The sequence below is a fragment of the Phyllobates terribilis genome, unplaced genomic scaffold (genome assembly GCF_046119375.1).
Source record: "Phyllobates terribilis strain yellow unplaced genomic scaffold, ASM4611937v1 Scaffold_17__1_contigs__length_24005725, whole genome shotgun sequence".
In the NCBI taxonomy this organism is placed as follows: Eukaryota; Metazoa; Chordata; class Amphibia; order Anura; family Dendrobatidae; genus Phyllobates; species Phyllobates terribilis.
Genome location: NW_027362777.1, coordinates 2,076,129 through 2,148,217, shown reverse-complemented (window position 1 = coordinate 2,148,217; position 72,089 = coordinate 2,076,129). Strand labels below are relative to the sequence as shown.

The 72,089-nt window shown below is 47.4% G+C and overlaps 1 protein-coding gene across 1 annotated transcript; it reads right to left on the bottom strand.

The window, feature by feature from the left end:
* Positions 1–22,136: 22,136 nt before the first annotated feature.
* On the bottom strand, positions 22,137–70,930 carry LOC141176018 (uncharacterized). The gene is made up of 7 exons (XM_073659989.1): positions 70,872–70,930; positions 67,427–67,561; positions 67,118–67,297; positions 66,911–67,034; positions 66,732–66,829; positions 61,078–61,168; positions 22,137–25,709 (listed from the first exon to the last, which is right to left on the bottom strand). Exons 2-7 carry the CDS (start codon positions 67,502–67,504, stop codon positions 23,929–23,931), a joined length of 2,352 nt encoding a protein of 783 aa, XP_073516090.1. The 5' UTR covers positions 67,505–67,561; positions 70,872–70,930; the 3' UTR covers positions 22,137–23,928.
* Between the last annotated feature and the right edge of the window lie 1,159 nt (positions 70,931–72,089).

The window sequence follows — 72,089 nt, the reverse complement described above, 5'->3', positions numbered from 1 at the left end:
GCGCAGCAGGCAGAGTCTGTATGAGGAGCGCAGAAGGCAGAGTCTGTATCAGGAGCGCAGCAGGCAGAGTCTGTACGAGGAGCGCAGCAGGCAGAGTCTGTATCAGGAGTGCAGCAGGCAGAGTCTGTACCAGGAGTGCAGCAGGCAGAGTCTGTACCAGGAGTGCAGCAGGCAGAGTCTGTATGAGGAGCGCAGCAGGCAGAGTCTGTACGAGGAGCGCAGCAGGCAGAGTCTGTACGAGGAGCGCAGCAGGCAGAGTCTGTATGAGGAGCGCAGAAGGCAGAGTCTGTATCAGGAGCGCAGCAGGCAGAGTCTGTACGAGGAGCGCAGCAGGCAGAGTCTGTATCAGGAGTGCAGCAGGCAGAGTCTGTATCAGGAGTGCAGCAAGGACTGGTACGCAACCTTACACAACTTAGACTGCAGAACAGGAAGGTTCCACTACAGCCAACCCAATAGATGGAGACCCAATCAGGATTCCCCACATTTAAAAAAAATAGTGGAAGACACTAGCAATGTGTAATCAATTTCACTACAGAAGAAAGAGTGTAAATAAGACCCACACCTCTTCCAGTACAGCCAACCCAGGAGATGGAGATCTAACCAGGAGTGTTCACATTGCCCTAAATGAGGGCCTAACACCACCAAGTGGCATCAATGTCATCAGACTACAAGTAGTTTAATGCAGACCCATACCTGTCCCACTACAGCCAACCCAGGAGATGCAGACTCAATCGGAAGTGTTTACATTTTAAAAAAATAGGGCCTAAGACCACCATTTCCGTGGCCAACAGATTGGAGATGGTGGAGTTCAACCTCTTAGCTTTGTCGTGTAGGATGATACAATCTTTTACGTGACCACAACAGCGGGATTGAGGGCTGGCTGCAGTGCTGAGAGAGGGCAGAGTACGGTGAAACGGACAAACCGATAAACCGTGAGTGAGGTGCAGGTGGAGATGTTACGGTGGATTGAGAAACGTGTGGTGTGCTCAGAGTGACACAGCAGGCATGTCTGCTTCACTTACAGCTGACGGGCTGTCACTCAGCCTAACTTCAGCGGGTATACAGCTGGTTCTGTCGGACACCTGCGTGACACAACTTGGAACGGTAACAGAGGAGGAGGAAGAAGCAACAGAGGTGTTTGATGTGGCGGCTGATGGTTGTTTATTGAAAATCAATTTAGAGTTTATCATGTTTGTGAACCCATTTGGGGAGAACAATATCTGCACCAAATGCTCAATTTCACTACAGTATAACTATAGAAATGCATGGAGACCAAAACCTCTTCCACTACAGTCAACCCCATGGATGGAGACCCATTCAGGCTTCCCTACCTTTCCAAAAATTAGCGGCAGACGCCAGGAAAGTGTAATCAATTTCACTACAGTAGAAATAGTGTAAATGAGACCCACATCTCTTCCAGTACAGACAACCCAAGAGATGGAGACTTAACCAGGAGTGTTCACATTGCCCTAAATGAGGGCCTAACAAACACCACCGAAGTGACATCAATTTCACTAGAGTATAAGTATTGCAAAGGCGGCCCAAACAAGTTCCACTACAGCCAACCCAATAGATGGAGACCCAATCATGATTCTCCACATTTCAAAAAATTAGTGGCAGACACTAGCAATGTCTAATCAATTTCACTACGGTAGAAATAGTGTAAATAAGATCCACACCTCTTCCAGTACAGCCAACCCAGGAGATGGAGACCTAACCAGGAGTGTTCACATTGCCCTAAATGAGGGCCTAACACCACCGAAGTGGCATCAATGTCATCAGACAACAAGTAGTTTAACGCAGACCCAAACCTGTCTCACTACAGCAAACAAAATGGATGGAGACTAGTGATGAGCGAGTATGTTCTGTTAACCCTTTCGGCGAGTATGCTCGGGCCGAGCTCCGAGTATTTACAGCTGCTCGGTGATATGTTTGAATCGCTCCCGTGTACATGATTTTCAACTGTTTGACAGCTTTAGTACATGTGAGGAATGTCTATTTCTTACACATTCCTCACATGTATTAAAGCTGTCAAACGGTCTCAAATCATGCACACGGGAGCAATTCAAGCATATCACCGAGCAGCTGTAAATACTCGGAGCTCGGCCTGAGCATACTCGGCGAAAGGGTTAACAGAACATACTCGCTCATCACTAATGGAGACACAATCAAAATTCTCCACATTCCCAAAATTAGGGCCTAAAACCTGCAGCAGCAACAAGAGCAGGCACAGAAGCTATATCACAGACTGCAGTTTCAAGAGATCAATGCAGCACACTTAAAACGACAACATCGCCTACTCTGTACAGTCTGCAATTGGGGTGCAAAAGTCCTTGGAGATCCATGACTTGTTCATCTTGATGAAAGTTAGGCGGTCTACACTTTCAGGGGACAGCCGGGTGCGCTTATCCGTTAATACACTACCAGCACCGCTGAAGACACGTTCAGAGAGAACTGGCAGCCGGGCATAATAAAACCTCCAAAACGTGAGAGGCCATTCATCCATTTTTGAAGACCAAAATGTAAAAGGGTCAAAATTCTCCCTGATTGTATTCATATTAAGCTTTAGATACTCCTCCACCATCCTCTCCAGTCATTCACCACATGTCAGACTTGTACTGGTGCAAAAAATGTGTGAAAGGACTCCCAGAAATAGCTTCTGCCACTTACTATGGTGCTGCTGCTAATGTTTTCGCATTGACAAACTGACGTGCGGGAGGTTGAAAGACTACAGCGGACTACAGCTGTGATGCACACTGTGTGCCTCACTGTTATCTTGAGGAAAACCTCTACTAAGGTTGCTTAAAAGCTTGTTTCGATACTCCAACATAAGCGGGTCCCTTTCCAGGGCAGGAAGCATCTGGAAAAATTGACTTTTATAACGTGGATCTATCAGAGTGGCAACCCCGTAGTCAGCATTATTTTGAATCCTAGCTATACGGGGATCATGTTGCAGATAGTGTATCAAGAAGGCACTCATATGTCGGGCTCTTCCAGGAGGTCCAATGCCAGGCTGTATTGTGGCCTGCTTAACACTGATGCTTGTCTCCTCCGTCCCCTCCTGCCAACAAAGTTCAAACGAGAGGGAATGATTATCCTCTTTATCCTCTGACAGCTGCCCATCACCTCTTCCTCCTCCATTAGTTCCTCGGCTCTTGCACCTTCACTAACAGTTTGCCTGGTATCACCAAACCCTGTCGATCACTGTAATCCACCATCACTTGGCATCCGCCTGTGTGATGACAGTCTGGAAATTTGAGACATTGGTATCCCTTCCGCATCCTACTCTTCTTCTGGGGCCACCATCTACTGCCACAGGTTATTCAAAGTTTGCTCCAGCATGTATATGACCGGAATAGTCATGCTGATGACGGCATCGTCAGCGCTAACCAGTTTAGTAGCCATTTCAAAACCGTGCAGAAGGGTACGGAGGTCCTTAATCTGTTCCCACTCCACAAACGTGATATGCCCAAAGTCCGTACTGCGTTGCCCCACGCTATATGTCATGACATATTGCGTCAGAGCTCGTTGCCGCTGGCACAGCATGTGCAGAGTGGAATTCCGCCGCGTCGGCACATCGCAGATCAACCTGTTAACTGGCACTGACACAGACCTCTGTACTGATGCAAGTCGATGACATGAGGGGTGCGAACGGCGTAAGTGAGCACATAGCTTCCGTACTTTGTGAGGCAGCTCATCCAGGCCAGGATAGTGGCGGAGAAATCGCTGTACCACCAGATTGAGGATGTGAGCCATGCAAGGCACGTGTGCGAGCTTACCTCGGCCTAGGGCCGCTAACAGGTTCGCACCGTTATCGCACACGACCTTCCCTGGCTCTAGGTTCATCGGAGACTGATATTGCTCAAACTGAGCCTGGAGAGCTGCCCACAACTCTTCACCTGTATGACTGCAATCTCCAAGACATATTAATTTGAAGACTGCCTGATTACGATGACCCCTGACTGCGCAGTACGGAGGTGGTGTGTATTCGCTCCGCACCCTTGGAACGCATGTCTCATTAAGGCAGAGGTTGAGTGCGCAGGTGGAGGCCCTAGAGGAGGTGGAGGACGCAGAAGCAGAGGAGGAAGTGGGAAATACAGAGGTTTCTTCTGCAAGCCTTGGGAATTCCAAGATTTGTGGAGCAGCCCCTGACCCCACAGCCACCAGAGTCACCCAGTGCAGGGCCGGCTCCAGGTTTTTCTGGGCCCCGGGCGAAAGAGTCTCAGTGGGCCCTTTTAACACATACACGATTCATGATGCACAGATACGGCGGAGAAATATATATATATATAGTACACAGGGCCCAGCCTGCCACCTCATCCTTCACATATGCAGACATGCGCACGCACACATGGTACGCACACACGGTACGCAGACACATGCACGCACACACGGTACGCAGACACATGCACGCACACACGGTACGCAGACACACGCACGCACACACGGTACGCAGACACACGCACGCACACACGGTACGCAGACACACGCACGCACACACGGTACGCAGACACACGCACGCACACACGGTACGCAGACACACGCACGCACACACGGTACGCAGACACACGCACGTACACACGGTACGCAGACACACGCACGCGCACACGGTACGCAGACACACGCACGCACACACGGTACGCACACGCACGCACACACGGTACGCAGACACACGCACGCACACACGGTACGCAGACACACGCACGCACACACGGTACGCAGACACACGTACGCACACACGGTACGCAGACACACGCACGCACACACGGTACGCAGACACACACACGCACACACGGTACCCAGACACGCGCACGCACAAACGGTACCCAGACACATGCATGCACACACGGTACGCAGACACGCACGTACACACGGTACGCAGACAAACGCACGCACACACGGTACGCAGACATGTACACATACAGACATACACATATTTTTACACAAATTCTTAAAGACATATATAAAACAGACAAATATATATACACAGTCATACACACTGACATTCACATACATGCACTCACACAGACCCATTACAAGTATTTTTAATATGGGGAATGGGGAAGCCTCACTCACCTGTCCCCGGTCCAGTGTCCTCTCCAGCAGCTCCTCAGGTATGGGGCAGTGCAGGGCCTCCGGCGTGTCAGACTTCATGGCCCTGGAACATCAGAGGGGCCCACTTGCGGTCGGGTCTGGGCCGCTCCACCCCATCTGTGCAGGACCTCCGCTCCGACGGTGTTTGATTGCCGGCACTCCCCCCAGACATGGCCGCGCGCTGTGCGGCTGTGTCTGCTAGTAATGAAGCAGCAGGGGCGACACACAAGCACAATTAAAGGTGCAGTGCCATCGATCCTGCCGTGTCATTACTAGCAGACACAGCCGGACAGCGCGCGGCCATGTCTGGGGGGAGTGCCGGCAATCAAGCAGCGCCTGCGTCCTTGAACAGGTGCCGAGGATGCGGCCAGGGCCCCGACAGTGAGTGGGCGGGTGGGTGTGTGGGCCCGGCCCCGACAGTGAGTGGGCGGGTGGGTGTGTGGGCCGGGCCCCGACAGTGAGTGGGCGGCTGGGCCCCTCTGATTTTCCAGGGCCCCGGCACTTGCCCGGGTACGCCGGGTGCTGACGCCGGCCCTGACCCAGTGCCCAGTCAGCGAGATGTAATGCCCTTGGGCCATGCTTATCCGTCCAGGTGTCTGTGGTGAAATACACCCTGGCACACATAGATTTAGACAAAGAACAGGTGATGTTGTCTGCGACATGCTGGTGTAGCCAGTAGTCAGTCCACTTGGTGCAACAGCTCTCCAAGGTGTGATCACTCCATTTTAGATGCAGACTAACGAGCAGATCTAATTTGATGCAGGTGTTAGTTTTGGAAATTAAAATTTACAGGGTGATTCCATAATTTTTTCCTCAGAATTGAGTGATTCCATAATTTTTTCCCTCTGCTTGGTCCCGAAAAAAATTACCCTTACTGAGTACCACATTTTTTTTCTTGATTTCTTTTAGTGTTTCTTAAAGCCATAAAGTTGCCATTTGAAATTACTTTAGTTTTGTGCCATGTCTGTGATCTGCTTTTTTTCAACAACATTAAACAACTGAATGAACATCCTCCGAGCCCAGTGATTCCATAATTTTTGCCAGGGGTTGTAGTAGTCAAATTACTGCAGTTTATCCCTCTACTGAGTTTTTTATTGCAAAGTTTGCAGATAACGTGAGTTGTCTCATCCTTTGCAGCGACAAAAAAGGCCCATGCTAGGCAACCCTTGCTGCCCCTGCAAGCTGCAGATCCGTTACCACTGCTGGCCACAGCCACGGATATGGCTAAGGATGTAGTGCTCCTCGTGCTTGCAACACTCCATGTCTGCGCCATAGGGCAAAATGTAACCTCCTCGTTTTCCTCCTCCACCTCCTCGATGAGCTACTCGGCTGCGTGACTCTGGGTTCGCACCAAGTAGGATCTTCAACCTTGTCATCATCCAATGTGTTATCCTATTCTTCGCCCTCAGAGTGACCCCTCTCTTCTTGTTGCTCTGACAGCACAGTACAGTCCGCATGAGCCTCAGGTATCTGAGTCTAATCGGGATCACCTTTCTCCTCTGAGGTTAACGTCTGGTGACGAGGGTGAGGAACCTGCTCGGACCCTACTTCGTCCTGCCCCGAATCCAAGCTAAAAAAAATTTTGGGCATCGGGGCAGATGCTTTCCTCCCCGTGACTGTTTGGAGTACACTTCTGATGCCCATAGTGTAGAATGGGTAAAGAGTTCTACAGACTCACCCATCTGTGGTTCGCTACAGTCAGCTGGGCAGTTGGCCAGTTGTGACGCGGGGGGAAACATGAGTAATTGGGGTGCCACCTCTGAGGACTGTACTGCGTGTGATGTTGAGGTGGAGGAAGAAGAGGAGAGGCCACTGGAAGCAGAGCTTGCCATCCACTGGAGCACCTGCTCTTTCTAGGCCTTATCAACAAGGCGTATTGCTGTGCGGCTGCCAAAGGAAGGGAGTGCAGTAGGCCATCCACTAACATAAGTGGTCAGTTGTCTTTGGATAGGACCTGTTTGTGTTGGTTCACTAGTGCTTTCACTAACATTACCACATACCCCACGTACACCTTGAACACCAAGCCTATTCCCCCTTCCACCATGCCCTCTCTTTTTCCCACTCATGTTGGTCAGATACAGTGGTAGGAGCACGCAATTAACTAAAGAAAAATACGTTTTTTTCCTGTGCAATAGCTCAGCACACACCTGAATTTCAGTGACACTAAATGACAAGGTAAGATATGGCCTGCCGTATAACATTACTAACAGACAAAAGAAATTTGTTAGTGTGCATGAGGCCGATAAAACCTACGAGATGTTCTCCAAACAATTTCAAACTGAGATGTCCCCTGCTGTATTACTTTAGGAACAGAAGAAATTATTTTTTTTGAATGTGGATGAGGCCAGTATGACATAGAAAATATGCTCCAAAATATTTCAAACTCAGATCTAGCCAGCTGTATCACTTTACTCAGAGCAAAAAATATATTTCGGTTACTCTGCATAAGCTCTGCGTCCAGCTGACTTTGACCACCACTGACGTAGTAGCTGGTTTATAGCACTCTATGACTTTTGGCACAGGAAAAAATATTTTTTGGACTGGGCCAGGTAAGAGAAGTTTTTGGTTTTTTTACTGTGAAACCAGGACAAGTTCATCTCCACTAAAATAGGATCTGCCTTTTAACAGACTGGATCAACTTTGCCACAGTAAAAAACTTTTGGTGGACTCTGCCTGCCAACCAAAAATAAATATAGGTTTGACTGTGCGTACAAGCTGAATTTGACCGCCACTGACGTAGTAGCAGGCTTATAGCACTGTATGACTTTTGGCACAGGAAAAAATATTTTTTGGACTGGGCGTAGCATGAGTAAAAATGTATTTTTTTACTCTGAAACCACCTGAAGTTCAACGCCACTAAAATAGTATCTGACACTAAAAAAACTTTAGTGCGCATAGCTTTCAATATCACAATAGCAACAGAAAAATAGCAGAGCACAATGTCAACCCCACTAAATGAAAAGGTGCACTGCGCTTACTTGATCACATTAGCAAGAGCAAAAAAAGATTCAAGGTATACTGAGACATGGAGCTCTATACCAGCGGTGCACAGCACTATTGTATGGCATTGGCCCTCTGTTTCTGTCAGAATCTCAGTACTTGCACAAGAACACCAAAATGTGCTGCACCAGCGGTTGCAGAGGTACACAGGCCAGGAGTTATCTACACTATCTGACTACCATACAAGCGCCCATCTATCTAGCTAATATCTCTCATTACACAGGAGAACACTGAGCTGCGTCTGTCTCCAGCAGTGACATGGATATAATGGCGCTGAGGGAACATGGCCACTTTTTATATTGAGAGGACATGTGATTTCAGCAGCCAATCGCAGAAGCCCTTATGTCTGGACAGTGTAGATGCTTCCTGCACTATGATTGGCTGGCTGTGCTTTCTTCAGTTAAAGTTACCGCCCACCGGAAAAAAGAAAAAGTGACCTGTTCTAAGCTCTCCACAGCCCCCACACTCACCTGGCACATATCACGGCCCATCGTACACTTGCACTATGCGAACAAAACATTTCAAAATGCTGTGGTTGCCCTGTATTCGCAGTCCCGTGCAAATTCTTAAACTTTTCAGATTTTAAGAAAGTTTGCTCGCCTTTGTGATCACGAATCCGAATGTGCCATATTCGTGCCGAATTTGAAACTTTCGAACATCCGCCGAACAAATTCGCTCAACACTAGTGACGACCACGGTTTTAGGCTGTGGCCTTTTAGTATAGTATTGCTCAGCGACCAAGTGTGAATAAGTTCAACAACACACAGGCTGACTTTAAATCGAGTCTATTTGGTATGCTCCACAAATGTCTGTATTATTATGGCAGTAATATGGGATCAGGTGTGACGACCACGGTTTTAGGCTGGAGCTTTTTAGTATAGTATTGTTCAACCACCAAGTGTGAACAGGTTCAACAACACACAGCTGGCTGACTTTAAATAGAGTATATTTGGCACGTCGACAAAATGTCTATTATTACATCAGTAATATGGGATCAGGTGTGATTATGGAAAATTGTCTCTGCTTTACAATACAGCAATGTGAATAAAATAAAAAAAAATGCCTGTATTCTGCTAACAAGCATATGGAGCAGCAAAATGGTGTACTGTATCGCTTTTTAAGCTACTAATCAGGATTAAGATAAAAAAAAAAAAAATTAGCCCTGGCCCCTGATATCTGGGGCCATGTCTACAGATATCTGTAACAACAGGAGCAGACAGAACGTGCAATGGACCCTATTGTGCTGTATAGTGTCCACAAAACCTGCCTGCCTAACTCCTGCTATCACCACTGAATATATGCAGCTGGATTAGTCCTCAGAAGGACTGTTAGTTCAGATGGATATCTATCTTGGTGTGAAATACCTATACCTAACTATTACACTGCTAATTCTGTCCTTCACACAGCAACACCTCTCCCTACTCTGCCTGTTTCCGGGTTAGACTGTGATGAGCATAGGGGCACCAAGTCTTATATATACCCTATGACGATATGCGGCCTGCCAATCACTCTAATGCCACAACCAAGATGGCTACGGCATTACAGTGAGTGTCAGACAATCCGTGCATGTTCATTGGCTCTCTTAAGAGCACCAGACATGCAGGGCAGGGACCCGAGCTCCCGCCCAAGCATCCCGGAAATACTCGCCAAGCATGTCGAGCAGTGAGATCCTCAGGCGAGTACGGAGCAGTGTCGACACGCTCGCTCATCACTACTTCTGACCTTTGGGCACCACCACATCCACATCCCCGTTCCTTAACGTCACCCTTTCCCATATTGAATGCTTTATGAAAAAAAAATCCCTGTCTTTATTTTTCACAAGTAGCCTCACAGATGTGTTATGTATAAATTCCCAATATGTAGTAATGTGTGGGTAATTTTTTTTAGCTTTATTAGACACGGCAACAGCAGACTCAGGAAAATTACTGGTAAACAGTGACGTTTGCGTATCTCAGCAGGCTTTGCGCCAGTCACACAACTGCTAGATAAATATACGCTATTTCAGCAATAGGCCAGGAATATTATTTAGCTGAAAAAATTGTTTAGTATAAGCTGGTACTGAGGAATATTATTTTTCTCTAAAAAGAGCTGTTTTGTATATTATGGTACTGGATATGAAACCCTGCCTCTCTCCCTACTTCCATAATCTGTTCCTACATTATACACAATGCACAACCTACAAAAAGTGTGGCGTGACAGAGCCCAAAAAAGAGTCAGGTCAACACCATAATGATTCCAGATAAAAAAATCAGTTTTATTGTGGATTAAAAATATAAAAAGGAGGTCCCACGGACACTCCTAAATAGAGCACAACCAATAAAATAGTAGGTCATAGATGAAAACTACACAAAGGACAGAGAGACAACCATGTGAGTCCACAAATATGGGTACATGAAAAGAAGTGACAATATTATCAATCCAAGTATCAATAAATCGAGTTACCAAGTAATTGGACAACGTAACTTACAAGCACAGTATACAATCATGCATATGTGTTATCCTGGCCTCATAACAGTAAAGACATGTGTAACCTTCTATGATGTCCAGAAATATACTGACATTGCCTGAGAAGAGAAATTGACACTGACATAAAGATGAGTCATAACATACCCATAGTGCTGGGGCCCCGACGCGCGTTTCGTGTGAGGCTCTTCGGGGGGCGTTGTGCACAACGTTGTGTCAGGAAAACACATATGCATGGTTGTATACGGTGCTTGTAAGTTACGTTAAACAACCAAAATATCCAGATCAATATATACTAAACGTCTGGACAAAGAAGAGATACCAGCTGCATATAAAAGGTAGGTGGTGACAGATAAGGTAATTAATTTATCTACCCATACCTTATCCACATCTCAACTAACACTCTTAGAGAAGGGCCCTACCTATTCTCCCTCTCATCACCTAGACCAGTTCACGACGGTGAAAGATACACATCTAATTGCAAGGAAACTCATTTACAAAAAATATCATTACAAAACAGCGTTACATGACCTATTTCCTACCAGAGAAGAAAGGGAAGCATTGGAAACCCTGGAATCTCTGGAGGCAGAAAGTAATTCAGAGGTTAGTGACTTTCCCCGTAATCTATGTAACAAATCTAAGAAATTTCCAGCCCTCAGCCTATGTCCTGCCATTGAGGTATGCACTAAGTTGGTCACTTTGGACATTGAGAATTTTTCCCAATGTACGCCTTGGAAATCTAACCTAAGTAAAATGGAAAAAATGGAGGATAAAGGGGGAAACCTCGTTGTCTGGCCCGTCAGTCTTTACAAAAAGCAGGCATATAAACTTCTGAATAACCCCCATTGTTATAAAAAAAACTCTCTCATAATCCCCTATCCTCTTTCCAGGATGAATTGGTGTCCATCCTCGAAGGGGCATTAAAACAGGGTGTGATACCAAAAGAGCTGTTGGATATGGTGCGCAAACTGCAGCCCCGTTTGGCCACCTTTTAGTTAATTCCAAAACATCACAAAAATACGATTGATCCGCCAGGTAGGCCAATTGTTGCTGGTAAAGGCAGTTTGTGTGAAATTATATCTAGTGTAATTGATCACTACTTGAAGCCCTTGGTCTCTGGCCTGCCCTCCTACAAGATACCACGGCCGCCCTACAAAGATTGGATCACCTCTACCTCGGTGACCATATAGTCATGGTCACTGCAGACATACAGACACTTTATACGTCCGTCAAACATGAAGATGGTATTAGGGTGGTTTCGTGGTATCTGAGATCAAGTGGTCTCAAGCTGTCCCTGGCCGAGCTGCTCATGGTCCTCCTGGAATTTGTCCTTCGACATGTGTTTATTTTCAAAAAGAACATCTACTTACAACAACAGGGCTCCGATATGGGGGCCTCCAGGGCTCCGATATGGGGCCTCCTGTGCCCCCTCCTACGCCAACCTTTTTTGGGGGGCTTGGGAGCAGGATATATTCCAGGGGGATACCACTGTTGAGATGGACTCGGTCCAGGGAAGGATGAGATACATAGATGATATATGGTTTGTGTGGGAGGCTACGGCCAGAGATTTGGATAGGCTTATAACCAAGCTGAATGATATCAATTTGAATATTCGGCTAACATATAAATTCGGAAGAAGTCTAGACTTCTTGGATTTAAAAATCAGAGTATCTGAGAATGGTATTATAACTACTGACATATTTAGGAAACCAACTGCGACAAACTCGTTGTTACAGGCAGAATTGGCACACCCACCCTCCACCATAAGAGGAATTCCAATAGGTCAGTTCCTTAGGGCCAAGAGGATATGCTCTAATGAGAAAACATTTGAGGAACAAGCAATAGAACTGGCTAATCGGTTTGAAGAGGGGATATAGCCGCAGGTTAATCAGACGGGGTTACAGGATAGCAGCACGAACCCCAAGAGATCAATTAATTTATGGCAATAAAAAAACCATCAACAAATCGGAGGAGGTACGATTTATTTTGGTATATAACAATCAGTGGCCTGAAGTGAGATAAATTTTACAGAAGCACTGGCAAGTTCTATTAACAGGTCCTAACCTCCGTCAAATCCTCCCCCCAGCACCCTCAATGGTGGCGAAGCAAAGTCCAAACTTAAAAGATCTGTTGGTCCACGGTCACTATGGTCTGGAGAGATGTAGAGAAAAACAGGATAACAGGAAAGAGATTAATGTTTTTTTCTCATGCGGGCTTTGTAAGGCGTGTGGTTATTTGGAGAAGGCAAAGAAGTTTGATAATTTTGGTGGCTCCAAAGCATTTTGTTACGGGTCCGGGTGGTGGAACCTCTGTGCCGAGGTGCAAGGAGGGACCCAGAGGGGCGTGACTACATATCCACCCGAACCGACCCTGGTCGTACGACAGCTAACGACACCGTGACCAGGGAGGATCCGAGCTGAGGGACCAGGTGCTACTCTGGGGACGACCTTGTAAGAGAGCAGGTGGCTCCCACGGGTCAGATGGCTGGGACTGACCGGTATGGCGGATGGACACGGCAAGCAGGCGGAAGTCTCTGGTAGCAGACAGGTGGTCACATTTCGAGAAAGCAGGGCAAGTAGCAGTCTTTAGGTTTACCAGGAAGGTGGTCACAGCAAGTGATGGCAGTGTCTCCAGGCAGGCTGGCAGGAAACAGGCAGGTGCTCCCAGGTGAGCGGGCAGACAGACGAGGCGGGTAACTGGCAGGTAACTGGTGGGCGCTCCCAGGTGAGCCGGCAGACAGACGAGGCAGGTAACTGGCAGGTAACAGGTGGGCGCTCACAGGTGAGCGGGCAGACAAACGAGGCAGGTAACTGGCAGGTAACTGGTGGGCGCTCCCAGGGAGCGGTCTGACAGACAAGGCAGGCGGATGCTCCCAGGTGAGCGAACTGATAGCCAAGGCAGGTAACAGGCAGATAACAGGTGAGCGCTCCAGGTGAGCAGGCTAGCAGGCTTGGCAGGTAACGGGCAGATAACAGGCTGGCAGGCAGGACGGGAAGTCAGGCTAGCAGCGGAACCTGAGGGCTGAAGCACAGATCAAACACAGTGCAAACACAGTGCAAACAACTTTGCTCGGGCACCTCCATTTTGGAGGAGGTGCCTTAAATGTGGGAAGTCCTCTGGCCATTGGCCGGGGACTCTTTATTAAGACCCGCGCTGTCCCTTTAAGAGGGGGGAAGTGCGCGCGCGCGCACGCCCTAAGCACTCTGCTGGAGGAGGAACGCGCGCCGGCCACAGCAGGGAACGGAGCACAGGGAGAAGCCGCGCCAGGAGCCGGGGGGCAGGAGAGACGGTGTCCCTGTCTGACATGGGGCAGGGACGCCGCTGCGCCGACAGAGACAGGAGCGCTGGAAGGACCCACGTGAGGAGCGCGGAGGTGAGAGGGACGGCGTCCCTGCCTAGCAGAGGGCAGGGACGCCGATGCTACAGTACCGCCCCCTCCTCTTTAGGCCAGAAAGAAATTTATCAAGGATGAGCGGGGCATGGATGTTCTCCCGAGGCTCCCACGTTCTCTCCTCAGGACCAAACCCCTTCCAATCCACTAGAAAAAAGGTCTTTCCTCTTACCCTCTTGGTGGCCAGAATGCTCTCTACCTCAAACTCGTCTTCAGCGGAAACCGGAGCAGGAGGCGTACCTGAAGACTTGGAAAAAGAGTTAAGTACCACGGGTTTGAGGAGAGATACATGGAAGGAGTTGAGGATCCGCAAGTTGGCCGGGAGTTTCAATTTATAGGCCACCGGGTTGATTTGCTTGATAACTTCCAGTGGGCTGATGAACCGGGGCCCTAACTTGTAGGAAGGAATCTTGAGCCAGACAAATTTGGACGAGAGCCAGACCTTATCTCCAGGACGGAATTGGGGCGGATCCAGACGTCTCTTGTCAGCCTGTCTCTTCATCCGCTCGGAGGACAGAAGAAGTGCGGATCTGGTACTCTCCCAAATGGTGGAGAATTCGCTAACAAGAGATTCCGCGGCCGGGTTGTTCACCGAGGCGGAGACGGGATCCGGGGATGTTGGCCGCAGACTGTAAAAAACGGGGATTTGGAAGAGGATTCGCTCTCGTGATTATTGTAGGAGAATTCGGCCCACAGTAAAAGATCCACCCAATCGGAATGGTGGGCATTAACAAAGTGCCGGAGGTAACTGGTTAAGATTTGGTTGATCCGTTCTACTTGACCATTGGACTGTGGGTGATAAGCAGAAGAGAAGTCCAAGGTGACCCCCAGCAGTTTACACGTGGCTCTCCAGAAGCGAGAGGTGAACTGAACCCCTTGATCGGACACAATGTGGAGAGGAAGACCATGGAGACGGAAAATATGATGAATAAAGTCCTTAGCCAACTCAGATGAAGACGGAAGACCCGGCAGGGGAATGAAGTGGGCCATTTTAGAGAAGCGATCAGCGACCACCCAAATGACCGTACAACCAGCAGAGACAGGGAGATCCATTATAAAGTCCATGGCGATGTGTTGCCATGGGGCAGCAGGTACGGGAAGAGGCAGAAGGCGGCCGGCTGGCAGATGTCTAGGAACCTTGTTGCGGGCGAAGGACGCACAGGCCGAGACAAAGTCTATTACCTCCTTGCGCAGGGTAGGCCGCCAGTAATGCCGGGCAATAAGCTGGAGGGTCTTCTTTTGGCCAGCATGGCCGGCTAGCTTAGACGAATGTCCCCAGTGCAGAACCTTCTCTCGATCAGGTACTGTCACGAACGTCTTACCAGGTGGAAGACGATTCAGATCCAAGGGAGCCACTTGCATTACCTTGGCGGGGTCGATGATGTGCTTAGTCTCCTCCTCTAGATCAGAGAACAGAAAGGATCGGGACAAGGCATCGGCTTTGATATTTTTGTCTGCTGGGTGGAAATGAAGAATGAAATCAAAGCGGGCGAAGAACAAGGACCACCGGGCCTGGCGCGGGTTAAGTCTTTGGGCACTCTGGAGGTAAGCCAAGTTTTTGTGGTCCGTATAAATTATTACCGGGTGAAGAGCCCCCTCGAGCAGGTAACGCCACTCCTCCAGTGCCAATTTAACGGCTAACAATTCTCGGTCTCCTATAGAATAATTGCGCTCAGACGAGGAGAAGAGTTTGGAGAAGAAGCCGCAGGTTACCATTCTCCCGGATGGCGACTTTTGGGTGAGCACCGCTCCGGCTCCGGAGGAGGAAGCATCTACTTCTAAGAAGAATTGTTTGTTGCAGTCCGGACGGTGCAGCACAGAAATGGAGGAGAAAGCTTGTTTCAAAGAAAGGAAGGCCTCTTCAGCCTCGGGCGGCCATTCTTTGGGACTAGCGCCCTTACGGGTGAGCACGGAGATAGGGGCAGTCCGGGAAGAGAAGTGCGGAATGAAGAGGCGGTAGTAATTGGCAAAGCCCAGGAACCACTGAAGAGCCTTCAACCCCTCCGGTCGGGGCCACTTCAGGATGGCAGAAAGTTTCTCAGGATCCATTCGTAGGCCGGTCTGGGAGATGACGTAGCCCAGAAATGGAAGCGAGGACTGCTCAAAGAGGCACTTCTCAAATTTTGCGTAGAGGTGGTTCTGCCTGAGCCTGAGCAGGACCTGACGAACGTCCCTCCGGTGTGGGAAGATCCGGAGAGAAGATCAAGATGTCGTCCAGGTATACCACCACGCAGGAGTAGAGAAGGTCACTGAATATGACATTGACCAACTCTTGAAAGATGGCAGGAGCATTACAGAGGCCGAAGGGCATTACGAGATATTCATAGTGGCCATCCCGGGTGTTGAATGCCGTCTTCCATTCATCCCCCTGGCGGATACGGACCAAGTTATACGCCCCACGGAGATCCAGCTTGGTGAAGATTCTGGCACCCCTCAGACGGTCAAATAATTCAGGAAAAAGCGGAAGGGGGTATTTATTCTTCACCGTAATCTGGTTAAGGCCTCTATAGTCTATACAGGGACGGAGTGAGCCATCCTTCTTTTTAACGAAGAAGAAGCCTGCTCCCGCCGGGGAGGTAGATTTCCAGATAAATCCCCGGGCCAGATTCTCCTTGATATATGCAGACATGGCCCGGGTCTCGGCAGCGGACAACGGGTAAATACGCCCACGGGGTGGAGTAGCGCCGGGTACCAGGTCGATTGGGCAGTCGTATAGTCTATGGGGGGGGGGTAATGTCTCTGCTTCTTTCTTGTTGAAAACATCAGCATAAGACCAATAAGGAGCCGATAGGCCAGGTAGATTGGCTGGAGTAGGAGAAGGACGAGCAAGACGAACAGGAACTAAACAAGTCTTATGACAGTCCTGCCCCAAGCGAAGGACCTCTCCGGTCTGCCAATTCAGCACGGGTGCATTTCTCTGGAGCCAAGGAAGGCCTAACAAAAGGGCGTGAGAGAGTCCAGGTAGAACATGGAAGAAGATCCTCTCAGAGTGCAGCATTCCCACCTGCAGAGTCATGGGTTCGGTGATGAGTTGGATGGTTAGTGGTAAGAGCCCTCCATCCACAGAGACGACAGATAAGGGTTCAGCCAAAGGTTTAGTCGGAATGCGGTATTTCTCTACCAGGGACTGGGAAATGAGGTTTCCGGTAGCTCCAGAATCGAGTTGAGCTAGTTCAAAGTTGCGGTTCTCCCCGCAGATGATAGAGACCGACAGCATTAGAGATGGAGGGGGTTTACTTTTGTCTAGGACGACCTCTCCGAGCGATCCTAGACACTGGCATTTCCCGGCCTCTCCGGGCAGGAACGGATCCGGTGCTCCTTACTGCCACAGTATAAACAGCTCCCCTCGGCATGGCGTGACTCTTGACCATCTTGGTCTGGTCGAGCTGCATGGGCTCTGGCGAGTGCGCCCGGGGAGTTACAGAGGAAGAGACGGGTCTCTGGAAAGTGGGAGCAAGGCGGGGAAACCTCCTCTCACGGGTGACCTCTTTGGTACGCTCCTGGAACCGGATGTCAATCCGGGTGGCAAGTGTTACTAAGTCATCCAGGGAGGTAGGAATGTCCCGACCGGCGAGTTCATCTTTAATCTGGCCGGATAGGCCTTCCCAGAAGACGGACACTAGGGCCTCGTTATGCCAGGCAAGCTCGGAAGCAAGGGTACGGAACAGTATGGCATACTGGCCCACGGTGAGACTCCCCTGGCGGAGGCGTAGCAGAGAGGAGGCAGATGAGGTCTTTCGTCCTGGTTCGTCGAAGACTTTCCGGAAAGCTGTGAGAAAGGCTGGCAGGTTGGACACCAGGGGGTCTCCTCTCTCCCATAGGGGATTTAGCCAAGCCATTGCCTCCCCAGTGAGATGGGACATGATGAAGGCCACTTTGGCCCGGTCGGAGGTGAATTAGTGTGCCAAAAGTTCGAAGTGCAGGGTGCACTGATTAATGAAGCCTCATGCCAGACCGGGGTCTCCATCAAAACGAGGCGGGGCGGATAGGCGGGGACCGGGAAGGGATGCCATGGTGTTGATGGGCAGCGACGCTGCCGGGGTAGGAGTCGTGTGACTGGAAGCAGGTCCCGATGAAGCAGTCAGTGTGTCCAGGCGGGAGTTAACATTACGCAGGTGGCTCAGGATGGACTCCTGTTGGGACCTCTGACGGGATAGTTCATGGCATAGGTCCGAGAGCGAGGGAGCTTGGGTGCCACCGGGTTCCATGGCCCGAGCAAACTGTTACGGGTCCGGGTGGCGGAACCTTTGTGCCGAGGTGCAAGGAGGGACCCAGAGGGGCGTGACTACGTATCCACCCGAACCGACCCTGGTCGTACGACAGCTAACGACACCGTGACCAGGGAGGATCCGAGCTGAGGGACCAGGTGCTACTGTGGGGACGACCTTGTAAGAGAGCAGGTGGCTCCCATGGGTCAGATGGCTGGGACTGACCGGTATGGCGGATGGACACAGCAAGCAGGCGGAAGTCTCTGGTAGCAGACAGGTGGTCACAGTTTGAGAAAGCAGGGCAAGTAGCAGTCTTTAGGTTTACCAGGAAGGTGGTCACAGCAAGTGACGGCAGGGTCTTCAGGCAGGCTGGCAGGAAACAGGCAGGTGCTCCCAGGTGAGCGGGCAGACAGACGAGGCGGGTAACTGGCAGGTAACTGGTGGGCGCTCCCAGGTGAGCCGGCAGACAGACGAGGCAGGTAACTGGCAGGTAACAGGTGGGCGCTCCCAGGTGAGCGGGCAGACAGACGAGGCAGGTAACTGGCAGGTAACTGGTGGGCGCTCCCAGGTGAGCGGTCTGACAGACAAGGCAGGCGAATGCTCCCAGGTGAGCGAACAGATAGCCAAGGCAGGTAACAGGCAGATAACAGGTGAGCGCTCCAGGTGAGCAGGCTAGCAGGCTCGGCAGGTAACGGGCAGATAACAGGCTGGCAGGCAGGACGGGAAGTCAGGCTAGCAGCGGAATCTGAGGGCTGAAGCACAGATCAAACACAGTGCAAACAACTTTACTCGGGCACCTCCATTTTGGAGGAGGTGCCTTAAATGTGGGAAGTCCTCTGGCCATTGGCCGGGGACTCTTTAGGAAGACGCGCGCTGTCCCTTTAAGGGGGGGGAGTGCGCGTGCGCCCTAAGCACTCTGCTGGAGGAGGAACGCGCGCCGGCCACAGCAGGGAACGGAGCGCAGGGAGAAGCCGCGCCAGGAGCCGGGGGGCGGGAGAGACGGTGTCCCTGTCTGACATGGGGCTGGGACGCCGCTGCGCCGACAGAGACAGGAGCGCTGGAGGAACCCACGTGAGGTGAGAAGGACGGCGTCCCTGCCTAACAGAGGGCAGGGACGCCGATGCTACACATTTGAAATAAGGGCACATTTAAATTGTACCTCGAAGGGCGTAATTTATTATGCCCAATGTCCTTGTTAAAAGATATATGTCGGACTTACTACTAAAGTATTAAAAATTTGAGTAAGAGAGCATGTTAGTGACATTATCAAAGCCAAAAAGACCCTAGCACTCTCAAAACTTTACCACGCCATTTTTTACATCACCATCAATGCAGCCCAAGAGAATTCCGCATCATAGATATTGATCAAGTCACCATGGGAGCAAGAGGAGGAGACCTGGGGAGGATTTTATCACAATTAGAGAGTAAGTGGATCTATCGACGGGGTACCCTAGCACCGGCAGGACTTAATGAAAGCTTTGGGATCAGTTCCTTCCTATAATAGAGGCTAATGAGTAGATGGGGGTTTCTTTTAATATCTTATGGTTTTATTGTATATGTATTGGTGCTTGTTTTTAATTGTTTTTATTCATCCTTAGGAAAGCTTTTGCCAGGGTTGATGGGTCGTGCGGGATGTCCGTTTCCAGTGGCTGGGGGACCAGCTCAACTGTACGAGCAAGGCAGTTGCGCGTCTATCCTCGCGGATGACCCTATACGTGTGGGATAGAAGACAACAGTGACAATATAGTCGTCTATGTGAATTATTGTATCACTATGTTAGATGTGGGTTTTAAATGTATATGTGTTATTTTATACTAATATATACAGTGGGTACGGAAAGTATTCAGACCCCTTTACATTTTTCACTCTGTTTCATTGCAGCCATTTGGTAAATTCTAAAAAGTTAATTTTTTTTCTCATTAAAGTACACTCTGCCCCCCATCTTGACTGAAAAAAAACAGAAATGTAGAAATTTTTGCAAATTTATTAAAAAAGAAAAACTGAAATATCACAGTCTGCAGTTTACCTGTATTCATAGGCCTGTTTTACATCATGACATAGCTATCTATTATCTGTATGACCATCAGAGTCACTGAAGCACTGGCACCTTAAACTTTGGCATTTTAGGCTGTATTTTTTCATTAGGATAGTCTCTTCAGTATTGATTTAAATTAAGTTATGTTACCATCATGTGTATGATTCATGTCACTTAGTAACAAGTACATTGTATGTATACGTATATGGCATTATATTAATTAATTTCTTGTTTACTAGTGACGTTCAATTTTTTGGCCTTTTTTGGGGGGTTAATTTTCCCTCCCAGCTCATGTACAGTGGTGGCCAAAAGTATTGGCACCCCTGCAATTCTGTCGGATAATACTCAGTTTCTTCCTGAAAATGATTGCAATCACAAATTCTTTGGTATTATTATCTTCATTTAATTTGCTTGCAAGGAAAAAACACAAAAGAGAATGAAGCAAAAATCAAATCATTGATCATTTCACACAAAACTCCAAAAAAGGGCCAGACAAAAGTATTGGCACCCTCAGCCTAATACTTGGTTGCACAACCTTTAGCCAAAATAACTGCGAACAACCGCTTCCGGTAACCATCAATGAGTTTCTTACAATGCTCTGCTGGAATTGTAGACCATTCTTCTTTGGCAAACTGCTCCAGGTCCCTAATATTTGAAGGGTGCCTTCTCCAAACTGCCATTTTGAGATCTCTCCACAGGTGTTCTATGGGATTCAGGTCTGGACTCATTGCTGGCCACCTTAGAAGTCTCCAGTGCTTTCTCTCAAACCATTTTATAGTGATTTTGGAAGTGTGTTTTGGGTCATTGTCCTGCTGGAAGACCCATGACCTCTGAGGGAGACCCAGCTTTCTCACACTGGGCCCTACATTATGCTGCAAAATTTGTTGGTAGTCTTCAGACTTCATAATGCCATGCACACGGTCAAGCAGTCCAGTGCCAGAGGCAGCAAAGCAACCCCAAAACATCAGGGAACCTCCGCCATGTTTGACTGTAGGGACCGTGTTCGTTTCTTTGAATGCCTCTTTTTTTTCCTGTACACTCTATTTTGATGCTTTTTCCCAAAAAGCTCTACTTTTGTCTCATCTGACCAGAGAACATTCTTCCAAAACGTTTTAGTCTTTCTCAGGTAAGTTTTGGCAAACTCCAGCCTGGCTTTTTTATGTCTCGGGGTAAGAAGTGGGGTCTTCCTGGGTATCCTACCATACAGTCCCTTTTCATTCAGACGCCGACGGATAGTAAGGGTTGACACTGTTGTACCCTCGGACTGCAGGGCAGCTTGAACTTGTTTGGATGTTAGTCGAGGTTCTTTATCCACCATCCGCACAATCTTGCGTTGAAATCTCTCGTCAATTTTTCTTTTCCGTCCACATCTAGGGAGGTTAGCCACAGTGCCATGGGCTTTACAGTTCTTGATGACACTGCGCACGGAAGACACAGGAACATTCAGGTCTTTGGAGATGGACTTGTAGCCTTGAGATTGCTCATGCTTCCTCACAATTTGGTTTCTCAAGTCCTCAGACAGTTCTTTGGTCTTCTTTCTTTTCTCCATGCTCAATGTGGTACACACAAGGACACAGGACAGAGGCTGAGTCAACTTTAATACATGTTAACTGGCTGCAAGTGTGATTTAGTTATTGCCAACACCTGTTAGGTGCCACAGGTAAGTTACAGGTGCTGTTAATAACACGAATTAGAGAAGCATCACATGATTTTTCAAACGGTGCCAATACTTTTGTCCACCCCCTTTTTTAGGTTTGGTGTGGAATTGTATCCAATTTGGCTTTAGGACAATTCTTTTTGTGTTTTTTCATTGAAGACAAATTAAATGAAGATAATAAGACCAAAGAATTTGTGATTGCAATCATTTTCAGGAAGAAACTGAGTATTATCTGACAGAATTGCAGGGGTGCCAATACTTTTGGCCACCACTGTATGTGTCACTCCTTTATAGAGGTTGTTGCCCTGTCTTGTTAATTGGTTTTATCAATTTGATTAAATAAAATCTATACCTTTTATATGCAGCTGGTATCTCTTTTTCGTCCAGACGTTTAGTATATATTGATCTGGATATTTTGGTTTTTTATTCATGTTGAAGTGTCCAGGAATGGATTAACATAGGACATTTAATGTAATTAATTGTAAGTTGCGTTGTCCATTTACTTAGTAACTGGAATAATTGATACTTGGATTGATAATATTGTCACTTCCTTTCATGTACCTATATTTGTGGAGTCACATGGTTGTCTCTGTCGTTTTTGTAGTTTTCACCCATGACATACCATTTTATTGGTTGTGCTCTATTTAGGAGTGTCCGTGGGACCTTCTTTTTATACTTTTGATACACAATCAAACTGATTTTTTATCTGGACTCATTATGATGGTGACCTGACTCTTTTTGGGGCTCAGTCACTCCACTCTTTTTGTAGGTTGTACTTTATTGAGAGCGCCCACATATGAACTATGGTTTATCTATACCGCCATGTTCTTCTGGTTTATATGCTTCTGACTATACACAATGCAACCTAGCAGAGAGCTGCAGCATGTACTTGCAATGCTAACACCCTGCCTCCCTTTTCCTCTCCCTCGTATTAAATCTCACTCTGCGCTATCTCAACCTAACAGAGAACTAATCTTCATTCTAAATAGCTCTTAAAAGACTCTCCCTATACGCTGCTTTCACTCTCCCTACGCTCACACTACATTGATGTAATATGCGCAAGATGGCGCGGGCAGGGCTTAAATATCCCCCTATGATGCTGTAAGAACAGCCAATCACAGTAATGTCACAACAATGATGGCAACGGCATTACTGTGATTGGCAAGCAAGCCCAGCATGTTCATTGGCTACACATAAAGCGCCAAACATACTGGGCGGGTCACTCAAATATACCGAGGTGAATAGCTAATTACTCGTCGAATAGCCTGAATTGTGTACTATTCGTGCGAGTAATGAATAGTGCCGAATGTATTCGCTCATCACTAGTAAAAAGACATAAATCCAAGTGACACATTCATTCCTGCTCCGAGTGTCAAAGGTTGTCATAACTTTGTGTCTCTGAGATTTGAAGTTACCTTTTAATACAAGTAATTTAATGTCCATGATTCTGTGATCAAGGATACAAAAATGTTTGGCCATAGATAGATCTATTCTTTTTTTCTTTTATTGTGTGGCGATGAGAATTCATCCTTGTTCTAAGTTGTTGCCTTGTCTCCCCTACATACAGACCCCCAGCTGGACATTTGGTACATATAATTAAGTACACTACATTAGATGTGATGCAGCTGAAAGTACCTGGGATCTTGTGGTCCTGATGTGAGTTGGGAATCTTTATCTTGTCCGTGGTCTTTATAAATGGACGGGTTTTACATTTACAGTTGGTGAGGATGAATTTTGTAAGTTTCACCACAAAGGTGAAACTATCCTCCCAGTCAGTTTGCTTAGTTTGCTTTCCCTCCTAGTACATTTTCATTCTAACAATGTTAGGTTTCTGGGAGATTATACTTGTTCCTTTTATTTTTGGTTCTCCTTAGCTTGCCTTCTTTGCCCTATATGAATGTGTTTTAGTTTCTCACTCAGGGTTTTCGTATTTTACTTCATACTTTCCTTTCCCCTGGTTGACAGTGTGTTGTGGCCTCCCCTCTGGTTCCTCAGGAGGTACGAGAAACTCCTCAATTAGAGAATTAGGTCCGTAGTATTTTTAGTTGTGCAGCTAGGGCCTTTCTAGTCTGTACAGAGACTAGTTGGGTGTAGCTGCGGCATTCTCCTCTGTGTGGGTTCTCCGGTGGCTATCAAGATGCGCTTTCTGGTTAAAACATTTCCCACATTTTGAACATGAAAATGGCTTCTCCCCTGTGTGAGTTCTCTGATGTTCGATAAGCGTTGATTGCTCTGTAAAACATTTCCCACATTCTGAACATGAAAAAAGCTTCTCCCCTGTGTGAGTTCTCTGATGTTTGATAAGATTTGATTTCTTTGCAAAATATTTACCACATTCTGAACATGAAAATGGCTTCTCCCCTGTGTGAGTTCTCTGATGTTTGATAAGATTTGATTTCCGTACAAAACATTTCCCACATTTTGAACATGAAAATGGCTTCTCCCCTGTGTGAATTCTCTGATGTTTGATAAGATTTGATTTCTTTGCAAAATATTTACCACATTCTGAACATGAAAATGGCTTCTCCCCTGTGTGAGTTCTCTGATGTTTGATAAGACTTGATTTCCGTACAAAACATTTCCCACATTTTGAACATGAAAATGGCTTCTCCCCTGTGTGAATTCTCTGATGTTTGATAAGATTTGATTTCTTTGCAAAATATTTACCACATTCTGAACATGAAAATGGCTTCTCCCCTGTGTGAGTTCTCTGATGGTCGATAAGCGTTGATTGCAATGTAAAACAGTTCCCACATTCTGAACATGAAAAAGGCTTCTCCCCTGTGTGAATTCTCTGATGTCTAATAAGATTTGATTCCTGTACAAAACATTTCCCACATTCTGAACATGAAAATGGCTTCTCCCCTGTGTGAATTCTCTGATGTTTGATAAGATTTGATTTCTGTACAAAACATTTCTCACATTCTGAACATGAAAATGGCTTCAACCCTGTGTGAGTTCTCTGATGTGTAATAAGCTTTGATTTCTCTGTAAAGCAGTTCCCACATTCGGAACATGAAAATAGCTTCTGCCCTGAGTGAGTTCTCTGATGGCTGATAAGATTTGATTGATTTGCAAAACATTTCCCACATTCTGAACATGAAAATGGCTTCTCCCCTGTGTGAATTCTCTGATGTGCAATAAGATTTGATTTCTCTGTAAAGCAGTTCCCACATTCTGAACATGAAAATGGCTTCTCCCCTGTGTGAGTTCTCTGATGGCTGATAAGATTTGATTTCTTTATAAAACATTTCCCACATTCTGAACATGAAAATGGCTTCTCCCCTGTGTGAGTTCTCTGATGTGCAATAAGATTTGATTTTACTGTAAAGCAGTTTCCACATTCTGAACATGAAAATGGCTTTTCCCCTGTGTGAGTTCTCTGATGTCCAATAAGATCTGATTTCTTTGTAAAACATTTCCCACATTCTGAACAGGAAAATGGCTTCTCTCCTGTGTGAGTTATCTGGTGCCTAACAAAATCTGATTTCTGATTAAAACATCTCCCACACTTGGAACAAGAAAATCTATTCTTCGCTTTGTGAATTTTTTCATGCTTAAGAAAAGACTTTTTGAGGGGAAAACTATTTCTATATTCTGAACGTGAAAATGGCTTCTTTGCTTTAGGAGCAATTTGTTTTTTAATGCTTATTTTGTGACTTTGATTTTTCTGAGTAGTCGGTAATGAATCAGAAGACAGAACCTGTTTCAAAGGATCAGATGACAGATCTTTGCTGTGAAGGGATGATGGTATATCTGGAGTAATGGCATTCACTTCAATTGTATCCTCTGAGATCTCCAAATTATCTGATTTGAAAATTGAAGATGTCAGCTGTCCCTCTGATCTCCTGGTACAATCATCTGCCAATAATAAAACCAATTATTATTTTTTAATAAAAAATCCGTGTAATTATATATTTTTGAACATTTCTACTTAAACTGTCTGTAAAAATGGGAAGTTATGCAAAAAAATTGAATTATTCACCAAGACAATGACAGTTCACAGTCTAATAGAAAACCTCATAGGATGAACCAGAAGAGCGTGGTGTTCAATTGTTTGTTCATTCTGCTTCCCATATATGGAATAAAAAGCCACCAAACAATGTTATGTAAGCGAAAATAATACCAAGAAAAACTTCTCATCTCACAAAAAAACAAGTCCTCACTCAGGTCCATCATCTGAAAAACAGAGGTTTCCAAATTATTAGTGGCTCAAAGGCTCTTGAAAAGCAACATGGCTTCCATAAACCAATCCAGCAATATCCGCTCTCCCAAAGTCAAATCTCCCCCTCGTTCTGAGCTTTGCAGTGTGCCCAAACCACATTTATCATCCATGTATTTGGCATTACTATAGTGAGAAGAACCCACTTAATTTACGGTGTGTCTCCTGGAGCACAATCTGGGCACTATGTGTTGGGTTATAAAACAACAAATGTGCAATTTTCACTCTACAACATCCACAGCGTGCTAATTTCAGGAAAGTGGCTTTGGAGTCAAAATAGTCACTACTCCTATAGATTAATTCACTGAGGGTTATAATTTCCAAAATGGAGCCACTTTATGGTGATTTCTACTGATCTGGTTTTCTGCCATTGTGTCATATAAGGGCTTCTGCAAATGGTGTGTCCTATCTCCTCTGGGATCTCCTACTGTGACATCTGCTTCTGTCACCAGGAGCCACCTTTTTCCCTTCCCCCATGACAGCACCATACGAGAGAGAGTAGGATCTGCCCCTATTACCGGACAGGAAGCCCTGAGCACAAAATAAAAAGGCAACCCCCACTTCCTCCTTCAATGTGGTTTCCTGTCCTCAAGGATGTAGAAGCCTGGAGCTCACGGCTGGAGCAGCCGTAAATCATGGAACACCAGTGAATCATGGAACACCATGCTGAGTTCTATAGCTACCTCTAGTGAGTGGCAATGAGCAGGGGCCCAGTTGGGCGCTAAAATGATAACATCAGTCTGGAAGAATCTAAATTTAATGATTCCGTACCTACCTACGTTTTTTTGGCCTAAGCCTCATGGCTTGTGTATTGAGCCTCATGGTTAGGCCTCATGGCTTGTGTATAAAGCCTCAAGGCTAGGCCTCATGGCTTGTGTATTGAGCCTCACGGCTAGGACTCATGGCTTGTGCATTGAGCCTCACGGTTAGGCCTCATGGCTTGCGTATTGAGCCTCACGGTTAGGCCTCATGGCTTGCGTATTGAGCATCATGGCTAGGCCTCATGGCTTGTGTATTGAGCCTCATGGCTTGCGTATTGAGTCTCACGGCTATGACTCATGGCTTGCGTATTGAACCTCACGGCTAGGCCTCATGGCTTACGAAATGAGCCTCACGGCTAGTCCTCATGGCTTGCGTATTGTGCCTCACAGTTAGGCCTCATGGCTTGCGTATTAAGCCTCATGGCTTGTGTATTGAGCCTCACGGCTTGCGTATTGAACCTCACGGCTAGGCCTCATGGCTTGCATATTGAGCCTCATGGCTAGACCTCATGGTTTGCATAGAGCCTCACAGCTAGGCCTCATGCCAATTCAGGTGTAGGTTTATGACTCACGTTGGCCTGTCTGAAGGTTTTTTTAGACCGCTTCATAGTTGCGGAAGAACCTGCCACGTTAGGTCTAGGATTTTCCTCAGCTGTCTGCCTCACGGGGGGTTGCCCGGTTAGCAAGACAACTTGGGGCTTGTAGATCTGTTTCACTAAGGTCTCAAAACTTCACTGCCCTTTACTAGCAATATTACTGATATTGGTAAATAAGGTCTCTGGACGATGCCCTCGGTCTGGGGTGATTCTATTAAATACAGTCCAAAGGATAGCTGCTGAGTAACAGGTCCAGTCAATCCTTCATACTTGGATAGCATATTGAACTAGTCTGCATTTATCATCTATGTCCCAGTGGTCTTCTTGGTAAAGGTGTGAATGGGGGCGCTAAAAGAATAATACCAATTTAAGTTCAGTTTATCTTCACAATCTGGGATCATTAGTAACGTAACAGATTGAATAAAGACCTAGGTCCATCAAGTTCAACCTTTCTCCCCCAATTGCACTCTGACACTAACTTACTAACTTACTGGGACTAGGCCTCACAAATGTATTATTACCTTTATAATTATAACTTCACTATTACAATTATAATGAATCAGTTTATAATTTTTAATTAGTTTTATTTTTTTGTATTTGTAACAATGGTTTTACTAAAATCCCTATACCTAAAAACTGTTGATCCAGAAGAAGGCAAAACCCAGGTCACATTCAGCAATTTGCATCAAGGGGAAAAAAAAAAAATTCCCTCTTGACCCCAAGAAAAGGTGATCAGTCCTAGAACCCTGGATCAAATGTACTACTATAGGTGTAATATTTTATCTAATTTAACTGTAACCCACAATATTATGTGTATCGAGGAAATCATCCAGCCTTTTCTTTTTTAAAAGCTGTTAGTGTCTGCCCTTACTACCTCTTGTGGTTGGCATTCCACAGTCTGACTGCTCTGACAGTAAAGGACCCTTTCATATTTTAGGTGCTGGAATTGCCTTTCTTCCACCCGTAATGAGTGCCCCTGGTCCTTAGTATGGTCTTTGGAGGGAATAAGTTATGTGCTAGTCCTTTGTACTGACCACACATATATTTATAGATGTAAATGAGATCCCCCTCTGAGGAGTCATTTTTCTAAGCTAAACAAGCTCAACTTTTTCAACCTCTCATCATATGAGAGGCCTCCATCTCTTTAGATGAACTGGCTGATAAACATCTGCAGCTCAGTTCCCCCCACCCCCTCCTGGTTGAAGGTGCAAGAGGAACATGTCTGTGCAAAGCTTAAAAGAAACCACTATAAGTCCACTTAAAACTCCTACCTGGAGTCTTCGAATGACCTTTTCGACCTTAAGTGATTAAACTCTCTATATCCCATATCCCCCTGATAGGAAATGGTAGGAGGAGCTGCGAGTTGTACTCACCGGTGGGGGGCTGAAAATCCAACATTTGCCCCAATCTACCCTTCTGGCTTACAGTGATAAGAAACTTGATTGTGCCAAGAGGGCAGCACTATACCGGTCTGACCTCCTAAGGGAGGTATGAGTTGGTTGATAGACCATCAATTGCCCCAATCTACCCTCCTGGTATGGAATGGTAAGATAAACTTGATTGTGCCAAGTAAGGCAGCACTATACCGGTCAGCCTTCCTAAGGGAAGTGCGAGCTGGACTCGCCAGTATTGGGAGCTGACTAACTACCAATTGCCTCAGTCTACCCTCCTGGTATAGAATGGTAAGATGAACTTGATTGTGCCAAGTAAGGCAGCACCATACAGGTCGGCCTTCCTAAGGGAAGTGCGAGCTTGACTCACTGGTAACTATGGTTGATAATCCAAAAATTGCCTCAATCTACCCTCCTGATTCAGAATGGAAAGATAAACTTGATTGTACTGAGTCGGGCAGCACTAACGGCCTGCCCTACTAAGGGAGGTACGAGTTGGACTCGCTGGTATGGGACTGACGAACCAGTAAATATCCCAGTCCATCTTCCTAATGGAGTTGCCCGACAGACATGATTATGCAGGATCTGGTAAAATTATTTCAAGACCAGTGTATCCTCCCAGTTAGAAGTGCAGATGGACAAATTGGAAATTAAGTCAATGGAACCATATTACACTATGTATTCTTGCGATTAAAGTCATAAACTGGTAGACTCAACTAAGTGGCGAGTTGGTTAAATATCCAGTCGGTGCGCTCTTGGAGTGATAAGATGGCAGCGCTGCAATAAACCTATAAAAGGAGGAATCAGTGGATGAGTTAAAATGTCCCCGTATCCGTGAGACTCCTGTGGTGAAGGAGAAGCATCTTTGCTAGTTAAGACGAATGCCTTCACACTGAGGTAAGACTGTTCTGATTATTACTCAAGCACAGGATGATACGTACTTAAGGTACATGTTTAACGGGACGGGATGCTAATACCTTAGCTTAAGACCATCTGAGATTTGACAAATACCATAAGAGATCTAGATCTCTTTCTGAATGAGTTGCTTTGGAAAAAAAAGTGTATCAGAGGAGATGGTTATCACTCAGTTTACTTAGTTTCTTTGCTTGAAAACTAATCTATTTTTCATTTGAACTATTTTCATCTAACAATCTCCATGGTTGGATTATAAAGTTGCAGAATTAATGCTATTATAGGGGAATAGTGTAAATACGATCATTCCTGAATAGTGTTGAGCATTCCGATACTGAAATATCGACCGATATTCGCAGTATCGGAGTTCCGATACTTTTAGGATATCGGATACCGGAATCGGAAGTTCCCATAATGCCTGCACTATACAGTGTCTCTGAAGGATGACAAGCTGGATGGCAGCGCTCAGCTGCGATCCAGCCTGTCATCAGAATGCCATCCCAGCGTGGGAGAATTCTCCTGATTGTTTAAAAGCTGGTGGGCGGTAAAAAGCCGCCGGCTTTTAAACAATCACACAGCCCCATACTGCTTCCCCACAGCCTCCCACCCCGATCCTCCGCTCCCCCCATCCTGATCGTAAGTTAGGACCGGGCGGGGAGCGCAGCACCAAGGAGCGGGGAGCGGAGGACCCGGGCGGGGAAGCCGGCAGTGAAAAGACTATACCGCCGGCTTTCCCGTTCTGTGCTGCGCTCCCCGCTCCCTGATATATGTGGTATGATGTATGATTGGTGTGTGCGCGGTGTCTGCGCGATGTCTGCGGGTGTCTGCGTGCAGGCAGACATAGGCCGATGTGACACTATTACTCCCATCGGCCTATGTCTGTCCCCCGTCCACTCGTGCAAGCAGGATCAGCTCGATGGGAGCAGTAGTTCCCATCAGCCTGATCCTGCTATTTAAATTGCCCTACTGTGTCCTTTAAACTGCCCCCATATGTTATTTTGGCCCCCATAGGTTTATATTTTTGGCCCTATACATGTTTTATTTTTTTAGGCTCCCATATTTTTTTTTTTGTTTGTTTCTGGTCCCCAATAAATTTTAAATACATTTCATTGGTGGCCAGTGGTTACCTAAAATAAATTAGTTTATACATTACCTGTCCCCGCCGATCGCCACATAAAATAAAGTAAAAATAAAAAAATACACCTATACTCACCTAGACACCTAATTCCCCGAAGCTATCAATCTCCTGCTATAAAATATAAAATAATAAACCACAATTTTATCCTTACCCCTCCGTAGTAGTCCAAATCGAGTGTCCCACGATGATCTCCAGTTTAGAGCAGCCACATAAAATGTGACCGCTCTAAACCGCTACCGCCGCTACAATGACGGGGCCGTAAAGCAGCCCCGTCATTGCATAAGCGGGTTCGCCGGAGTTCAGGCAGCACTGCTTCGGTGAGCTCCTTTACGGCCCCGCTGACCGTGAGAAATTCCCACGGTACAGCAGGGCCGTAAAGGAGGTCACCGAAGCTGCGCTGACTGAATGCACTCCGGTGACCTCAGTCAGGGGCTCACGCTGCCGGGAGCGGACGTGTTCCTGGCAGTGTGAGCTTACAGCAGCAATGACAGCTGTCACATCTCCAGATGTGACAGCTGTGCATGGGAGATCAGCGCAGGTAACTATTTTTTTTTTTAGTAAACTAAGAATTAAATAAAATTGTGTGTTTTATTTCAAATAAATTATTTTTTTCTGGGTGTAGTGTCTGTTTTTTCTTTTTAACACTTTGTAGGTTAGTAATAGGGGTGTCTTATAGACGCCCATCATTACTAACCTGGGCTTCATGGCAGCTGGCACTGACATGAACCCCACCACTATTACCCCCTGCCACCGCACCAGGGCAGCGTGGAAGAGCGAGGCTAAGCGCCAGATTTGGCGCACAAATAGGATGTGCCAAATCTGGGGCGGCTGAGGGTTGCTGTTTCTAGCTTGGGAGGGGGCCAATATTCATGGCACCTTTCCTGGGCTATTAATATCAGCCCCCAGCTGTCTGCCTAGCCTTTGCTAGCTATTAAAATAAGGGGACCCCACGTCATTTTTTTTTGGGTCCCCCATTTTAATAGCTAGTAAAGGCTAGGTATTCAGCTGGGGGCTGATATTAGTAGCCTGGGAAGCTCCGTGGGTATTACCCCCTTCCCAGGCTTCAAACATCTGCCCCAGCCGTCTGCTTAACCTCCGCTAGAGACTAAAATTATGGGGGATCCCACGTCAATCCTTTATTTTAACACTAAATGACACTTGAGGGGTTAATAAAGATGCAGTCCCTAAATTATTATTTATTTTTTAACTAATTTATCCCAAAAATTTTGACATGGGCTTCGCCATATTTTTGTATGCCAGCCAGGTACAGCATCCAGGAACGGGCTGCCCCCAACACCCAGATGCCTATTTGTACCTGGCCGGACACAACAATATAGGGAAGCCCTTTTTTTTTTAATTATTTCATGAATTTCATGAAATAATTAAAAAAAAAATAAGTGGGGCTTCGCCCTATTTTTGTGTCCAGCCAGGTACAACTAAGCAGCTGGGGGCTGGAATCCACAGTGCAGGGTGGCCCAAGCTTTGTGGGACCCCCCTGCTGCGAACTGCAGTCCGCAGCCACCCCAGAAAATGTTGCGTTCATAGAAGCGCCATCTTCTGGCGCTGTATCAAGCTCATCCAGGGCCCTGGTTTGGTGGCTCACTGGGTAATAAAGGGGTTAGGGCCAGATTTGTATTATCCGCTGGCCCTAAGCCCGAAATTCATGGGGTCACGCCAATATTAGGCTATGTGCCCACGATGCAGAAATGAAGCAGAAATTTTCCTGACCATTTCCGCATCTCCTTGCCAGAAAAACGCATGCGGATTCTATGTGCGTTTTTGAAGACAAATAAAGTTAGTGAAGAAAAAAAAGGCCAATTTGATGTCATTTCCTACTCCAACCCCTATTCAATGTATAAAAAAAAAAAAAAAAAGGGTGGGCTCATGCGTATTTTTAAGGAAAAGAGGGAAAGCTGAGGGCTGATTTAATAGTCTGGGAAGTAGCCAAGGATCATGGCCCCTTCCCTTGCTATTAATATCAGTCCGCAGCAGTTAGCTTAGCCTTTACAGCCCATTCTACAGGTGGGACCCCCCCCCCCCCCAAAAAAAAAAATAGGGTCCCCCTATAAATTGGAGCCAGCAAAGGCTAGGCCGACAGCTGCGACCTGATATTAATAGCCTAGAAAGGGGCCATGGCTATAGGCCCCCTCGCAGGCTATAATATCAGCCCTCAGCCGCCCCAGATTTGGCACATTCTATTTGTGCGCCAAATCTGGCGCTTAGCCTCGCTCTTCCACGCTGCCCTGGTGCGGTGGCAGGGGGTAATAGTGGTGGGGTTCATGTCAGCGCCAGCTGCCATGAAGCCCAGGTTAGTAATGATGGGCGTCTATAAGACACCCCCATTACTAACCTACAAAGTGTTAAAAAGAAAAAACAGACACCACACCCAGAAAAAAATAATTTATTTGAAATAAAACATAAAAGTTACCTGTCCACGTTCCTGCGCTGATCTCCCATGCACAGCTGTCACATCTGGAGATGTGACAGCTGTCATTGCTGCTGTAAGCTCACACTGCAGGGAACACGTCCGCTCCCGGCAGCGTGAGCCCCTGACTGAGGTCACCGGAGTGCATTCAGTCAGCGCAGCTCCGGTGACCTCCTTTACGGCCCTGCTGTACCGTGGGAATTTCTCACGGTCAGCGGGGCCGTAAAGGAACTCACCGGAGCAGCGCTGCCTGAACTCCGGCGAACCCGCTTATGCAATGACGGGGCTGCTTTACGGCCCCGTTATTGTAGCGGCGGTAGCGGTTTAGAGCGGTCACATTTTATGTGGCTGCTCTAAACTGGAGATCATCGTGGGACACTCGATTTGGACTACTACGGAGGGGTAAGGATAAAATTATGGTTTATTATTTTATATTTTATAACAGGAGATTGATGGCTTCGGGGAATTAGGTGTCTAGGTGAGTATAGGTGTATTTTTTTATTTTTTACTTTATTTTATGTGGCGATCGGCGGGGACAGGTAATGTATAAACTAATTTATTTTAGGTAACCACTGGCCACCAATGAAATGTATTTAAAATTTATTGGGGACCAAAAACAAAAACTATGGGGGCCTAAAAAAATAAAACATGTATAGGGCCAAAAATATAAACCCATGGGGGCCAAAATAACATATGGGGTAGTTTAAAGGACACAGTAGGGCAATTTAAATAGCAGGATCAGGCTGATGGGAACTACTGCTCCCATCAAGCTGATCCTGCTGGCACGAGTGGACGGGGGACAGACATAGGCCGATGGGAGTAGTAGTGTCACATCGGCCTATGTCTGCCTGCACGCAGACACCCACAAACACCCGCAGACACCGCGCGCACACCAATCATACATCATACCACATACATCAGGGAGCGGGGAGCGCAGCACAGAACGGGAAAGCCGGCGGTATAGTCTTTTCACTGCTGGCTTCCCCGCCCGGGTCCTTCGCTCCCCGCTCCTTGGTGCTTCGCTCCCCGCCCGGTCCTAACTTAGGCGTGGGGAGCAGAGGATCGGGATGGGAGGCTGCGGGGAAGCAATATGGGGCTGTGTGATTGTTTAAAAGTCGGCGGCTTTTTACCACCCGCCGGCTTTTAAACAATCAGGAGAATTCTCTCACGCTGGGATGGCATTCCGATATTTGTGTCCCATTGACATGCATTGGTTTCCGGTATCGGAATCGGCGATATCCGATATTTTTTGGGTATCGGTCCGATCCAATCCGATCCGATATTTCCCGATATCGGAAGGTATCGCTCAACACTATTCCTGAATGAACGGTGGATTGTGACTTTTCTTTTGGAATAGCTCAGATCTGTATCTTACCCTTTCTAGTTGTATTAGCTCTTGGTACTTGGCTAGATTGTGGTAGCCAGAAACTCCCCAGGATGGAAATCTCAAACTATAAAAGTGTCCGTTCGGCTTAAATACATTTCTTGGGGGAACTTAACGTTACACCTTAAGGGATATAAAGTACTAAATATTTCTGCTGGTTTTGAGATCCCCATTTTGGCAATCTGGCATGCTCTATCTACTCTTGGTAGCATAGAGTTGGGTAGTTTTGAATAATTATGTGATCATTGACCCTAGAAAAGGTTTAGGGCCCAGATCTTGGCCTTAAGTGGGGCCTTCAATTGAAAATGGCAACAATATTAAAGTAGAAACCCTAGTCAAAGCCTGGTTAAGGTTACCAGGTTCCCTGAATCGATTACCTTCTGCTTCTATTACACGCTGAGTACTAGTACCAGTTCTTATATATTTCAGTTGTTGGTTAGTTGATTTAATGAAAACAGAATATCTAATCAAATCTGTGAAAAATATTCAACCATGTATATAAGTGAGGTCTCTAAATATAGACCTTTCTCTGGGAGATAAAGAGGAAAGAGTGCTGTAAAAATCCTTTTTACTCTTGTTGGTGCTTTTGGTCTAAGCTCCAAATCGATAGAGATTATGTTGATAGTGCTTCAAGAAGGAAGATTGAATGATATCTAAAAAATTCACAATCTGTTGAACTAGGATATTTCAGGGATATTTCTTCAGGTGTAAGATCCTACGGTGCTCCCTCCCTATTGAAGGGCTCCGTTGCTTTCGTCTCTCGTATGGTGCTGTTATGGGGGAAGGGAAAAACGATAATTACTTACCGTTAATTTGATTTTCCTGAAACCCATGACAGTACCCTAATTTTCCCTCCCTCTGGCTTTTGGTTGATGGTTCTTAGTCTTCTCTTCTCACAATGAAGAATGTGCTTGAGTGAATGTATAAATAAAAATGATGATGAATTGGGTGACTCTTACTTGACTCCTGGAAACCACATTGAAGGAGGAAGTGGGAGTTGCCTTTTTATTTTGTGCTCAGGGCTTCCTGTCCGGTAATAGGAGCGGATCCTACACTCTCGTATGGTGCTGTCATGGCTTTCAGGAAAATCAAATTACCGGTAAGTAATTACCGTTTATTCATTCTGCAGGCAACGCTGGTGATGGAAGAGACGTCGGAAGAAGCTCTTGGCGGCGCAGGCTCTGTCCAGCCACTAATAGCCCCAGCCCCCTGAGGAAGCCAGACATGGCGAAACTTGTTGGGGTGGCTATGTATATATTTTTGGTAGCACTAGGGAACCTGTGTATGTCCTAGTAAATAATCTGATCAATTAATCTATAAATTGCAGACAGAGGAAAACTATAATGAATATAATGAGCTCATGATATCAGATGTATCGTAATACTATACAGTTTCTAGAGACTTAATATCACAGTAAGGGCACAGACAAACTAGTGTAGTTTTAATTTACTTCTTTACCACATTTTAGTAAAGCAGTAATAAGACATTTTTTTATACACCCCTCAACCAGGGTTTTTTTTACCCTCTCGGTAATTTGTCAATATGCATATGACAGAAAATACCCAAAAGTGACACCATTCTAAAAACTGCATCCCTCAAGGTGCTCAAAACGACATTCAAGAAGTTTAGTAACCCTCCAGGTGTTTCACAGGAATTAATGGAATGTGGAAGGAAATTTTTAGTTTCACAACAGGAGAAAATGGACCCCAAAATTTGTTGTGCATTTTCTCTTAAGCATGCTGATATCCCATGTAGGGGAAAACAACTGTTTGGGCGCATGGCAGGGCTCAGAAGAAAAGGATCGCCATTTGACTTTTTAAATGTAAAATTTGCTGGAATAATTAGCGGACGCCATGTCGCGATTGGAGAGCCCCTGATGTGCCTAAACAGTGGAAACACCCCACAAGTGACACCATTTTGGAACCTAGACCCCTCAAGGAACCTATCTAGAAGTATGGTGAGCACCATGTTCTTCACAGAAGTTTATAATGTTGAGCCGTGAAAATATAGAAAATCTAATTTTTCCCACAAAAATGTTTTTTTGCCCCACATTTTGCTTCTTCAAAAGGGTAACAAGAAAAATTGCACCACACAATTTGTTGTGCAATTTCCCCTGAGTATGCAGATACCCCATATGTGGGGGACAACTACTCTTTGGGCGTACGACACGGCTCAGAAAGGAAGGAATGATGTTTCTTTGATGGAATGGTCTGCAGGTGTCATGTCATGTTTGTAGAACTCCTGATGTGCCTGAACAGAGGAAAACCTCCACAAGTTAACCAATTTTGGAAACTAGATCCCTTAAGGAATTTATCTACCTTATTATTTGGACTATAAAATGCATTTTTTTAACAAAAAAAACTCGTTAAAAAGTGTGTGCGTCTTATAGTCCGGAGGCAGCTTCCTGTGATGGAGGAGGAAGCTGACACCGCATCCTCCCCAATCACAGAAACCGGAGGCTGCAGGAGCTGAGCAGCTGAAGGACCTTCTGCAACAGTAATTTCAAGATCTTTCAGGTCTGCGAGTGTCATGTCGCATTTGGAGAGCCCATGATTTGCCTAAACAGTGAAAAACTTCCACAAGTGACCTCTTTTTGGAAACCTGACCCCTCAGGGAACTTATCTGGATGTGTGGTGAGCACATTGAAACCACAGGTGCTTCACAAAATTTTACAACGCTAATCTGTGAAAATGAAAAAAATATATTTTTCCCACAAAAATGTTGTTTTAGCCCCAATTTTTTTCATTTTCACAAGGATAGCAGGAAAAAATGGACCCCAAAATTTGTTGTGTAATTTCTCCTGAGTACGCCGATACCCCATATGTGGAAGAAAACTACTTTTGAGGCGCAGTGCAAAGCTCAGAAGGGAAAAAGTGCCATATTGGAGTTCAGATTTTGCTGGACTAGTTTGAGGGTGCCATATCACAGAGCCCCTGAGGTGCCAGAACAATAGAACCTCCCCCATAAGAGACCCAATTTTACAAACTAAACCTCTCAATGAATCAATCTAGGGGTGCAGTGATCATATTGACACCACAGGGGGACGGCACAGAATTTTATACTATTGGGCAGTGAAGAAAAAATAATATTTTTCCCACTAAAATTTTGTTTTAGTCCTAGATTTTACATTTTCACACTGGGAAATGGATAAAAATGGCACCAAAATTAATCGCACAATTTCTGCTCAATGTAGAAATACCCCATATGTGGCTGTACAGTACTGCTTAGCCACACGGCGAGACTCGGGAAGGACGGAGCGCTATTTGCCTCCTAGAGCAAAGGACTCCATATACAAAGCCCCTAAGTGCTAGAAGAACAGAATCCCCCCTCAAGTGATCCCATTTTGGAAAATATATCCCTTTGGGAATTTATCTACAGGTGTAGTGAAGACTTTGACTCCATGGGTGTTTTCCAGAAACAAGCAGCAGTGGATGTTGCTGAGTGAAAATTGCAAACTGCCATTGTAGTACCCAGTACATAGTAGTTCCTGCACATAGTGCCCAGCTCATGCTTCTGAAGACATGCAGCAGTTAATTAGGCTGACTCTCATCGCTACAGAAATGCCAAACATATGGACGCTAACTGCGGTTTGGGCACACTGTGGTGCTCAGAAGGGAGGGGAGCATTTGCATTAGGGAGAGTAGAATTTGCTGAATTTCTTTTGGGGGACGAGGAGCCATTTTCACTTTTCCAGAACCTCTCTGCTACCAGTAATGTGGTTAGTCCCTCATTATATGGGAACTATTGGCAGTGAGACGTCAAACTAGTAGGAGACGCCCTCTAGTGGACGTGTTCATTATCAATGAATATAGGTGATACCATGGAAAAGATAATATAGTTTCTCTCACTGGTGACAAATTAATAAATTAGAACTAGTGATGAGCGAGTATGTTCTGTTAACCCTTTCAGCTAGCACCGAGTATCTTCAGCGTGCTCGGTGTTATGTTAAAATCACTCCTGTGTGCATGATTTGCAACTGCTTGACAGCTTTAATACATGTGAGAAATGGCTGCTTCTTAAGCATTCTTCACATGTATTAAAGCCGTCAAACAGTGGCAAATCATGCACACGGGAGTGATTTTAACATTACTCTGAGCATGCTGAAGATACTAGGTGCTCGCTCGAGCATGCTCGCTCATCTCGAGTAACGAGCATGCTCGCTCATCTCGAGTAACGAGCATGCTCACTCATCTCGAGTAACGAGCATGCTCGCGCATCTCGAGTAATGAGCATGCTCGCTCATCACTAATTAGAACGTGTCAGTAAGAAGATAGATAGCATTCATCTTGAGACAAGTAGAAGCGCAAGGAAGCGCGAAACGGCCGTCATCCACAATATGTTCCACATACTCCCCCGCTCTTAGGTTTTAAAGTGATGAAATAAAGACTGGTATTTTTACAGTCGGTGAGTGCTATCTATCCTCTTACTGACACAGAGGATAGCTCACTGTTTCCATTGAGATATGCACCCGACTTGCGTGGGATGAGGTGTCCTGGCTGCTTTTGTAACATTGCTGCTTAAAGGGGTTGTTCGGTACTTTTAAAAAAATGCCAGTGTGTTTTAATGATAAATACAACCTTCCTTTTAATTACCTCGCGCTGCTGATAGGTGGCCGCTCAAAGTCAGCACGTGACCCCATGCTGACGTCACGACAAGTGAGGCGTGACTCAGCGCTGGGGTCCCCGCGGTGGCTCCTGGGTTGTGGGCGGAGTTATTCCCCTGCGTCACACCCAGCATCCACCGCACGCTTTCCCAGTGAATGAGAGCGCGTGGTGGAAGCCGGGTGTGACCCAGCAGCCACTGGTGGAACGCGGAAGAGGGACCCCTGGCTGCAGCCGCAACTTGTCGTGACATCAGCGGATGTCAGCGCCGGCTGCAGCCGGGGGTCACGTGCTGCCTGCGAGCGGCCACCAATAGCGCCGCTCACAGGCAGTATCAGCAGCGCAAGGTAATTGAAATACACAGGTGCCAGCTTTTTGTCTTTATCTCCGATAATAAATTAGAATGCTTTACATCAAGAACATATAAAGACCACACATTCATTGTAATTTTAAAATTGCACAAATTTTCTTTTATTGTTATTGGTAAATATATATATTAATAGAGAATCTTGAGTTGAGGGATTATTTGCTTATGGCAATTAGTTAATAAATTACTAATACCCTATGCTGATTCCAAGAACAGTTGAGGTGTTGCTGTCAGATTATCCTGAGACATAAAACTACACAAAGCAAATGGAAGACATTTATTAGCATCCTGAATAGGACCTGTGCACAATATATATCCTATGGGAATAAACATGCTAGAAATAGGAGGAAACCACTATGGCTAAATAGAGCTGTAAGGGGCGCAATAAGTGACAAAAAGAAAGCATTTAGAGTACTAAAGCAAGTAGGTAGTGATGAGGCATTAAATAAATACAGAAAATTAAATAAATTCTGTAAAAACTAAATCAAGGCAGCAAAGATTGAGACAGAGAGACTCATTGCCAGAGAAAGTAAAAATAATCCCAAAATATTCTTTAACTAGATAAATAGTAAAAAACTAAAAAATGATAGTGTTTGCCCCCTTAAAAATAGTCTGGGTGAAATGGTGGATGTGGATGAGGAAAAAGTGAATATGCCAAATGATTTTTTTTTCAACCGTATTTACACAAGAAAATTGCATGACAGAAAACATGATTAGTGATGCCAAAAATTCTCCATTAAAAGTCACTTGCTTAACCCAGCAGGAAGTACGGCGGCCAGTGGCATCCGCCAATGGCGGCAGGCCAAGCGACTGCTATGGGGCCCGTGAGCTGGGGGGGCCCCATAGCAGTCCCCCCCTCCTTCACTCACCGCTCAGCTGCTTGATTGCCGCCGCCGCCTCCCACCGGCACTGTCTTCAGGCATGGCAGTGCGCTGTGTGGCTGTGTATTGTAGTAATGACACGGCAGGGGCGACACTGCGTTTTTAATTGTGCTTGTGTCGCCCCTGCCGTCGCCCCTGATGAAGGCAGGCCCCGAGGGGGTTCCTGACGAAGGGAGGCCCCGATGGGGGCCCTGATGAAGAGAGGCCCCAAGGGGGGCCCTGATGAAGTGCCGTCAATTAAGCAGCGCCGGTGGAGCAGGAGGGGGGCCCTGATGAAGTGCCAGCAATCAAACACCGCCGGAGGTCCTCCCTGCGGAGATGTTGGGGAAGCGGTGTGGGCCCCAACGGCGAGTGGACCGCTCGGATGGTCCAGGGCCTGTGATGGCCATCAGACAAGCCGGCGGCCCTGCACAGCTGGACTGGACACAGGCTTGTCGCCAGATTCACCAATCCCCATATTAAGTATATTTCTAATGTGTCTTGTGTGTATGTCAGTGTGTATGACTGTGTGTATATATATATATTTATGTCTGTTTTATGTGTTTTTAAGAATGTGTTCAAATATGTACGTATGTCTGTATGTGTAGTTATCTGTGTATCTGTTTGTGTATGTGCATGTGCATGTCTGCTTACCGTGTGCGCGCGCGCGCATGTCTGCGTGACGTGTGCGCGCGCGCATGTCTGCGTGACGTGTGCGCGCGCGCATGTCTGCGTGACGTGTGCGCGCGCGCATGTCTGCGTGACGTGTGCGCGCGCGCATGTCTGCGTGACGTGTGCGCGCGCGCATGTCTGCGTGACGTGTGCGCGCGCATGTCTGCGTAACGTGCGCGCGCGCATGTCTGCGTAACGTGCGCGCGCATGTCTGCGTAACGTGTGCGCGCGCATGTCTGCGTACCGTGTGCGCATGTCTGCGTACCGTGTGCGCGCGTTCACATGTCTGCGTACTGTGTGCGCGCGTGCGCATGTCTGCGTACTGTGTGCGCGCGTGCGCATGTCTGCGTACTGTGTGCGCATGTCTGCGTACTGTGTGCGTGCATGTCTGCGTACTGTGTGCGCGCGCATGTCAACGTACTGTGTGTGTGCATGTCTGCGTACCGTGTGCGCATGTCTGCGTACTGTGTGCGCGCGTTCGCATGTCTGCGTACTGTGTGCGCGCGTGCGCATGTCTGCGTACTGTGTGTGTGCGCATGTCTGCGTACTGTGTGTGTGCGCATGTCTGCGTACTGTGTGCGTGCATGTCTGCGTACTGTGTGCGCGCGCATGTCAACGTACTGTGTTTGTGCATGTCTGCGTACCGTGCGTGCGCGCATGTCTGCGTACCGTGTGCGCGCGCATGTCTGCGTACTGTGTGCGCGCGTTCGCATGTCTGCGTACTGTGTGCGCATGTCTGCGTACTGTGTGCGCGCGTGCGCATGTCTGCGTACTGTGTGTGTGCATGTCTGCGTACTGTGTGCGCGCGCATGTCTGCGTACTGTGTGTGTGCATGTCTGCGTACCGTGTGCGCGCGCATGTCTGCGTACCGTGTGCGCGCATGTCTGTGTACCGTGTGCGAGCGCATGTCTGCGTACCGTGTGCGCGCGCATGTCTGAGTACCGTGTGCGAGCACGCATGTCTGAGTACTGTGTGCGCACGTGCGCATGTCTGCGTACTGTGTGTGTGCGCATGTCTGGGTACTGTGTGTGTGCGCATGTTTGCGTACTGTGTGTGCGCATGTCTGCGTACCGTGTGCGCGCGTGCGCATGTCTGCGTACTGTGTGTGTGCGCATGTCTGCGTACTGTGTGTGTGCATGTCTGCGTACTGTGTGTGTGTGCGCGTGTCTGCGTGCTGTGTGTGTGCGCATGTCTGCGTAATGTGTGTGTGCGTGTCTGCGTAATGTGTGCGTGTGCATGTTTGCATACAGTATATGAAGGATGAGGGGACAGCCTGGGCCCTGTGTACTATACCTATATTTCTCTACGGTATCTGTGCATCATGAATGGTGTATGTATTAAAAGGCCCACTGAGACTCTTTCGCCCGGGGCCCACGAAAATCTGGAGTCGGCCCTGGTTGATAGCAATGATGGAGGAGGGAACGTCATGTGACACTCTCTCTCCCATCATTCCTCCTCTGCGTCTGACGCAGCGGCGTGATGACGCTCCACGCTCTGTCAGACAGTGGAGCTGGCAGCTACTGAGGTGATGACACAGACGCGCTGCAGAGACTGAAGCAGTAGGGAACGAGGAGCGGTAAGTATGTATTTATTTATAAATCAGTGAATACTGATAAAACTGGAGGACTGGGGGCTGCATTTTACCCTATAGTGGGGGGAAGCTGCATTTTACCCTATGGGGGGCTGCATTACGCAGGACCATGGGGTGCATTATACTGTGTTGAGGACCATGGGGAGTGCATTATACTGCGTGGAGGACCATGGGGAGTTCATTATACTGTCGCATTATACTGCATACAGGACCATGGAGAGAGCATTATATCGTGTGGAGGACCATGGCGAGTGCATTATACCGCGTGGAGGACCATGGCGAGTGCATTATACAGCGTGGAGGACCATGGCGAGTGCATTATACCACGTGGAGGACCATGGCGAGTGCATTATACCGCGTGGAGGACCATGGCGAGTGCATTATACCGCGTGGAGGACCATGGTAAGTGCATTATGTAACATACCTGGCGGCGTCCTTGCATAGTGGTCCATCTCCCACTGTGCAAGAGCGCGCACTTGATCTCCAGTCCAGTTTGCTAGCCTGGCTTCCCTCCATGCTGTCTGTTTGCCTCTGTGTCTGCTGCTTAAGGACAGCACCCGATCACTTCCTGCTTTTTGTACCTGCTGCAGGCACACCCCTTGTGCGTCCTCAGCCTATTGCTGTCTGCCATCTGGTATTTAACCCAGCTGCTCCAATGAATCCCTGCCTGAGCATTGTGTTCTATCAGTTGGCCTTTGGTCACTGATATGCCAGGTCCCGTTTATGTTTCCTGCCTTCGGTATCAGTTCCCGTGTCTGAACTGTGTCCAGTCTGTATTATCTTCTAGCTTGTTGTCTTCTGCCTATCCTGGAGGCTGTATTTCCAGGCCTGTGTGAACTCGCTCCTGCCTGTTCGTTCCGCCTTCTAGGGACCGCATACCTAGACCCGCTCCTGTATCTTGCTGCTGTGTCTGTTCTTGTCTGAATACTCTCCTAGCCTGTTTTGTTTTTCTCTATGTTCGCACTTTCCCTTTTTTCTGCAGAGTCTGAACTCGTACCTAACTCCTGCTCGTTGTCACTGTACTTCCGTTTGTGAGTTTGTGGTCCACTCGCTACTTCTCTGCAAGTACCCTGTGGGTATCTGGTTCTGCCTTTCCCTTCTAGTCTGTTCCGTGTGTACAGAGCCCTGTCCCCACCGCGTCTGCGGTTTTCGCTTTGCTCAGCTCTGTCCACCGCGTCTGCGGTTTTCGCTTTGCTCAGCTCTGTCCACCGCGTCTGCGGTTTTCGCTTTGCTCAGCTCTGTCCACCGCGTCTGCGGTTTTCGCTTTGCTCAGCTCTGTCCACCGCGTCTGCGGTTTTCGCTTTGCTCAGCTCTGTCCACCGCGTCTGCGGTTTTCGCTTTGCTCAGCTCTGTCCACCGCGTCTGCGGTTTTCGCTTTGCTCAGCTCTGTCCACCGCGTCTGCGGTTTTCGCTTTGCTCAGCTCTGTCCACCGCGTCTGCGGTTTTCGCTTTGCTCAGCTCTGTCCACCGCGTCTGCGGTTTTCGCTTTGCTCAGCTCTGTCCACCGCGTCTGCGGTTTTCGCTTTGCTCAGCTCTCTCCACCGCGTCTGAGGTTTCAAATTTGTCTCCCAGTCTGTACTGGACCCTACCCAGCCTGCGCCCTAGTCTGCCTGTTCCTGTATTCCCCGGTGTGGGTCAACAGCCGTGTCCGGAGTCTGACCTGGAGTAGACCCTGGTTCCTCTGCTCGGTTCCTCCCTGGTGCACTGGCGTCGTATGCCGTTGTGCGACCTTGGTCGGATCGGGCAGATACTTAGTTATGCCCCTCCAGGCACTCTCCGGTTCATGGCACAGTGGAATCACTACATAAACGCGCACACGCCAGTCAGTCCGGGCGTGTGCATTACACATTATACCACGTGGAGGACCATGGCGAGTGCATTATACCGCGTGGAGGACCATGACGAGTGTCTTATATCGCGTGGAGGACCATGACGAGTGTCTTATACCGCGTGGAGGACCATGACGAGTGTCTTATACCGCGTGGAGGACCATGACGAGTGTCTTATACCGCGTGGAGGACCATGACGAGTGTCTTATACCGCGTGGAGGACCATGACGAGTGTCTTATACCGCGTGGAGGACCATGGCGAGTGTCTTATACCGCGTGGAGGACCATGACGAGTGTCTTATATCGCGTGGAGGACCATGACGAGTGTCTTATACCGCGTGGAGGACCATGACGAGTGTCTTATACCGCGTGGAGGACCATGACGAGTGTCTTATACCGCGTGGAGGACCATGACGAGTGTCTTATACCGCGTGGAGGACCATGACGAGTGTCTTATACCGCGTGGAGGACCATGACGAGTGTCTTATACCATGTGGAGGACCATGGCGAGTGGAGTGTCTTATACCGTGTGGAGGACCATAGCGAGTGCATTATACTGTGTGGAGGACCATGGCGAGTGCATTATACTGTATACAGGACCATGGGGAGAGCATTATACTGCGTGGAGGACCATGGGGAGTTCATTATACTGCGTGGAGGACCATGGGGAGTGCATTATACTGTATACAGGACCATGGGGAGTGCATTATACTGTATACAGGACCATGGGGAGAGCATTATACTGCGTGGAGGACCATGGGGAGTTCATTATACTGCGTGGAGGACCATGGGGAGTTCATTATACTGCGTGGAGGACCATGGCGAGTGCATTATACTGCGTGGAGGACCATGGCGAGTGCATTATACTGCGTGGAGGACCATGACGAGTGCATTATACTGCGTGGAGGACCATGGAGAGTGTCTTACACTGTGTGGAGGACCATGGCGAGTGTATTATACTGTGTGGAGGACCATGGCGAGTGCATTATACTGTGTGGAGGACCATGGTGAGTGTCTTATACTATGTGGAGGACCATGGTGAGTGCATTATACTGTATGGAGGATCATGGCGAGTGCATTATACTGTGTGAAGGACCATGGCGAGTGCCTTATAATGTATGGAGGACCATGGCGAGTGCATTATACTCTCTGGAGTGTGGAGAGGTGTGGGGCCATTATATTGTATGTAGGCCCATTATACTGCATGGAGGGCTGTGTGGGGGTCACAGTTGGGGGATCATACTGTGTTGGGGTCACCATACTTTGCCTTGGGAGTTGAGGTGGGGTACAATAGGGTCATTATACTGTGAATGTGGAGGAATTCACCATGGGGGTATCCTACTGTGTTTGGGGACACTTTTGTTGGCATTGTTGGCATCACACTTTATGGGGCAATGAAAAAGGAATCTAGGACTTCAGCAGGAGGAAAATTACTATGTAAAGGCTGCAAAGTTGTGAGATCTGCTCTTCTGTGACCCCGACAATTATTTACTTTTTTTTGGGGGGGGGGGGGGGCCCAATTAGAACTTCTGCTATGGGGCCCCATGATTCCTATGTGCGCCCCTGATGGCGGTGTCTAAAAATCACTAAAGTTGACAAATCCCCGGGCCCGGATGGGATACACCCGCGAGTACTACAGGAATTAAGTAACGTCATAGATAGACCATTATTTTTAATCCTTAAAGATTCCATAATAACAGGGTTTGTACCATAGGACTGGCGTATAGGAAATGTGGTGCCAATATTCAAAAAGGGGACAAAAACCAAACTTGGAAATTATAGGCCAGTAAGCTTAACCTCTACTGTGAGTAAAATCCTGGAGGGTTTCCTAAGAGATGCTATACTAGAGTATCTGAAGAAGAATAACCTCATGACCCAATATCAACATGGGTTTACGAGGGACCGTTCCTGTCAAACTAATCTGATCAGCTTTTATGAGGAGGCAAGTTCTGGACTGGACCAAGGAAATGCAGTGGATGTTGTGTATATGAACTTTTCAAAAGCTTTTGATACGGTTCCACACAAAAGGTTGATACATAAAATGAGAACAATGGGGATAGGGGAAAATATATGTATGTGGGTTAAGAATTGGCTCAGTGATAGGAAACAAAGGGTGGTTATTAATGGAACACACTGAGACTGGGTCTCAGTTAACAGTGGGGTAACACAGGGGTCAGTATTGGGCCCCCTTCTTTTTAACATATTTATTAATGACCTTGTAGGGGGCATACAGAGTAGTATTTCAATATTTGCAGATGACACTAAACTATGCAGGGTAATCAAAACAGAGGAGGACAATTTTATATTACAGGAGGATCTATGTAAACTAGAAGCTTGGGCTGATAAATGGCAAATGAGCTTTAATGTGGATAAATGTAAGGTAATGTACTTGGGCAGAGGAAATAAAATGTATAATTATATGCTTAATTGTAAAACACTGGGCAAAACTGTCACTAAAAAAGACCTGGGTGTATTGGTGGACGACAAGCTCACGTTTGGTGACCAGTGTCAGGTTGCTGCTGCAAAGGCAAATAAAATAATGGGATGCATTAAAAGAGGCATAGATGCTCATGAGGAGAAGATAATTTTACCTCTATACAAGTCATTAGTGCGACCACACTTAGAATACTGTGTACAGTTCTGGTCTCCGGTGTATAAGAAAGACATAGCTGAACTAGAGAGGGTGCAGAGAAGAGCGACCAAGGTTATTAGAGGACTGGGGGGTCTGCAATACCAAGACAGGTTATTACACTTGGGGTTATTTACTGTGGAAAAAAGAAGGCTTAGGGGTGATCTTATTACTATGTACAAGTATATGAGGGGACAGTACAAAGACCTTTCTACTGATCTTTTTACTCTGAGGCCTGAGACGGGGACAAGGGGGCATCTTCTACGTCTGGAGGAAAGAAGGTTTAATCATAATCACAGACCAGCATTCTTTACTGTAAGAGCAGTGAGACTATGGAACTCTCTGCCGTATGAAGTTGTAATGAGTGATTCACTGTTAAAATTTAAGAAGGGCATGGATTCCTTTCTTGAAAAGTATAATATTACAGGTTATATATACTAGATTCCTTGATAGGGCGTTGATCCAGGGAACTAGTCTGATTGTCGTATGGAGTCGGGGAGGAATTTTTTTCCCCAATGTGGAGCTTAGTGTTTGCCACATGTTTTTTTTTTTGCCTTCCTCTGGATCAACATGTTAGGCTATGGGTTGAACTAGATGGACTTAGTCTTCCTTCAACCTTAAAAACTATGTTACTATGACACCCGGCGGCAATCGTGCGGCACAGCTCCTGTGCACGCAAAATCGCATGGGCATATCTATACATCCAAGGTCGGTAAGATCTTACCGACCTGGATGTATGGATAAGTCCAATGTCGTGAAGAGGTTAAAGGGTGATGAGCAAGGCAATCCCTGGGATCTGGAAAATGGGGTATATAGCACCAAATTTGTTTGTGGTCACCATCTTTTGAGCTGCCAGGTGACCATGAACAGTGCCCCAATACATTGTGTCTGCAAACTACTCCAACAAAATCTGCATTCCAATAACTAAATGGCGCATCTTCCTTTCTTAACCTGCCATGTGCTCAGACAGTAGTGTACAATCATATATAGTGTATTATCGGATTTGGCTGCGTAATGCGTTCCAACAGTAGGAAGACTGTGTTCTGAGTGGGTGGAGTGCGTTCCAGAACAGGGGAGTTTGCGTTTCACTGTGGGATGAGGGATGGACGCCGTGCAGGACTATAGGACAAAAGAATAATAAGCCTGGAAATATGACAGAAGGTGAACAGATGTAAGTGGATCAGCCTGTGGGCCGTGGAGGATGATGATCAGTGATTAAAATAAGGAGAAGCCGTTCTGCAACATAAAGAATACAAAATAAATACCATGATAATGAAAGTAAATTAATCTCCCTTAAATGACATGCAAATACAATATCTCAAAACACATATATGTACACTCCAACAGTGAAAAACTCAAGGTTAACAAGAACAATGTGGTACATCCTATGCAGTTCTCCCATCACAGGAATGACAATAAATCATAATCCATATTGAGCCCCCTGGGGGTAAGAGTTTGAAGTTCATGGATCCAAAAGGCCTCCCTTATCTTCAGTAGGCGTACAAGGTCACCTCCGCGTGTAGGGGGAAGCACCAGTTCAATGACCTGGAACTTGAGTTGAGATACTTATTATACAGTGTAAGGCGGCGGTGTTCACACAGTGCAGTAACTGAGGCAGTGACCCAAGAAAGTCCAACATAAGCAGCTTTTATTCAGCAGACTCACGGGTAAACAGAAAAGTCCTCCGGTTCGCAGCCGGGTTAACACAAGTCCATAACAACGGGCTCAGAGCCTGACGGGTGCAGAGCCTTCCCAGGCATGGGTTCAGCTACTCACAGGTCCACCAAGCTTTCCTGCTATGCTCCTAGCAGGTTCCAACACTGAACAACACTAATCCTTAATGTAGGGTTTTTAAAGGACCTGTGGCAAGAGCCACTGGAAAACCTGGGTTGGAGTGAGGAGGCCGCCCCACTGCCTTCCTGTAGCCTCCTCTAAGAAATGAAGGCCCTGCCCGGTTTTACTTAATCTGCCTTAGCCAGATAGCCTGACCAGGTCAATGCTCAACTTCATTCCTGCATTGCAGCCGCAGCTGTGTCTGTGACTGCAATGCACTCCAATGGGTTTAATAGGTCTCTGCACATATTCTGGGGGATATATACCGTCCCTCGTATACGATCCCAGTCACTGCCTCACAACAGCTATTATGTGCACTCTATTGTAATGTTTTGGATTTTCAGATGATTATGAATTTCAGAAATACCTTATGACAGTTTGTTTCTAGTACTTTTTATGCTTTTGTCTGATATATGTAGTTTTTATTTTTATGTGTTTAAGCTGCAGTACACACTGATGAAGGTCTTAAGGACCAAAACGTTTGTACCTGTGTTGGACTAGTTAAATACTTTAAAATTATGCCTGTTTGAGTGCCAAGTTTCATTTGCCTTTTCAAAAGTTTTGGACCCTATTCCACCAGTGCTGCGGTTTTCTACACTATTATCTACTCCAGTACGTAAGCATGCTGAAGTGTCATGTCCTCTTCTACGTTCTCCAATATCATTGCACAATCTAACCTATCATGTGATTTCTTAAAAGTCCCCCCGTTGGAGATGCGAGGATGGAACTTGAAGCGAGAATTTAGCCACCTCCCCAGCATCGAGTTGCATTGTGCCACATTGACGGAATACTTGAGAGTATAAAGGATCCCAATGGGATTGATTCGTCCAACCCTGTATAGCGATTAGTCTGAGTACTGTTTGAAATTTGAACATATACTTAATAAATGCTCTTTCAATCTTATGACCCTAACAGTTGACTACTTACAGAAGGCTATTCTATCTATCAAGGAACAGGTAAAAAATATTGAGACTCAACTTGCTGCTACTATCTCTACAACAAAACTCAGCACTCTACAAAACAAAATCAAGACGAGCATCGACCAGCGTCAAAGAGATAAGGAGAGCAAGAAAAGGAATAAGTTTGCGAGAGATACCGAAGATTATGAGCAAGAATGGGTCTATAGATGGCAAAACAGATACGCCTCAAGAAATTATGCTCCCAGATTTGCCAAATCCACTACAGATTCTTCTACCTCCAGTTCGGACACGGACAGGAGGGACCTTTTTATCACTTCTGCTCATTATTTAGGTCAACGAAAAAGATATTACCGATGCAGAAGACCAGAAGAGGTGGCCAACACAAGCGGAAACGTGGACTTCATCCGAGTTATCTGCTCCCAGGCACAGCACAGTTGGTGGTAAATATCTCCTCTAGGACTTTGAGTATTGCACAACTTCCTGTACTACAAATGGGGTTATTTTTTTGTCACTAACAAGTACAACATATTAAATCTTGATATGGAGTTACAATGTTTTTATCTCTCACTACGCCTTAGGACACACTAGGCAATACCTTTTCTATTCCCTCTACCCTCTCTGATATTAATACCTTCATCACGGCTGCCAGTCTCTGCCTACGCCCCAAAAGATCATACAGTCCTCCACATGGCTTATACGCGCTAGAGACCTTCATTGGTTTTGTGGATAGTGCCTTTCAGGACTAAAGTTCCAAGGTAGATAAAGGGCTGCTTCATTACCAGTCCAATATTTCTCCCCTTAACAGTCAGGTCCTCAGAAGCCTTCAGGAAGAGAGCAATCTTATCATCAAACCGGCAGACAAAGGGGGCGCCATAGTAGTGATGTATAAAGAGGATTATCTCCTGGAAGTCAATAGACAACTTAACGATAACTCCACATACCAACGACTACCCCATGACTCAACACATCAAGTCAGGACTGCAATAGCATCTGTGATGGAACATTTTCTCTCCAGAGGAGTGATTGATAGTAAGGCACGTGATTTTCTCACTAAGCAACATCCCATCACACTTGCCTTTTATGTACTCCTCAAAATTCACAAAAGCCTTGATCATCCTCGCGGTCGTCCTATAGTAACCTCAACAGATTTGCTTCTTTCACCTTTAGCAATTTTCATAGACAAAATATTGACACCTTTAATTTAAAAAAGATCCTAGTTACTTACCGGTAACGGGATTTTACAGAGCCCATGACAGCACCACCTGAGAGAGGGTATCCGCCCACCAAGGACAGGAACCTACTGAATAAAAAGGCGGTACCTCTCCTCCGCATCAGTTTTTGTTTCAGAGCATGAGAGGGCCTCCGAAGACAGGTTAATACATAACCACCACCTCAACATATGTACTAAACACCTTAAAAAAAGTGCACACCACAGTGATAAAGGGGAGGGAATTAATAGGGTGCTGTCATGGGCTCTGTAAAATCCCGTTACCGGTAAGTAACTAGGATCTTTTCCCCTTCTCCCATGACAGCACCACCTGAGAGATTTATAGAGATCAAATACCAGAGGGAGGGATCACCGCTTGCAACACCCTTCTACCAAAGGACAGATCAGTAGAAGAGGAAAGGTCAAGACGGTAATGTTTGTAAAATGTAGCAGGGGATGACCAAGTTGCCGCCTTACATATGATGTCGATGGGCACATCCGCCTTCTCAGCCCAGGAAGCAGCTACCGCTCTGGTGGAATGGGCCTTCAGGTTCTCAGGAACCGGCAGATTGCTAGAAGAGTAGGCTAAGGTAATAGTATCCCTGACCCATCTAGCTATGGTCCCCCTTGTAACCTTAAGTCCTTTCCTAGCCCCCTGAAAGGATATAAATAAAGCGTCACTCTTTCTCCAGGCTTTTGTCACTTCCAAATACTGGACTAACACCCTCTTAACATCTAAGGTGTGAAGCTTATGTTCCTCAGAATCCCTAGGATTAGGATAGAAGGAAGGGAGAGTGATTACTTGCGTCCTATGGAACTTGGAGGCTACCTTTGGAAGATAGGCCGGGTCTGGTCTTAAGATTACTCTATCCATACATACTTGAGTGAATGGATGGTTAACGGATAGTGCGTGTAAGTCACTGACTCTACGAGCTGATGTCAGGGCCACCAATAGCGCAGTCTTTAAAGTTAAGATTTTTTCTGAAACCTTCTCTAAGGGCTCGAAGGGAGGTTTGGTTAATGCTTCCAGAACTAAATTAAGGTCCCAAGGAGGCATTCTTGGAACAGGAATAGGTCTGGATCTATGACAGGCTTTAATAAATCTAATGATCCATCTATTTGCTGCCAAGTCATAATTATACAGTGCCCCCAGAGCCGATACCTGTACCTTAAGAGTACTGGTGGCTAGTCCCATGCTTAACCCCTTCTGGAGGAATTCTAGAATGGCCTCAATAGGAATCCTCCCTTTGGCAGACTGACCCGAGGTAGACAAGAACTTAGCCCAGGTTCTACCATAGATTCTAGTTGTTATCGGCTTTCTACTTGCTAGAAGGGTAGTAACAAGATCCGGAGAAAACCCCCTTTGCGTCAATAGCGACCTCTCAAAATCCAAGCCGTCAAATGCAGGCCCGCTCTTTGGGGATGACAGACTGGGCCCTGCCTGAGGAGATCCGGGATGTCCGGAAGAACCCATGGATCTGCTTGGGACATTCTCTTCATCCAAGTGAACCATGGTCTCTTGGGCCAGAACGGGGCGATCAATATAACCCTCGCCCGTTCCTCTCAGATCTTCCTCAGGATAGTAGGGATCAGTACTAAAGGGGGAAAGGCATAAGCTACAGTGAAATCCCACTGAATCTGCAGCGCGTCCACCGCAAACGCCCCCTCTTTTGGATTCAGGGAGCAAAAGGTTTCGGTCTTCCGATTGTGTCTGTTTGCAAACAGATCTATCTGGGGCTGTCCCCACCGATCCACAATCTGCTGAAAAACGGCTGGATTCAACTCCCACTCTCCTTGTTTCAAGATGTGACGACTCAAGAAATCGGCCTTTATGTTCTCTTCCCCTTTTATATGCAGTGCCGAGAGCGTAACCAGCTGACTCTCGGCAAACCTGAAGATCTGATCCGCTATTAGCATCAGAGGGAGAGACCTGGTACCCCCCTGATGATTGATGTAGGCGACTGTTGATCTGTTGTCTGACATTATCCTGACGTGAGGACCCTGAAGAACAGAACTGAATTCTTTTAGCGCGTTTCTGGCTGCCAACAGCTCTTTCATGTTGGAAGAGAGACTTGTCTCGCTGTCCGACCAGAGGCCTTGTACAGAACGATCCCTTAGGTGAGCTCCCCAACCTTCCGCACTTGCGTCTGTTGTAATTGTATCCGACACCTGGAAGGTCCAAGGAACCCCCAAAGATAGGTTGACGGAGATGTCCACCAGTCCAGGGAGTTGATCACAACATCTGGAAGAGATATTTTCCCATTCAGACGACCTTTGAGCCGCCTGTCCGCTGCCAGAATCTCCTGTTGAAGACATCTGGAATGGTGCTGGGCCCACTGAACCGCCGGGATGCAAGACGTCATTGTACCCAACAGAGACATTGCACTCCTCAGGGTCATGGTCGGATTGCTGACAACCTGAGATGTTAGGGATCTGATCTTCAGTTTCTTTTCCTCTGGCAGAAGACAGGTTTGGTTTTCTGAGTCCAGAATGAGACCCAGGAAAGACTGAACCCTCTTTGGTTCCAGCCTTGACTTCTCCAGATTTAACAGCCAACCTAGGCATCTTAGACTGGCCATGACGTCCGCCAGGGCTAGAGCACAGAGTTGACTTGATCTGCCCACTACTAAGAAGTCGTCCAGATAAGGGATGACCAAAATATCTCTTTCCCTCAAGTGCGCTGTGACCTCCAGAATGATTTTTGTGAAGACTCTCGGCGCCATGGAAATGCCAAAGGGAAGAGCTGCGAACTGAAAATGCCTTACGTGCCTGCCGAATTGTACAGCTACTCTTAGAAACTGTTGATGATCTGGCAAAATCGGGACGTGGTAGTAGGCGTCCTTCAGATCGAGGACGCACATAAAACAGTCCGGAAATAACATCTTTATGGCCGATTTTATTGTTTCCATCTTGAAAGGCCTGTAGATTAAATGGTCGTTCAGTCTCTTTAAGTTCGCAATGGTCCTAAAGGAGCCGTCCGGCTTCTTTATTAGGAAGAGAGTCGAATAGAATCCTCTTCCTTGCTCGGGTGCAGGTGTTTCCACCAGAACTCCTTTCATGAGCAGAGAGAGAACTTCCTGCTGTAAGGCTATCTGTTCCGCTAAACCTCTGGGGGCTGATATTTTGACAGTGTTCTTGGGCCTGCTTTTGAACTGTAATGTGAGCCCCCTCCTGATTATCCCTAAGATCCAAGAATTGGATGAAATTTCCTTCCAGGCAGGCAGGAAGTGGGACAATCTTCCTCCCACCTGGGGGGAACTGTCACTTAGGGGCTTTCTTATTCTCGGAGGAGGGACCCCCAAACATGAAGCCTCTGCTATACGGCTTTCGGTCTTTCCAGCTACCTTGGTCTCTGGGAGCTTTACTGCGGCTGTATTTTCTCTTCCGAAAGGAACTGTTAAATCGGGAACCAGACACCGTGGGAAATCCATGTTTTTTGTCTGCGGCTTTATCTAGGATGTCATCTAGACCTTTGCCGAACAAGAAGTCCCCCTCACAAGGGACTGAGCACAGTTTAGACTTTGACTGCACATCTCCTGGCCAGCTCTTGAGCCATAGCGCCCTACGGGCTGCATTAGAGAGGTTTGCAGACCGGGCAGCCAGCCTAACTGAATCTGCCGATGCATCTGCCAGGAATGCAGCCGCTCCCTGCACAAGAGGAAGGTCTGATAGAATTTTCTCCCTGGACACATTCCCCCTGATCTGGTCTTCCAACTGTTGAAGCCAGATCATCATAGATCTAGCAGTGCAGGTCGCTGCTACTGCCGGTTTAAGGGCCCCTGCTGACGACTCCCAGGTTTGCTTAAGGAAGGACTCCGCTTTTTTATCCAGCGGGTCTTTTAAGGCTCCTAAATCCTCAAAGGGCAGAGTGGATTTTTTTGAAGATTTTGAAATGGCCACGTCAATCTTAGGGGTTTTGTCCCATTTAGCCGCATCCTCATCCTCAAAGGGGTACCTCCACTTGGAGGATGACGGCAGCTGACCCTTCCTCTCCGGTTTCTTCCATTCCCTTTCTATCAGAGATTTAATCCTGTCATTGACCGGGAATGAGCGTCTCCTCCTTTGGTCTAAGCCCCCGAACATAACATCCTGGACTGTTCTGGGCACTTTGGTATCGGTAATACCCATAGTCCCTCTGACGGCTTTAACTAGTCTCTCAGTATTATCAACCGAAAAACAAGGTCTGCCCCCCCCATCATCATCCGAAGACTCCGATGACGATGAGGAGTGATTAGAGGAGGAAGGCAGTTCTCTCGTAAAACGGGACTCCACTGATTCCTCTGATTCTGAAGAAACTAGTTTTCGCTTCTTCTTTTTGAGTGAGGTTAAGCCTCTTAAAGACTCTCTGACCTCTGTCTGGATTAGATCCTTTAATTCTAAAGAAAACCTGGGGGACTCCTCTGCAATGGTTTTCTGAATACAGTCCGAGCATAGGTTTTTGGCATAGGAGGTGGGAAGACCGATTTTGCATAAAGCACACTCCCTGTTTTTACTTTTAGCACTACACTTCTTCGCCTCCTGCCCCAAGAAATAAAAGGAGAAGAAGGAGGAAAAGAGAGAGAGAGAAGAGCACATTATTCAAGGTGAGACTTTCACGAAGATCACTCACCACACTGCCGTTCAGACTAGGGTACCGGAGGCGGTGGTTGCCGTTCACATGAGGGCTCCCATCTGGCGGAGGTGGACTGACGAAGTCTTTTCTGACCAGTCTTGCCGGAACTCGTACGCCCCTCACTGCTGTGACTTTGTCGATGGGAAGATTCCCGTTCCATTTGTTTGAGCTGCTTGCGCTGCTTTGATGGCTGTGGCTGCTGCTGTACTTCCTGTGGCGGTGACAGCTGCTGCCCAGGTGACTGCGGTTCCTCATCCATCATGGCGGGGATGCAGACACCGCCATCCTGATTGCTCCCCATCCTTAAAAGCAGTAGGGCTCCACCTCCTTTAGGCTCCTCCCCTTCCGGCAGCTCATCTCAAATCTCTTTTTTTTTTTTTTTTAAATTTTAGCCAGCTGGCGCGCTACCCGCAGATCCACCTGCCTCTGCGCGTGCGCAGCCCAGCGGCACCCGGCGCGCTTGCAGCGGGATGACAGCTTCCCACCCGCGCATGCGCAGACCCGGTTTCCGGCGCACTCCGTGATAGGGCGCGTCAGGACCCCGCGCGTGCGCAGCCCGGACTTCCGGCGTGCTCCGTCACAGGGTGCGACGCGACCCCCACGTGCGCAGCCCGGAAGACCTGCCGGCCGGCGCGCTCAGTTCATCTTTGCGAGGCGCAGACCCGGCCGCAGGCCCCGGCGCACGCGGGGAGGAATCAAAAAAAAAAAAACACAGCACCTCCTCCCCACACGCAGACCCGGGCAGCAGCCAGACGGGCTGGGAACAGGGACCATCTGCTGCTTCCACGGCCTCCAGGCCGCACCGTCCATAATCCAGTTACGTGAGGTACCACCTGGTGAGGCTCCCATCAGGGACAGGAACCAAAAACTGATGCGGAGGAGAGGTACCGCCTTTTTATTCAGTAGGTTCCTGTCCTTGGTGGGCGGATACCCTCTCTCAGGTGGTGCTGTCATGGGAGAAGGGGAAAAAAGTCCCTCCTTTTTACTAGATACAGGAGCTTTTCTCAGTTTTATCACTGACCTAAAATGTGTCCCCCCCTAAATGCATCTTGGTTTCTTTTGATATCAACAGCCTCTTTACAGGCATTCCACACTCCAAAGGTATACATGCTTTACACAGTCTGTTTCTTGAGTCACAGACAGATCATTGAACTTTGCATTGAACTCCTGACCTAAGTTCTTAACATAAATTATTTCTTGTTCCAAGATACTTACTTCCTACAGACTAAAGGGACAGCAATGGGCTCTGACATGCCCCCCCCCCCTTATGCAAACTGTTTTATGGCCACCTTCGAAGCCCAAATAGTTTACTCCAATCTATTCTTCCATACTCACTCCATCGCATGGAAACGTTACATTGATGACATTTTTTGCATATGGGGGGTGTCCACAGGAATCTATAAATGAGTTCTATGACCTTTTGAACTCCTCCTTGACAGACCTGCGCTTTACCATGACTCACAGATCTCATCAAATCAGTTTCCTGGATACCATGTTCCTCAAGGACTAACAAGGATTACTAATCACTGACATACACAAAACCTACCGATCGAAACGGTCACTTACACTTTTCGAGTAATCACTCTTTACAAATGAAACGGTCAATTCCAAAATCCCAGCTCCAGCGGGTAAATAGGATAGTGAGCAATGATCAATTACACTCACAGAGGCTACCAGAAATGTGCCACAAATTTGAGGAAAGGGGCTATCCCCCCGGAAATCCTACACCAACATAACACACCTTCAGCCCACACCCTTCTTAAATCCATGAACCGGATTCTGTTTGTCCACACTTACCATCCGTTTGCATACATTTTGCACAAAACCATCTGGAGACATTGGAACATTCTACAATCCGCTTATCCCCACATTCCAGAGTTCCAATAATCATTTTTTCCGTGTTTCAAACGGGCACCCAATCTCAAGGATTCACTAGTTCATGTCGACGTGGGCCCCACACATACAGGGGTCAAACAACGTTTTTTACAAATTCCTAAGGGGGACCTTCCACTGTTTGCAGTGCCACCAATGCAACAACGACCTACATGGGAACACAAATTTACCATCCCATACCGGTAAACAATACCAGGTCAAAGGGTATTTTACCTGTTACACCAACTTCATAGTATACCTCATTAAATGCCCTTGTGGTCTGGCATACATTGGTGAGACGACACAACCACAAGCATAAGTCCACAATTAGATGTAAGAATCTACTACTACTCTTGCTACAACATTTCGTTATATTAGGCCATAACATATCTCAACTCATGTTCCAGGTCATTGACCAGGTGCTTTCCCCTACACGAGGAGGTGAACGTGTACGCCTACTGAAGTAAGGGAGGCCTTTTGGATCCATGAACTTCAAACCCTTACCCCCAGGGGGCTCAATAGGGATTATGTTTTATTGTCATTCCTGTGATAATTTTAGAGAGAGCTGCACAAGTTGTACCACATTGTTGTTGTTAGCCTTGAGTTTTTCATTGTTGGAGTGTACTTATATGTGTTTTGAGATACAGTATTTGCATGTCATTTAAGGGATTTTCTTTCATTATCATGGTACTAATTTTGCATTCTTTATGTTGCAGAACAGCTTCTCCTTATTTTAATCACTGATCATCATCCTCCATGGCCCACAGGCTGATCCACTTACACATGTTCACCTCCGGTCACATTTCCAGGCTTATTATTTTTTTGTCCTGCACGACCTCCATCCCTCATCACACAGTGAAACGCAAACTCCCCTGTTTTGGAACGCACTCCACCCACTCAGAACACCGTTGCTGTTGCAACGCATGACACAGCCTCTGACATGCACATCCTGCACAGTGGAACAAACGCTTGCCCTCAGTTTCTCCAGCCACGCCTCCTCCTAAGCCTTCAGGCAATCGATAGCGGCGCTCGACATGTCGTAATTTCCGGTGACGTCACTGCTATCCAGACACCGCCTCCTATCGCTTCAGTCCACTTCTGGGAACGTTACACTAGCGGTTCACCCTGACTGGTCTCCTGGGACATTAGGTCCCGCCCTCTGACCACATATACTAGACTTTCTCCTCCCTTGACATGGCGACCTTAGGAACCAGCGGGGAATACCACATTCCACGCCTGTCATACTTCCTGCTCTCACTACTGGGTACGTTTCTACATACAGTGGGTACGGAAAGTATTCAGACCCCTTTAAATTTTTCACTCTTTGTTTCAGAGCAGCCATTTGGTAAATTCTAAAAAGTTTTTTTTTTTTCTCATTAAAGTACACTCTGCACCCCATCTTGACTGAAAAAAAAACAAATGTAGAATTTTTTGCAAATTTATTAAAAAAGAAAATCTGAAATACACATGGTCATAAGTATTGAGACCCTTTGCTCAGACACTCATATTTAAGTCACATGCTGTCCATTTCCTTGTGATCCTGCTTGAGATGGTTCTACTCCTTCATTGGAGTCCAGCTGTATTTAATTAAACTGATAGGGCTTGATTTGGAAAGGCACACACCTGTCTATATAAGACCTCACAGCTCACAGTGCATGTCGGACCAAATGAGAATCATGAGCTCAAAGGAACTGCCCAAGGAGCTCAGAGACAGAATTGTGGCAAGGCACAGATCTGGCCAAGGTTATAAAAGAATTTCTGCATTACTCATGGATTATGGAGGCCACTGTGCTCTTAGTAACCTTAAATGGAAGAAGTTTGGGACCACCAGAAGTCTTCCTAGACCAGGCCGTCCAGCCAAACTGAGCAATCGTGGGAGAAGAGCCTTGGTGAGAGAGGTAAAGAAGAACCCCAAGATCACTGTGGCTGAGCTCCAGAGATGCAGTAGGGAGATGGGAGAAAGTGCCACAAAGTCAACTATCACTGCAGCCCTCCACCAGTCGGGCCATTATGGCAGAGTGGCCCGACGGAAGCCTCTCCTCAGTGCAAGACATATGAAAGCCCGCATAGAGTTTGCTCAAAACCTATGACTATGAGAAATAAGATTCTCTGGTCAGATGAGACAAAGATAGAACTTTTTGGTGATAATTCTAAGCGGTATGTGTGGAGAAAACCAGACACTGCTCATCACCTGCCCAATACAATCCCAACAGTGCAATATGGTGGTGGCAGCATCTTGCTGTGGGGGTGTTTTTCAGCTGAAGGGACAGGACGACTGGTTGCAATTGAAGGAAACATGAATGCGGCCAAGTACAGACATATCCTGGATGAAAACCTCTTCCAGAGTGCTCTGGACCTCAGGTTTGGCCAAAGGTTCACCTTTCAACAAGACAATGACCCTAAGAACACAGCTAAAATAACAAAGGAGTGGCTTCAGAACAACTCTGTGACCATTCTTGACTGGCCCAGCCAGAGCCCTGACCTAAACCCAATTGAGCATCTCTGGAGAGACCTGAAAATGGCTGTCCACCAACGTTCACCCTCCAACCTGACGGAACTGGAGAGGATCTGTAAGGAAGAATGGCAGAGGATCCCCAAATCCAGGTGTGAAAAACTTGTTGCATCATTCCCAAGAAGACTCATGGCTGTACTAGCTCAAAAGGGTGCTTCTACTCAATACTGAGCAGAGGGTCTGAATTTGCGATATTTCAGTTTTTCTTTTTTAATAAATTTGCAAAAAAATTTTACATTTCTGTTTTTTTTCAGTCAAGATGGGGTGCAGAGTGTACTTTAATGAGAAAAAAATGAACTTTTTAGAATTTACAAAATGGCAGCAATGAAACAAAGAGTGAAAAATTTAAAAGGGGTCTGAATACTTTCAGTACCCACTGTATATCTGCTGGTACCTATTGGATAATTCCCTATGAGGCTGATGTTCTTATGGCTGTTTGTCTCCCTAGATCCTGTCTATCCACTGAGACACTGTACTTCCTGCTTTCACCTTTAACTATATTCCTAGCAGTCTGGTAGGTCACACTTATTATACAGCCATTATGTGCACTCTATTGCAATGTTTTTGATTTTCAGATAATTATGAATTTCAGAAATACCTTATGACAGTTTGTTTCTAGTACTTTTTATGCTTTTGTCTGATATATGTAGTTTTTACTTTTATTTCTTTATGCTGCAGCACACACTGATGAAGGTCTTGAGGACCAAAACAATTGTACCTGTGTTGGACTGCAATTAAATACTTTAAAATTATGCCTGTTTGAGTGTCAAGTTTCATTTGCTTTTTGAATGGCTTTGGACCCTACTTGCGCACCTATTCCACCAGTGTTGCGGTTTTCTACACTATTATCTGAGAAAAATCTGTGACTTCTCTGCATTTAGTGGTTACTACTCACCTGGGTAGTCATATGTAGGAATCTCCTCTTTACACTTCTCATCTCCCCTCACATATGTCTCTGTGGTATTAATATGGGTCAGATCTTCACCCTGAAACAAATATTGTAAAAGTCACTGTAGCGTCGGCGTCTTTGCCTCCTGCCGGGCAGAGACACCGATCCCCTCACAGCCGCTGTCCCGGCGTCTTCCGGCTCCCCTGCTGCATCTGCCCGGGGTGTGCGCAGCACGAGCAGTTCCCCGGACACTGTTCTTGCCGTCCTAAAGAGTCCCCAGCCAATGGCCCGGAGGACTGCTCCTATATTAGGCACCTCCTCGAAAATGAAGGTGCCGATGCAAGGTTGTTGTTTGCGTGCTAACACTCTCCTCAGCCCTCAGGTTCCAGTGCCCGCCAGCCTGTCTATCAGCCGTGCTCGCCTGCCTGTGTATCTGCTGTGCCCGTCTGTTTGTCTACCTGCATCACCTGCCTGTCTACAAGCCGTGCTCATCTGCTGTGCCTGTCGGCTTCAGCCATCAGTCCCATGGGAGTCGCCTGCTCACACACAAGGTCGGTCCCAGAGTTGCACCTGGTTCACCTTCCCGGTCCCTCCTTGGTTCACGGAGTCGACTAAGCCGCCGTCTGGCCAGGGTTGGTCCAGGTAGGCACTTAGTTACGCCCCTCTGGTCCCTCTTTGTGTCACAGCACAGAGGTTCCACCACTCATATCTGTAACAGTTTGCACAGGCCATGGAATCCGGTGTCTCCCAGGCTCCTTCGTTCTCAGACCTGTACCAAGAGGTGTCTCACCAGAGATCCCAACAGGATACTATCTTGTCCTATCTGCGGACAGTCAACTCCCACTTGGACGCGCTGTTCACCCCGACTGTGTCCGCCTCTAACCAAGCGGCACCCGCTCCGACGACACCTCAACCTAGTGCCGCTGTGGCATCCGGCTTAGGACCCCGGCTTTCTGCTCCTCCACGTTTCGGTGGTGACCCTGCCCTATGTCGGGGCTTCATTAATCAGTGCACGCTGCACTTTGAACTCCTGGCACACCAGTTCACCTCCGACCGGGCCAGGGTGGCATTCATCATGTTTCATCTCACCGGAGAGGCGTTGGCGTGGCTTAACCCTCTGTAGGAGAGAGGGGATCCTCTGGTGTCCGACCTCCAGGCCTTCCTCGCGGCTTTCTGGAAGGTGTTCGATGAGCCTGGACGAAAATCTTCGACTGCCTCTTCTCTTCTCCGACTCCGCCAAGGGAGTCTCTCTGTGGGACAGTATGCCGCGCGTTTCCGCACCCTCGCATCTGAACTTGCCTGGAACAATGAGGCTCTGGTGTCCACCTTTTGGGAGGGCCTTTCCGGACGGATCAAGGATGATCTAGCCGGTCGTGACATACCTCCCTCTCTGGACGACCTGGTGTCATTAGCTACACGGATCGACATCCGTTTTCAGGAGCGTTCTAAGGACATGACCCGTGAGAGGAGGCCCCTGCGCCTCGCACTGACCTTCCAAAGGCCAATCTCACAACCAGCATCCCCTCCGGTGTCTTCTCCAGAGTCTATGCAAATAGACCAAGTTAACATGGTCAAGTCTCAGCAGGAGATCCGCCGTGCTGAGGGGAGTTGCTTCTACTGTGGCAGTATAGAGCATCTAATCTGTACCTGTCCGGTGAGACCGGGAAACTCCAGTGTCTAGGACCGCTTGGAGAGGTCGTCCTAGGCCAAAGTTCTTCCTCTCCACCTTTGACTCTGTCCGTTTCAGTTACCAGTGATGAGACCTGCTTCTTCGAGACTGCCTATCTGGATTCCGGAGCCGCTGGGAACCTTATTCAACAGGCCGTTGTGGAGCGATATCAGATTTCTACCATACGTCTTGCTGATCCTTTAGCGGTTTCCTCTGTGGATGGAAAGCTTTTCTCTGAGACCATCTTGTTTGTCACTGAGCCTGTAACTCTTCAGGTGGGAATGCTACATTCGGAGAGGGTCTCCTTTTACATGCTGTCCGGTCTCTCTTATCCCCTCTTGCTTGGCCTGCCTTGGTTACAGAGACATGAGCCCGTCCTGAATTGGAGCTCGGGTGAGGTGCTCCATTGGGGTCAGGAATGTCATAAGTCCTGTGTGGTTCCGATTCGTCCTGTTTGACCTCCGTCTACTCAAGCTAACCTACCTGGTCTGCCGGCACCCTACTGGTCATATGCAGACATCTTTGATAAAAAGGAGGCAGAGACACTACCACCTCATAGGCCGTATGATTGCCCCATCGACCTAATACCTGGTGCTTCACCTCCCCGCGGGCGAATCTACCCCTTGTCGCTGGCCGAGACCTGTGCTATGTCTGAATACATAGAAGAGAATATTGCTAGGGGATTTATCCAGAAATCCACCTCTCCGGCTGGAGCAGGATTCTTCTTCGTCAAAAAGAAAGATGGCTCTCTTCGTCCATGTATGGACTATAGGGGCCTCAAGTAGATTACCATCAAAAATAAGTACCCCATGCCTCTCATCTCGGAGCTGTTTGACCGTCTAAAAGGTGCAAAGATCTTCACTTAGCTCGATCTTCGTGGGGCGTACAATCTGGTCCAGATTCGCCAGGTAGACGAGTGGAAGACGGCATTCAACACTCGGGATGGTCACTACGAGTACCGCGTGATGCCCTTCGGTCTCTGTAATGCTCCAGCCGTCTTCCAGGAGTTAGTGAATGACATCTTCCGAGATCTCCTGTATTCCCGCGTGGTGGTGTGCCTGAACGATATCTTGGTGTTCTCCCCTGATCTCCCTCTCACCGGAGGGATGTTCGCCAGGTACTGCTGAGGCTCCGGAAGAATCGTCTGTATGCTAAGTACGAGAAATGCCTCTTTGACCAGACCTCCCTACCATTTTTGGGGAATATCATCTCTGAGACCGGACTGCGGATGGATCCCAAGAAGGTGTCTGCTGTCTTAAAGTGGCCCCGACCTGAGGGGTTTAAGGATATTCAATGGTTTCTGGGATTCGCTAACTATTACCGCCTCTTCATTCCTTATTTCTCCTCCCGGACTGCTCCCATCTCTGCTCTCACCCGTAAAGGAGCAAATCCCAGGGAATGGACTTCCGAGGCGGAAAGTGCCTTTGTTTCTCTTAATCAAGCCTTCTCCTCCGCTCCTGTGCTACATCGTCCAGATTGCAATAAACAGTTCTTCCTGGAGGTTGACGCCACTTCCTCCGGGGCCGGAGCAGTGCTCACCCAGAAATCCTCGTCCGGGCAAATGGTGACCTGTGGCTTCTTCTCCAAACTCTTTTCTTCGTCCGAGCTCAATTACTCCATAGGAAATCGAGAACTGATGGCCATCAAATTAGCGCTGGAGGAGTGGCGCTACTTGCACTCGATGGTCATCTACATTCACCATAAAAACCTCGCTTACTTGCAGACCGCCCAAAGATTAAATCCGGGCCGGGCCAGATGGTCTTTGCTCGTTTCAGCTTCACTCTCCATTTCCGCCCGGCAGACAAGAATATTAAAGCTGAAGCTCTATTCCGCTCTTTTCTGTCTACCGATCGAGAGGAGGAGCCGCTACACATTATTGACCCCTCCAGTATAATGACTGTTGCTCCGTTTGACCTGTCTCATCTACCTCCTGGTAAGACCTTTGTAGCGGCTCAGGATCGGAAGAGGGTCTTACTCTGGGGTCATTCGGCCAAACTGGCTGGTCATGCCGGCCAGAGGAAGACGCTTCTGCTCATTGCCAGACATTATTGGTGGCCCACCCTGCACAAGGATGTTGCGGATTTTGTCGTGGCCTGTACCTCCTGTGCCTGTAACAAGATACCTAGACACCTCCCAGCTGGTCGTCTTCTGCTCCTTGGCAACACATTGCTATGGACTTCATCACTGATCTTCCGGTATCTGTCGTTTCTACCGTCATATGGGTGGTCGCTGACCGCTTCTCCAAGATGGCTCACTTCATTCCTTTGCCTGGTCTTCCGTCCGCATCGGTGCTGGCTAAGGACTTCATCCGTCACATCTTTCGTCTCCAAGGCTTACCCCTCCACATGGTCTCAGACAGAGGAGTTCAGTTCACTTCTCGCTTCTGGAGAGCCACGTGCAAGCTGCTGGATGTCTCTTTGGACTTTTCTTCAGCCTATCATCCTCAGTCCAATGGAACGTATTAATCAGATCCTTACCAGTTTTCTTCGGCACTTTGTCAACGCTCATCATAGCGATTGGGTATAACTTCTGCCTTGGGCCGAGTTTTCTTATAACAACCATGTGAGCGAGTCCGCTGCCAAGTCTCCGTTTTTTGTGGTTTACGGTTGACACCCCCGAATTCCGTTTCCCATCTCTTCTTCAGTGGACAATCCTGCCGCGGAATCTCTCGTCAGTGAATTTGAGACACTTGATCCGCGCTTCTTCAGTCCTCCGAACGGATGAAGAAGCATGCTGATAAGAGACGTCTGGATCCACCTCTATTTCATCCGGGAGACAAGGTCTGGCTTTCCTCTAAATATGTCCGTCTCAAGATACCATCATACAAGTTGGGCCCGGGTTTCATCGGTCCTTTCTAGATTCTGAACCAAATAAATCCAGTGGCGTACAAGCTGAAACTCCCTGCCTCCTTAAGGATTCCCAATTCCTTTCATGTGTCTCTCCTCAAGCCTATTGTCCTTAATCCTTTCTCTGACGATCCAGGTACCACTCCAGCTCCAGTCTCCGCTGAGGACGTCTTTGAGGTAGAGAATATTTTGGCCATCAAGAGGGTAAGAGGAAAGACTTTCTTTCTTGTGAATTGGAAGGGGTTTGGTCCTGAGGAGATGTCTTGGGAGCCCAGGGAGAACATTCATGCTCCTTGTCTTCTAGAAAAAATTCTTGCGAGCCTAAAGAAGACGTGGCGTAGAGGAGGGGGTACTGTAGCGTCGGCGTCTCTGCCTCCTGCCGGGCAGAGACGCCGATCCCCTCACCACCGCGGTCCCGGTCCGGCGTCTTCCGGCTCCCCTGCTGCATCTGCATGGGGTGTGTGCACCACACGCAGTTCTCCACGCACTGTTCTTTGGGCGCACGTGCGTGAGCTCCTTCCCTCTTAAAGGGGCCGCGCGATCAGTCCTAAAAAGAGTCCCCGGCCAATGGCCGGAGGACTGCTCCTATATTAGGCACCTCCAAAATTGAGGTGCCTGTGCAAGGTTATTGTTTGTGTGCTAACACTCTCCTCAGCCCTCAGGTTCCAGTGCCCGCCTGCCTATCAGCCGTGCCCACCTGCTTGTCTACCCGCATCACCTGCCTGTCTACCAGCCGTGCTCATCTGCTGTGCCTGTCGGCTTCGGCCATCAGTCCCGTGGGAGTCGCCTGCTCTCACACAAGGTCGGTCCCAGAGTGGCACCTGGTTCACCTTCCCGGTCCCTCCTTGGTTCACGGAGTCGACTAAGCTGCCGTGTGGCCAGGGTCGGTCAGGGTAGGCACTTCGTTACACCGCTCTGGTCCCTCCTTGTATCACAGCACAGAGGTTTCACACCCGGATCCGTAACAGTCACAGACAGATGGAGCATTCACATCTATGATCAGCTCTAATCCTGCCATCTCCACCATTCTCATTACACAAGTATAAAACATATAATACTGGTGGATAAAACAAGACTGAGCACAAGACCTTCACAGCCATCTACACATCATAGGGGAGATCTCATGACACATTCTCTCCATCTACCTGATGATCCTGAGGAACATCGGGATCTTCAGGTTTACAGTCCTGTGGAAGAAGAGGATGAGGACATCTCTCTGGTGTTGTCCTCTCACTAGATAGATCTGAAGGAAACACATACAGGGACTGAATTCATTCTTTACATACAGATAATAGGCCATGTGTATTTAGTTCTGTCTTATTACCTGTTGATGTGAGGGGCTGGGGAACCTCCATCTTGATGTCCCTGTACAGATATTGGTGTCCTTCTAAATACTCCCACTCCTCCATGGAGAAATAGACAGCGACATCCTGACATCTTATAGAAGCCTGACACATACAATGATACCGTTACCCCCCCGGTCCCTTCACAGCGTTACTGTATAAAGTCCCAGCATTCCCAGCAGTGTCACCTCTCCAGTCAGCAGCTCAATCATCTTGTAGGTGAGTTCTAGGATCTTCTGGTCATTGATGTCCTCATGCATCAGGGGGTGAGGTGGAGGCCCCGTGATTGGGCTCAGGGGTCTTCCCCATCCCTCAGACACAGGGTCCTCACAGCGCTCACTAGAGGTCTTCTTCACTACTGTGTAATCCTGGTTATGGAGAGACACATGAATAAATCTCACTACAGACATTTCCAGAGTCCTCACCTCTCCAGTTCTGTCCATCTGTTATTCCCATAGATAAGAATGATGTAATGTGACGTCATCAGAATCTCTCACCTCTCCAGTAAGCCGGAAGAGGATCTCTAGGGTGAGGTGTAATATCCTCTCCGCCATCTTGTCCCTGTCCATATCCATGCTTAATGGATGAAGCAGAAAAATTTTCTTATTTAGAGGATCCGATATTGTAGAGACCTGAATGAGAAGATGAGCCGATGTAAATTCATAAAAATCCTGTGTAATAATACAATCACTGGAGATAATAAGGGAAATATATGAGATTTACTATTTTATACTATTTTGTTTTCTTCTTTACATCTAGTAATAAAACCTATATATTTTAGGCCACAGACAACAAGCAGTTTCTTCCTCGGAGTCTGCAGCTGAATACGTTTCTCATAAACTCATCTTCCATAACGCTAATTCTCGTCTCATTTACCGAAACTGGAATCGGTATTAGCAATACTGCAGGAGATATTCATTACACGTGACATGACAAATAACTACTTCATGATGAGGATGACATTTTGATCTTCAACTACAGCTCTAGAAACATATTTGGCCAGAGTCCTGTCACCCACTAGATCACCACCGGCCGTCTATATGAATGTTTCCGGACTGTAATCTTCTATCCCGTTAGATCTCAGGTCTGATTCACACACAGAAATTTGAGACATTTATAAAAGCTTGTTTGTAAGAACACCAACACAAGAGGTATTTGGTGCCAAATTCTCCATGTACAATGTATTTTTTCTCTCTGGATATGATAGAATTTTTTTAGCATTTTCATGTAGGTATCCATATATTACATGAAAAACACCCCAAAAAAATACAATTGGGGATGGAGATACTGTGGGAACATTATACAGAGTGTGGGTGGATGGCGGTACTAGGGGAACAGTATACTGTGTGTGGGGGCCAAGAAAGGGGCACTGTACTATGAGAGCAATACATGATTCCTTCACAAAAACACCCTAAATATAACATTTTTTAAAACCATCCCACAATTTGTGAATCTTCAGGGTAAATCGCTATCTAACCATTTGATTAGAGCTGATACTATTAAGCTAAAGTGTCTAAACAGACTTTCTTTCAGATCCATAAAGGGGCACTTTTCGGTGTTTGTCATGTCAGAACTGTGCGAGGATTATTACAGGTGACAGTTTTCCCACCAATTAGAAGGGACACCTGTGGAAATTGGTGTTTTTTTACCAGCTACAGTTCTGATGTGATTTACTCGGTAAAGTGCCCTTGTGGTAATGTGGACAAATGTCACGATCAATGAAATCAGCCTGAAGGAACATCGTCCTCTATTCGGCTCTATGAGTCTAGGATGAAATCCACTGCGGCCCCTGCAAGAAAAAGAATGAGGAAGAGCAGAAGTTTGGTGAGACCACAATGGCCAGACATTTCTCAGAGTTGGTGATAAAAGTTCTGAACTCCGACGGTTGGTGTTAGAAGAGACGACCGCAGCAGATTCACAATCACAACGCTGTAAACTTCTACAGAGACTAGTTCTGGATTTACTCCCTGGAATCACTTTCTCCCAAAGGGTTAAATGACGTCTGTAACGTCATGGTCTTTCTATGAAGCTTCTTCTCTGAACTTTATTCCTCTGTTGTCTGTCGGGGAGTTGTTTTCTAAAAAAATATATTTGTGTTTTTTTTTTCTTTTAGTTTACTGGGTTAGTAATGGGGGTGCCTGATAAACGCTTCTACAATACTAACTCTTGGGACTGATACCAGCTGAGAATACACAACTGACGTAAACCCAAAAAATATTACCCTGGTTGCCAACATACCAGGGCTATTGGGAAGAAGAAGGCAAAGTGCCAAAATTTGTCGCATCTAATGTGATTTGCAAATTCTGGGGCTGCTGCGGACTGGTATTTTTAGGCTGGAAGGGGCCAATATCCATGGACCTTCCCAGCAGGATAATATCAGCCCCCAGCTGTCTGCTTAACCTTAGGCGGTTATCAAAAATAGGGGAGGGGACTCCACATAATTTTTTTAAATTCATTATTTATTTAATAGGTTTAAAAAAGGTGAAATACACCCTTTACTGCCACATGGAAGGCACTAAAGGGTGCAACTTTGTAATATTTAGGGGGAGGGAACAGACATTATTCTAAGCATTCACTCCTATTAACAACTCTCCTTGAACAACCGTACTTTCTGAGGACAGTGGGCCGAGCATCGCATCACGGGGTCTTCTGTAAGACCCAATAACTAGTGATCAGGGAATGGTCTTTGGATAAGGGGTTAACCAAGCACGTTCAAGCATAACTGAGTATCATCGGAGTGCTCGTATATCATGTTCGAGTCCCTGTGTCTGCATTATATGCGGCTGTTAGACAGCCTCAACAGATGCAGGGATTGCCTGTTTGTTAGGGAATCCTCACGTGTTGAAGCTGTTTAACAGCCGCAAATCATGCAGACACAGGGACTCGAACATAATATATGAGCACTCCGATGACACTCAGTTATGCTCAAGTGTGCTCGGTTAACCCCTTATCAGAGCACGTTCACTCATCACTACCGATAACAAGATGTGGCCAGCCAATCGCAGTAATGCTAGTAGAAAACATGGCTACAGCACTACAGTGTATGGCAGCCAATCCCCAAACGTACAGGGTGGGCCATTTATATGGATATGCCTAAATTAAATGGGAATGTTTGGTGATATCAACTTCCTGTTTGTGGCACATTAGTATATGGGAGGGGGAAAACTTTTCCAGATGGGTGGTGACCATGGCTTCTGAAACAATGGATACTGGAAGCCTGTGCTAGCATTTCTTCTGCAGTGTTGCTATCAGTGTGTCAAGAGCAGGAGAAGAGGGTTGCATTGACAATCCAACACAATGGGCAGCACTTTGAACACATTTTATAAGTGGTCATAAACTTGTAAAAAAACTCATGAAAGAATAAAGTTACGTTAAAACCAAGCACACCATTATTTTTCTTATGAAATTCTCAATAAATTTAGTGTGTCACATGACCCTCTTCTCATTGAAAAAAATAAAGTTGGATCCAAAATGGCCAACTTCAAAATGGCCACCATGGTCACCACCCATCTGGAAAAGTTTTCTCCCTCCCATATACTAATGTGCCACAAACAGGAAGTTATCACCAACCGTTCCCATTTAATTTAGGTGTATCCATATAAATGGCCCAACCTGTATATTGGCTTCATAGCAGACACAAGACATAAGGGGCGCAGTCTAGAACTCCCCCGATACTCGATCCAGTAATGGAGAGAAATCACCAGTATCTACATTACTGTGCTGGAGCTAGGAGAGGAATAATGGCGTTGTGTGAGGACTTCTCTGGGCTTCTGTCCTTCATCCTGCAGTCGTCTGAATGGATCTAATGTGGACGGGAACCAGCTAAACCGCATTCTGTCCACAGCTGTTATCTCACTGTTCACACCACACAGAGACCCCAAAAGAGTCTCCGTGTTGAAGGGGTTAATGCCCCCTGCGCCCAGTAATGGGGTCTCCACATACCTCCACCTGCAGAGCCGCCACCACATATATGGCTGCTCGGTGCGCACAGGAGCTGTGATGAGGTCACAGGAGGGGAGGAGTCAGGGGTCACATGATCAGGGGCCTCAGTGGATGCAGGACTCTGCTGTGCTGGTTGTCATGGTGCTGGATGAGCTGAAGTTTATGTGTGGGGTCAGGAGGGGTTTACAGTGTGGATGTAGCAGAGCCGCGTGTGTACGAGGTGTACGGAGCAGAGCCGCGTGTGTACGAGGTGTACGGAGCAGAGCCGCGTGTGTACGAGGTGTACAGAGCGGAGCCGCGTGTGTACGAGGTGTATGGAGCGGAGCCGCGTGTGTACGAGGTGTACCGAGCAGAGCCGCACGTGTACGAGGTGTACGGAGCGGAGCCGCGCGTGTACGAGGTGTACGGAGCGGAGCCGCGTGTGTACGAAGTGTACGGAGCAGAGCCGCGTGTGTATGAAGTGTACGGAGCAGAGCCGCGTGTGTACGAGGTGTACGGAGCAGAGCCGCGTGTGTACGAGGTGTACGGAGCAGAGCCGCGTGTGTACGAGGTGTACGGAGCAGAGCCGCGTGTGTACGAGGTGTACCGAGCAGAGCCGCGTGTGTACGAGGTGTACCGAGCAGAGCCGCGTGTGTACGAGGTGTACAGAGCGGAGCCGCGTGTGTACGAGGTGTACAGAGCGGAGCCGCGTGTGTACGAGGTGTACGGAGCGGAGCCTCGTGTGTACGAGGTGTACGGAGCGGAGCCGCGCGTGTACGAGGCGTACGGAGCAGAGCCGCGTGTGTACGAGGTGTAAGGAGCAGAGCCGTGTGTACGAGGTGTACGGAGCGGAGCCGCGTGTGTAAGAGGTGTGCAGAGCGGAGCCGCGCATGTACGAGGTGTACGGAGCAGAGCCGCTTGTGTACGAGGTGTACGGAGCAGAGCCGCATGTGTACGAGGTGTACGGAGCGGAGCCGTGCGTGTACGAGGTGTACAGAGCAGAGCCGCGCGTGTACGAGGTGTACGAAGCGGAGCCGAGCCTGTACGAGGTGTACGGAGCGGAGCCGAGCGTGTACGAGGTGTACGGACCGGAGCCGCGCGTGTACGAGGTGTAGGGAGCGGAGCCGCGTGTGTACGAGGTGTACGGAGAGGAGCCGCGTGTGTACGAGGTGTACGGAGCGGAGCCGCGTGTGTACGAGGTGTAGGGAGCGGAGCCGCACGTGTACGAGATGTAGGGAG

What these genes read in the sequence shown, in the direction of transcription:
- LOC141176018 (XM_073659989.1), bottom strand. Translation starts at nt 67,504, where the DNA reads ATGGATATGGACAGGGACAAGATGGCGGAGAGGATATTACACCTCACC. An exon ending in CCAGCCCCTCACATCAACAG is followed by an intron (nt 66,830 to 66,910) that starts GTAATAAGACAG and finishes TGTTTCCTTCAG; the next exon opens with ATCTATCTAGTGAGAGGACA. An exon ending in ATGTTCCTCAGGATCATCAG is followed by an intron (nt 61,169 to 66,731) that starts GTAGATGGAGAG and finishes TATTTGTTTCAG; the next exon opens with GGTGAAGATCTGACCCATAT.